Source organism: Elephantulus edwardii, unplaced genomic scaffold, assembly GCF_000299155.1.
Source record: "Elephantulus edwardii isolate Elephantulus edwardi_28Jun2011 unplaced genomic scaffold, EleEdw1.0 scaffold00138, whole genome shotgun sequence".
Classification (NCBI taxonomy): domain Eukaryota; kingdom Metazoa; phylum Chordata; class Mammalia; order Macroscelidea; family Macroscelididae; genus Elephantulus; species Elephantulus edwardii.
Window position 1 is genome coordinate 3687290 of NW_006399888.1, and position 72089 is coordinate 3759378.

Sequence of the window (72089 nt, forward strand, 5' to 3'; positions counted from 1 at the left end):
CCCCAGAGCTCCCTAAAGACTCAATTAGGTTTTGAAATAATTGAACCCTGGACTATAGAGAAATGACTCCATCAGCTCAACACGGTTTCTGTCACACAAGCTCCTAGATAATGTGGTGCAAATGGTTGATGTCCTGGTCTGTCAATAGAAAGGCTGTGTGTTGGAGTCCACCTAGTGGTGCCTCGCAGGAATGGCCTGGTAAGCTCTGTGTTTGAAAAACCAGCCAATGAAAAGCCATGAAGCTTGGCCCTATCCTGACATACCCGGGGCTGACACTGTTCTGAAGTGACTCACGTGCAAGCGGGTTCTCAACACAGAACAGATGAAATAGAACTCTTTATGGCACAAAGCAGGTCTCCTAAGTGCCCCTACCACTTTTCTGGTTTTAGGTTAAGAATCACACATTTGACCTTGAGAAGAGGTTCCAAGGTGATGCTTCCGGCTCAGGACCTGGGTCCCAGCCAAGGCTGCCTCCTGGAATTGTGGAATTGCTAAATGTCTTCCCAGACGGCTCCTCTGGGAAATACAGCAGGAGCTGACGTCCACAGGCAGACATGTGTTCCTCTGGGTCAGGCCAGGCCACCTGCGGACCTAGTTCCGAGGCTCCAAACGCGCAACAAAACACTTAGAAAGACGGAATAAACCAGCACCCACTATGTCCCTCTGTCCCCTGAGCCTCCTCCTCAAAATCAGGCCCTCTCATCAAACAGGCAATGCTAATTCAGGTAGCTGTAACAGGTCCACATCCATGACCTTGGGACAGGGATGACTCGGCAAAAACCAGAGGCACAAAGGGGCCATCATTGGCCTCTTTGATTAAGGCCTTTAGGGGAAAGGGCGGGCGTAATGGAAACATGTTACCACACCCAGAAAGAGCACGGGGAGTGGTGAAGGGGGAACACCCCAGAGGGCAGTGGTCAGGCACTGAACATGGTGGTCTTTGAGAATGGGCCTGCCCTGCGTCCTGCCAATCCCTCCCCAACCTCAGACATGGATTGGGGTGGAATCGTGACTAGAACCCGTGGTGTTGGGCAGTGTTTTTAGGTATAGACTAGAGAGAACTGCTCAATTTCCCGAGAAGGAAGAAGGCCGCAGGCCTGAGTCTGGGCTGAGGAGCCGTTTGCTCTGCACCTGTGTCAGCCATGTCTTCAAATGGAGGGACCCCAGGAAAGGACTGAGGGTTGTAGATGGAGTGGCCTGGGGGGCTGATGGCCAGGACCACTGTGGTGACACTGACTCCTGGTGGACCACTGGTCCTAGGGGAGTGCATGGCCCCCATCCCCACACAAGCAGACTCCCTCTGCCGGGTGAACAAGATGCCAGCTTGAAGCAGTTCCTTTAATCAGTGATACTTCTTTTCATACCTGAGTTTATAGAATAAGATTGGTACTCATTCCAAGGGATTTTTTTTATCTTTTTTTTTTTTAATCTCTGTCTTCTCCATTCACTCAAAAATGAAAACACAAGCACATAAGTAAGTTTGAACTAGGTCATATGGGCTCTGAAAGCCACAAAATCATAGCTAAATGCTGGAGCCCAGGGCAATCCTGGGGGCTTTGGATGGCAAGTCAGTGGGAGGTGCACTGCTAACCCCAAAGTGGGCCGTTCGAATCCACGAGACGCGGGAGAAAGATGAGAGATCAATATCTTCCTGTGCCATTTACAGCCTCTGAAAAAAATCTCCTAGAGCGTCAGTTAAGAGTCAGTGCCAACTTGAAGGCAATGAGGTGCCTTTTTTTTAAGTAGTTGGAGCCCTGGTGGCCCTAGTGGCAAGAGGCTGTGCTGTAATTCTGAAGGCACTTGGTTCAAATCCACCAGCTGCTCCACGGAAGAAGAACGGTCAGTCCCCTTGCAAGCAATTAGCTGCCTCTGAAAACTCAATCGGAGGGTCAATGATGGACAGGTTCCATTTCGATGAAACACAACAACAACAAAATTGAAAGCAATCAGAAGGATTATCACTGTGTCTCTCGTGTTCCCCTTTTACAGAAAAGACTACTGAGGCCTCTTCAACCACTTTTGCACAAAGCAAAGGGAAGAGACATGCTGAATAAGTAAACTCAACACTCTGGGATTGGAACTGACTCATAATAGACGACCCCCTTCAGCAGGCGGCTTATGAAGAGACCACCCATCTTTCTCCTGTGGAGCAGCTGGTGAATTTGAACCTTTTGCCTTTGGTCTGCAAGCACAGCTCCTTACCCACTAGGTTACCAGAGCTCTCTGGACCCAAAACAAAGGCAAGAGACACGCGGGATAGGGTTATTCATTCGAGGTGAGGCTCTGGAGGACTGGCAGTATACACATGTTATCTGTGAGTCTACACACCACTCGTGTCCAGTCCCAACTGCCTGGGCAGGAGTGCTCTCTGCTGGCCCTCTGGGCAGACCCCCCACCCCCACCTCCACCCCCAGCCAGGCTTCATTCCTGACCGCCAGTCAATTTATGGAACAGATCCTCGTCCAGCGTTTCGTTCTGGTCCTTGGAGCGGGTGGACAAGAAGATGTAGCCCCCGATGTACTCGTGTACAATCTTGCAATCTGCACTCAGGCAGGTGAACGCAATGGAGACGTTCTGGTCGAACTCGATGGCCACCTGGAAGGGGGAGGCTCTGGTTACACGTTGCCAAGGACGTGTACTGTACCTGACGCTGTGGAACCAGGTGTGTAGGGGTGACCAGAGGGGGGGATCCCCAAACCAAACAAAACCCAAACCCAATATGCTTTGTAACCTTTCACTCAAATAACAAGAACAAAGAAAAACTTTAACAAAACCCCAAACCAGTGAGAAAGATGCTGCTTCCTTGGAGACAACTGTATTTGGGAGGAAAGAAAAGCAGGGAAGGAAAAACAGGAAGGAGGGAGGAGGGAAGGGAAGGTGGGAAATCATTCTCCATTAAAACTCATCAGAAAAGGAACTCATTGTCAGTTAACTCAACAGTCCCAGAATTGACCCTCCAGAGGATTTTCAGAGGCTGTAAATCACAGGAGGAATTGCCTTTCTTTGTCCTGAGGCATGTTGGAGTTGGAACTGACCCATAGCTGCCCTCCGGCGGGTTTGCAGAGCCAGTTAATCGCACGGGAGTAAATTGTTCTTCCTTCTTCCACGGAGCAGCTGGTGGTCTCAAACTTTCTGCCTTTGGCATTGCAGCACAACTTCTTCTCTGCTCTCACTCTGCCCTCTTGTGGTGTAATGCTGCATTACACTTTAAAAATGGTCTGCTGACCCATATTCATTCTTTCTCTCTTCCTCCCTCTCCCTCTCTCATTTAGACATGCGTTTTTGTCATAAAGTGCCACTGAGTTGAGTACATGCTCAATGCTGAAGATAAAAACAAACAAACAACAACAAAAGAAAACACACCACCACTCCCAACAATCTTTCTTTTTACCTGACGGATTTCCCAGTTCACATTCCACTGTTTCATATTTGTGAATCTCCATGTCGTGATTGGAATCCCAGTGGCCGCGTCGATTCTAATCAGTCTGTTATAGGAAACTCCCAGAACATCGTCTTTCTTGCTTCCTTTAAATCTGGGGGGTGGGGGGGTGGGGCGGGGAAGGTAATATTAATGAAGAGAAACAACTTCTTCTTAGGATACAGCCATTCATTCGCCTGCAATTTCTTACAGATAATACTGATATTTCAAAAGCATTTAAGAAGGATGGGCAATGGGATAATGGAGGAGGACGTGTGATTAACAAGGCAGGAGGCAAATCCACCAGATGCGCTGCTAGAGAAGGAGGGGCATTCTCCTCCTGTACCTGTCAGATCCGATTTGATGTACACATGAAAACAAACAAACAAATGCAGGAGGACGTACTGGCTCGTGGTTGAGGGAGGACTGGAAGCGGAGTTTAGCCGGCTGAAATGTACAAAGATGACTTGAGACTTAGAGCTGAGCGTGTTTGCACATGTGTGCACCTGCACCCAGGCAAGTGCCAAATACAACTTTGCCCTTTGATTATTTTACCTGGGGGTAAAAGCATAAGGATTAACTTCTCTCTCACAAAAACTGGGGACAGATATGGAATGAGCTTTTCAGTGCACAAAAGAGGGTCAGAATCAACTTCTTTATTTGAAGGAATAGGAGAAACACGATCTTTGGAGAAGTCTAGGGGGAAAAATTTAAAGTTTCTCTTCTATAACTTAATTCTTGAAAGCAAATCTATTTTCTAATTCCCAAGTTGCAAAATGAGATAGGGGAAAGTATTTGCTTTAATTCCAGGTTAAAGATTAATTTTCTTTAAACACCTATCTTTCATACTGAATCACAAAATCTGAACTCCATTTACAAGCATGCTTGTTACGATATTTTGGGGAACCATTTGCCTGATGTGTTTTTGGGGGGCCTTCATGCTTACTGGGGGAGGTATGAGGGCACTGAATCTGGTGCTCCTGACTTGAAGTTGAACTTGGACAGGCCACATAAGCTATTTTCCTGTATCTCAGCGTGCTCATCTGTGAGACAGAAGGAGGGAGTACCAGATGGGCTACCGTTGAACCTTTAGAGACTAAAAAAATATCCAGAGACCAAAATTCTTACAACAAGATCAACAGGTAAAATCATGACAGGTGGAGACAAGATGCAAACTGTCAAGAATTTCAATTTACTTATATTCTCAATCAACACCCATGGTCTCAGCAATCAAGAAATCAAAAGACATGCTGCATTGGGCTAATCTGCTGTCGAAGACTTCTTTAAAGTGCGAAAGAGCAAGGATGTCAGTTTGAAGACTAAGGTCTGACCCAAACTATGGTAGTTTCGATTGCTTCCTTTGCATCTGGAAGTTGGGCATGAATAAAGAAGATCATATAATCGGTATCTTTGAATGGCCTTGTTGGTGGAGAGTACTGGGTAGACACTGGATTGGCAAAAGGATCAACAGATCTGCCTTGGACGAAGTGCAGCCAGCGTGCTCCTTAGAGGCGAGGCTAAGGAAACCTTGTCTCACGTACTTTGGGCATGCTAGCAGGAGAGGCCAGTCCTTGGAAGAGGACAGCACACTGAGAAAGGCGCATGGTCAGTGAAGGATAAGAAGATCTTCAAAAAGATGGCTTGACGCAGTGACTGTGACAAGGGGCTTGGGCTTGGCGGAGATTGTGAGGATGATGTAAGATAGCACAAGTCAGATCTGTCGTCCACAGGGTTGCTATGAAACATAGTTGACTCAATGGCACCTAACAACAACAATATCAACAACAAAGACGATGGTCTCTATCTCACAAAGCTGGTAAGGAGAAGGAAGGCACAGTGCTTGTTGCAAATTTTTTGTCTAGAAACTGAACAAACCTGCAAATCATGCTGCTAGAGACAGAATGGGAGCTGGAACAGGGAGGGAGGTCCCTGCAAGGACAGAGGCTCACAGGTTTCATAGGCTCAGTAAAGACCTCCTTCTGCCTTGCACGTGTAGTTATCTGGAACGAGCGATTCTCTTTTTAAAGTTATGAAAGCTTCACTCTTACATTTAACTGGCTTCCAGGGCTGTTGGCACTTCTAACAGAGGGAATGGGAGACTTCCATGAACCTCCCAAAGCTTATGGGACATTTGTGGAAGGCGGCGGTATTCTATGAGAAGAGGTCTACTCTCTGGACTGAGAATAAAGACGGTTCCAGGCAAATTGCTGAAAACAAAACAGAATGTGAGTGGGGCAAGTGAACAGGGCGGTTACCTGACGAGGTAGTAAGTGAGCCCAAACTCAGGCAGAGACCTCCAGGCCTGGATGAACTGCAGCTTGGCTTCGACTAGAGGCATCTGGGACACATTCTGGTGGGCTTCCAGGATCCGGGCTGCCAGCTAAGTACAGAGCGTGAGATATCAGACTCTCCTCAGTCAGCAATGACTATGCTGGGCTCACCCCATTAAAGCCAGATCCCCAATTAGGAGAAAAGTGCATAGTTCCACAGACAATTAATTAATTCATGTCTATTCATTCTTTCTTATTTTCCTACAAGACACAAACATCATTGGGAAGAGACAGGAACAAGACCAGCTAGCACAGAAGCCTCTTAGAAGTGTGCAGATGGACAGGCCTGTGGTCCCTCTCTCTGGAGGTGCCCATGGGAAATAGTTCTACCTGAATTAGTTCAGGGAGTTCTGGTGGCAAGGAGGTGGGCTGCCAGCCCAGAGACTGGGGGTTCGAATTCACCAAGTGCATCTCAGGAGAAAGATGGACAATCTCCTTCTGTGTGAAAACTCACTGGAGGGTCAGCTATGGGTCAGTTCTGACCCAACGGTACTCAACACAATCACAACCCACTGGAGAGCCAGCTATGGGTCAATTCTGATTAGACAGTACTCAACAACTCACTGGAGGGTCAGCTACGAGTCACTTCCAGCTCAACAGCAATGAGAGAGAGACAGACAGAGACAGGGAGAGAGCAAGAGGAAAGAGAGGGAGAAAGAGGGAGAGGAGAGAGTGAAAGGAGAGAGTGAGCGCAAGAGGAAAGAGAGAGAGAAAGAGGGAGAGGAAAGAGCGAGCAAAAGGAGCGAGAAAGAGAGACAGAGACACAGAGAGAGCGAGTGCGAGGAGAGAGAGACAGACAGAAAAAGAGAGAGCGACAGGAGAGAGAGAGATGACAGGAGAGAGAGAGAGAGAGAGCAACGAAAGAGAGAAAGAGAGAGAGGAAGCATGAATTAATCCAAGTGTGAAACACCCAGTTAGACAGCTGAACGTTCTACTGGGAACCTACTCTCAACTGGTGTTATGTTGCTTCTACCTCATGGCCATCCATGTGTTACTGGCTAGATATCTGCTCTGCAGGCTTTTCATGGCTGTGACCTTTTGAAAGTAGATCTCCAGGCCTTTTACCCGAGGTGCCTCCGTGTGGTTTTGAACAGCCAACCTTTCAGTCAGTAGCCAAGTGCTTACCCACTGCGCCACCCAGGGGCTCCTAAATCATTCTTAACAAAAGCTATGTCTGATCTTCTATTTGTGGGGACCAAATAATTATATTTCTAAATTCAACCTTGGAATGTCAGTATGTCCACTTGATAGTCCAGTTACTTCTAGAAATAAACGAGCAATAATTTCTCTTTATCATCTAATATTCAGTCCATATGCAAATTTCCTTACCAGCTGATTTTTTCAAGACAAAGCCTTAAACAAGGGGACTTTTCATCTGATCTCAGCACATAAAACATTCACCACACTCAACCACCCCAAGGAGATAACCGGCACCTGTTTTGATTTGTGCTTTTTTGCACACCGAGGAGATACAAAACACTCTGGGTTCATGTCCATGTTCTCTGCGCTGGAAGTTGTTGGAGACGCCGGGCTCCGATTCTTCATTCTTAGAAATGAAAGGATGCTCAGTACCTCTGGCTGGTAGGAGCTGTCGGCCATGGTTTTACCCTTGGATGCCAACATGCAGGCAGCCATCCATCGGGCATATTGATTTTCCTGCAACATCAGAGGATGGAGAAGCAAGTTCAAGTGCAAAGTCACCCGTTGGGAACCCAGCAGGACTTGGGCTTGGTCTCTATTGCAATTAAGAGCCACCACCTTCCATCTTTGCACAAAGATGTTAAGCTGTGTGCCTACTGAATGGATATTGGCCAGCTAATTTAACCCTCAACAATAGCTTTTGGGCCCTATGTTGAGCAAAGATGTCAGTTTAAAGATTAAGGTCTGCCTGAACCAAGCCACGGTACTTTCAACTACTTCCTATGCATCTGCAAGTTGGAAAATGAATAAGGATATAGAAGAATTGATGCCTTTCAATTTTGGTGCTCGCAAAGGAGATTGAATGTCTTATGGAAATCACAAGAACAAATCTGTCTTAGAAAAGGTGGAAGCAGGGGTGCTTTTAGAGGCAAAGATAGTGAAACTTCATCTCACACCGTGTGGGCTTGTTGCTGGAAGGGGCTAGCCCTTGGAAAAAGACATCCTGCTGGGAAAGGTGGGGGGTCAGAGGCAGACCCTCTTCAAGACGGACTGTCACAGTGACTGTAACAATGGCGCGAGTGTGTCAGAGATGGTGAGGATGGCGCAGGAGAGAGAGGCCTGGGTGCAGATCTGTTGTTCACCGGGCCTCTGTGAGTTGCAGTCAACTTGATGGCGTCTAACAACAAGAAGCTAGAGGAGAGGATTGCTGGCTTTGATACTTCCTGTATTTTGAATTTAAAGATGAACCAGGGACACAAAGAGTCTCGTGGAGAATGGACAAGTGCAAACACAAACTACCAGGGGGCCTTCTTGATGCGTATCTCCATGTTCACATGACAGAAGCAGTCATGAACTGATTGCCCATCTTACTCTAGATGAACCTTAGTAAAGGAGTGATGCCCTGGGCAGGAATCAGGACCATCGCTGGGCTCCGAACCATTCAGTGGTGGCTTCTTCTTTTTTTACATTTTTTTTAAAACTTTATTATTTTTTTTTGTGTGTACCATCAAATCAGATCTGACTGGTACAGGAGGAGATTGTTTCTGCTTCTCCAGCAGAGCATCTGGTGGATTTGAACCATTCACCTCTTGCATTGCAGTGCAGCTTCTTGCCACTAGGCCACCAGAGCTCGCCTCAGTGGTGGCTTCTAATGCTCTCAATGTCCGTGCTTGCAACAGAACATTAACATGTTAGACTATTAGCAATAACTCTTTTTTATTTTACTTTATTTGTGTGTGTGTGTGTGTGTGTGTGTGTGTGTGTGTGTGTGTGTACCGTCACATCAGATCTGAGTGACACAGGAGGAGATTGTCCTTCCTTCTCCAGCAGAACATCTTGTGGATTTGAACTGTGTACTTCTGTGATTGCAGTGTAACTTCTTGCCAACAATAACTCTCTTTTGCAACTAGTGGATAAAAGAATCGTCTCGTACTAATGTAACACTAACATTTTCCTCCTTTTCCTTTTTTCTCTCTTCCCCTTCAGACTAACTTTTTTTTGTTTGTTTTATCTTAAGGAAACAAAGAGAAAGAGCTTTTCTGAGTAGAACAGAGCTCTCAAACTTAAAAAGCCCTTTGCTACCTTCTGCTGTCTGTTCCTGTAAGCTGTACCTAGGACTTAGCCCCCTTTTGTGAATAGTGTCAGCTATCTCTAGAACATTAAGACCAGCCCAGCCAGTCTGAGACACCAGTCAAAACACATGGGCAAAAGAAGCTACTGTAAAACCTTCTCACACTTCTCTATCCCAGCCCCTCCCGGCGTAAGGACCCTGGAGTCTCCAAAGTGAAGACGGAGCTGGGAAATGCTTATCCCTTGTTTCTTAAATACGAGGATATAATAAAACTTCTGCTTCCACTCCAACTGGTCTCCAAGATGGATCTTCCTGGCAGCAGGTGGCAGGACCATGGATAGCTATCTGTTGTTGTTAAGTGCCGTCGAGTCGGAGGTGACTCATAGTAACCCTATGAACAAAAGACTTGGACATCTGTATAACTTTCGTCCTTTCTCCAGGTTTATAGGGTTTCTCGAGGCAAGCTGTTGTGGAAGTGGATGCCACTCCTGCTTCCAAGCTTGTTTTAATGGGGGAGCGTCATTAAACACTGTCCACGATGGGTAACCATTCTCGCATTTGACTCATCAGTGTCACAGTGTTTGGCTTCACAGCAACCACGAGTTACCTCTGTACAGCAAGTGGACATACCAGGATTACACGACCTAGAAGAATGTTTCACCAAAACCAAGAACCATGGATATCCAGTGACATGTTTACTTTGGGCCTCAGGGAGTGAAGGAGAACGGATGCAGCTGAAGAGAAGAATTCTTCAGCAACAGAAAAGTGATGGTAGTTGTGGACCACTGGATTAGTGCCAGCCTTCACCCTCATGTGGCCTTTGCCTTGTAGCTTTACATGCCCTCACGCTAGAGTCAACATAGGGAGTTCTGGTGGTGTGTTCACAGGGAGACGCACTGCTAAGCCAAAGGCAATAGCTCTCCGGAGGTTCGAACACACCAGCAGTGCCTCTGGAGGAAACTATGCAATCTCCTCCTCTGCGATGTACGGCCTCTCGAAAATCTGCTGGTGGGTCAGCCACGAGTTGGCAGTGAGTGAGAGCTACTGCATCATTCTGATTTTTAGCCCAGCCATGTGACTTGCATTAGCCAATAAGATTCTGGTAGGAATTGACCAATTGGCAGCATCAGGATGGATGGTGAAGAGATTGAGATTGTACACAGCTTTAGTTTGCTTGGCTCCATAGTCAACAGTCTTGGCACCAGCAGCCAGGAAATTAAAAGGCGCACTGCAATGGGAAAGTCTGCTGTTAGAGACCTCTCCAAAGTGCTGAAGAGCAATGGTGTCTCTTTGGAGACTAAGGTGCGTCTGATACAGGCCATGGTCTTCGCAATCACCTGTTATGCATCAGAGAGTTGGACAATGACCAAGGAGGATAGAAAGAGAATTTTTTTTTTTTTAGAAAGAGAATTGATGCCTTTGAGCTGTGGTGCTGGAGAAGAGTACTGAGAATACCATGGACTGCTAGGAAAACAAACAGATTTGTCCTGGAAAGGGTTAAACTGGGCGGCTCCCTGGAGGCAAGGATTCTGAGGCTCCATCTAACATACTTTGGACATGTTGTAAGGAGGGACTGGTCCTTGGAGAGGGACATCATGCTTGGGAGGGTGGAGGGACAGTGCAGGAGAGGAAGGCCCTCTATGAGGTGGATTGATTCAGTGACTGGGATAATTGGGATGGGAGTGTCAGAGACAGTGCGATTGGCACAGGACAGAGCGGAGTTTAGGGCTGTTGTACATAGGGTCGCTATGAGTTGCAGGCGACTCGATGGCACATAACAACAATAACAACAAGTTTAAACCCAAATCTTAAGACTTTGGGCATGTTGCTAGGAAAGGCTGTTCTCTGAAGAAGGACATCATGCTTGTAAAGGTGGTGGGGGGTGGGGGGGTTGGCAAAGGAGAGGAAGACCCTCTATCAGGCGGATTGACACAATGACTGCAGCAATGACCTCAAATGTGTCACTGATTGTGAGGAAGCCACGGGGTAAGTCAGGGCTCAGGTGTGTTATAGGAGTTGATATGAGTTGTGCTCAAAGGCATCTAACAACAACAAGAACAAGAAGGAGTCTTATGAGGCCTAGGACCCAGAAAAAATACACATGATGCAGACATGAGGCCAGAATCTCACCAAACCCATGGCTTGAGGCAGAATTAGCTGCTGACCGAACAGTAACAGGTTTGTTTGTTTTTTTTTTTAAAGAAAGGTCTCAGTGCTCATTTTCTAGGGGTATATTTCAAGCAGTGAAATAGCTGGGTCATATAGAATTTCTGTGTTCAGCTTTTTGAGGAAATGCCAAACTGCTTTCCAGAGTGGGTGTACCATTTTACAATCCCACCAACAACATATAAGAGTTCCTATCTTGCTCCATCCACTCCAACATTTATTACTTGCTTTCTTGTTAAACTCTGGGGTGAGACGGTATCTCATTGTGGTTTTGATTACAGAGACTTTTACACCAATGTTCACAGTAATGTTATTCACCATCACAAGAACATGGAAGCAGCTCAAATGCCCAACCACAATAGAATGGATTGAGAAATTATGCTACATTCACACAATGGAATACTACACAGCATGCAAGAACAATGATTTCTTAATTTATTACTTAACTTGGGAGGGCCTGGAGAGCATTATGCTGAGTGAACTAACTCAGTCCATAAGGACAAATACAGTATAAGACCATTATTGTAGAACAAGTATGAGGATTCAGTGGGTGGGAGGTGAAGGGGAGCAGAGGGATGAGGATGGGCGGGGGAAGGAGTAGTCAATCGTAGGGTCTCAAAATTTGACGAGTGGAGGGAGGGGTGGGTGAAGCAAATGGGAAAGTTCCGTTGTGAAAAACAATATACATGAACTTTGCAAATAAACCAGTATACCCCCCACCTCCATATACATATACATGGAAGCAGGAGTGGTATCCACTTCCTAAACAATATGCCTCTGGAAACTCTATGAACTTTGATAAATGACGATAGTTATACAAAGGCTTCAGGCCTTTTGTTCATAGGGTCGTGATGAGTCGTGCTTGACTCGATGAAATAAATAAAAGGCACAGCAGTATTAACAGTATTTATGAAAATACTTCCTGGGGAAGGTCAGAAATGGTAAACAAATGTAGGAGGTGCACATTATTTGTGCAAAAATACTGTAGTCCGAGCCATTCAAATTCAACCCCGAGCCACCTGTAGACGTTTTAGAAACACAGGGTTATGATTACATGGAGTTGTGACTTTGTAGGTGGTTTTACAAAGCAATAGCTGAGTGATACAGGAGTGCTCTGCTTTGAGAAAACACGCCATGTGCTTTGCCCTTGAACTTAAGAAAGGGCGAAGTGATGTAACAATTTTGTTGTTTTACTTACGTGGTCACATCTCAGATACACTTCATTCATTCCATCAGCTACAGGGATTAGTAACTTGATTCCAAATTTTCTCCCCGCCACGTTCACGTCAGGCACAACTTCACAGCCTGAATGACCGAAAGCAGGGGCAGAAATGAGGCCTTTTATACACATACAGGTTGTGCATCTAAAATGCGAACTTTGAACATAAGCCTCTCAGGAAAATGGAGGAACAAGCTGATGCCATCAGTTAGCAAGGCTTACGAGACAGAAGGAACCCTGGCGATGGACCAGTTAAGCAATCGGCTGCTGACTGAAAGGTTGTTGATTCAAATACACCAGTCGCTCCAGAACGGGAGTAAAATGTGGCAGTTTACATCTACAAAGATCACAACTGTGGAAACCCAGGGGACAGTTCTCTGCCCTACAGAGTCACCACGCACCACAACGGACTCAACAGAAAGAGGCTTTTGGTTTACAAACAATTAAAACAGGTATGGAAAAAATTTTTTTTCTTTGATGATTTTCTTCAATTAAAATGTTAGATATTAGCTAACCTAACTTATAGGAACTTTTGTTGTTGTTATGCGCTGTCGAGTTGCCTGTGACTCATAGAGGCTCGATGGACAACAGCTCTGAAGCCTGTCATGTCCTGAGTCAGTCTCACTGATTCCGACACGGAATTCTTTGCCACCATGATAAGGGACTTGATTGAACTGGTTGATGAAACAGTTTTATTAATAGAGAGTTATTGGTGTTATGTGCCATCAAGTCACCTGTGACCCACAGAGATCCTATGTACAGCAGTTCTGAACCCTGCCCTGTCCTAAGCCAGTCTCACTAATTCCAACACACCAACTCCCACTGCCCCAGTCACTGGATCAATCCATCTTATTGGGGGGGGGGTCTTCATTTCCGGTGCTGTCCCTCTACCCTTCCGAGCATGATGTCCTTCTCCGAGGACCGGTATCTCCTGACCACGTGCCCAGAGTATTCCTCCAAATTACTGAGGAGCAATATGTTAAGTTTGAAGACTAAGGTGCACCTGACCCACACTGTTCAGTCACTTTTCAGTCACTTACTGAGAGCTGAACAATGATTAAAGATGACAGAAGAATGGGTGCTTTTGAATTGTGGTGCTGGCGTTGGGCACATCTCCACAGACTGCCAAAAAAAACAAACAAGTATGTCCTGGAAAAAGTGCAGTCAGAATGCTCCCTGGAGGCGAAGATGGTGATGCTTCGCCTCACATCCTTTGGGGTATGTTGTTCAGAGAGGCTATTCTTTGGGGACCCAGGAAAGGGACATCATGATGGGAAGGTGGGGGGTCAGCAAAAAAAGAGGAAGACCCTCAGTGAGATGGACTGACACAGTGACACTTACCTCTAAGATTCAGTTTTTCTACTGGTTCTCCTTGTTCAAGCTCTTTATTTTTAAAGTAGGCTATAGATGTGTCCTTAAAGACGAACCAGTATTGTTTGAAAGCTTTTAATATTAGCTTCTTGGGCCTGCAAATTAGAAAACAATAAGCATTTAAGCAGTCATCTGGAAATACAGAAGATGTTGGAAATTTCAAGCAAATTCAGTTTCTCTAGAGGCCCTTGTGTACCATCTACTCTATTGTGAAAATGAAAACGGCTCTGAAGTTAAAAAATGAGTTTTCCATGAGCTGTTGTTATGTCAAGTCAGAACTAAGTCAGCATGCGTAAAATACCGAGTGTAAAGCTGACCCTCAGGTGGGTTTTCAGAAGCAACTAATTGCATGGGAGGAGACTGCCCAACTTTCTCCCGTGGGGCAGCTGGAGACCCCAAACTGTGTGCCTTCAGGACTGTAGCATTGCTTCTTGCAGCTAGGCCACCAGAAGTCCCTCATGGAGCTCCTAGTTGATTCGAACCATGTGCCTTTGGGTTGGCAGTGTGACTTCTTAGCACCAAGCCACCATTTTGATATGGGACATAGAGGTTAAAGCATAGATTTAGAACACAGGGGCCCACATGTTAAATTTCACATCTCCAGACCTCTAGAGGAAGTGTCCATGTGCAAGGATAACTTTGTGAATCTGAGTATAACACTCACACCAAAGCCCGTGATAGTTCACAGTAGCAGACGGCTGACATGGACGTTGGGGTTGACACTCCTTCCTTCATCAAAAGCATCTACAGCGACGAGGCTGCCATACTTTTGTTCATGAAAAGCTAGATCTTAGGGAGCTCTGGTGGCTTAGTGGCAAGAAGCTGCACTGCAATCCCAGAGGTATGCGGTTCGAATCCACCAGATGCTCTGCTGGAGAAGGAGGGGCAATCTCCTCTTGTACCAGTGAGATCTGATTTGACTGTACGCACACAAAATAAGAAAACTTAAAAAAAAAGAAAAGCTAGATCTTCTGTTTATGGATAACATGGTAGTCTAATTTCTTGATATAACAATTATTAATATTTCAGAAAGATATAGTTGCAGATTCAAATTGTTACATTCCGCTTCTCATGGCTCCAATTACAACATAACTAATTTGAGATTGCTATTATTTTTATGTCACAGAAGCTAAATTATGACCCTATTATTTAAGAAAAAAAAAAAACAACCCAAAGCCAATCAACCAAGGAGAAACAAACAATAGCAACAATCCTAAAAAATAAACAAAAAACACCCCCAAACAAACAAACAAACAAAAAAACCCCAAAGCTTGCTGAAACTTAGTGACAGATATGTTACCGTCAGACACTTGTTTCTTATTTGTACCTCATCCATTGTTCATTCTTTCCAAGTCTTCCCTTGTCTTTATCAAAAGTGACCGGTGTTTCTTTTGAAAGCAGTTACCTTCGGCCAAGTTTCGGTTTGTTGAGAAAAGTCAACAAATCATAAAGTGACAGAGTAACTGATAGGACTTCAAAGAAGTCTTACTGTCTTGCTGCCAGGACACCTTGGCTTTGCCATTAAATGTGGCGGCCCCTTATTTCCAAGGAAAAAAAATTGCTCAGCCTTTTGAAAGTTTCAGATCAATTTGAAGTGACTAGAAGGCTTATCGGAAGCACTTATATGAGTAAAAGGAAATAAAATATGGCAGCAATGCTCCGGACGATCAAAGCTCTAGCTATGACTGATTTTGAAACTATGAAACGGCCTTCAAATGGTGTCAGAGTCCTGAACCTCTCAGCTGCACCTCAATTTCTAGCCTGTACTCCAGTCTTAATACATTCGTTATTGAGGATGCCAATCATAAACCACTGTTTGTTGAGCGTGTACAATGAGCCAGGGACCATGTTAAGTGTTTTGTGTATATCACCTTACTTAATCTTCCCAATAAACCTAAAGGAAGCATATGCTCATTGTACAGATTAAAAAACTGAGGCTCAAGGTGTGACAATATGACTCAAGGCTAGTGTGTACTTTTGCGACCAAGCTGCTTGAAACCAAAGCCAGTGAACCATGAAGCTGCACAACTGATGTGTTGCTTACACCCTCAGCCCCTGCATGCGTTAGACTTTGTTAGAGGTGGTCCCTCCACCCCTTTAGGGTTCTCACTGCTGGCGAGTTGGGACCAATGCACAGCCCAGCCTCCAATGGGTCTGGGAGGCTGTAAATCACACAGGATGGAGCTCGGTGGCTGTGAGCACAGTGAGCTGTTCTGCCAACCCAGAGGCCGTGCCCAGCTCTGACGGGTCCTCTAGGGCTACTTACCTATGTAACTTGAGATTATCTGCAAGCTTAGGGATATCAGTAATGTCCTCCTAAGGGGGGAAAACCCAAATAATATTTCATGAGCAGTCGTTTTAGAGATGGTACTGATATTTTATATCTGCACTGTCCAATTCAGTAGCTCCTACTCAAATGTAGCGATTTCAATTCAAATTGATTAAAGAAAAGGAAAACAAATCAATTCCTTTGTCTCATTAGCCACATTTAATTCTATGACCTTAAGGAGAAAGGAGAAGGCTTGGGTGTGGGGTCCGTGGGCTTCTGGGGGGCTGGCCAAGTTCTATTTCTTGGCTTGAGTGGTGACCTGGCTGACCATTCAGCTCTACATTTGTGAAGCTGGACCCATTAAGCCCACGGTTGTCTAGTTTATTTAGTCACGGATCTTAAAAAATGAAAGAAACCAAAACAGTTTAGGACATTGACCTTGTACACTCCTTTGTGTACTCCTGTACACACCATTTAAGTTAAAGCTTTGAGTAAGAAACAACTACTTTTATAGACAAAGTATTTTACAGTTTTCCCCATGAGAGTAGCTACATCTAATTCACTGATTAAACCTGCAAAAGAAATGTAGTTCATAGTTCATTTTGAAATATATGTTGGGGCTTGTTTTCAAACTGAAAAGTCTACTGTTGACCATCATAGAAAAATATCCAGGGAGAGAGGAAGGGAGATTTAATTTATTCTAAAGAAGCATTATTGTCCTGCTGTGTTGTAGCTACTCAGTTAAAGACATGAAAAAATACAACTCTTTTGTCATGAGACCCCCATCTGCTATAAATGTAAGACAGGGCTCGGAATAGTGGCATTTGTGTTAACTATTCGCTTTTATGCAACACAAATTTTCTATTTAAAGTAATGAAATGCATCATTAATTGACAGTGACTTGGTAAGAACTTATTTGGTTGAATAGTCCCTTACAGAGTTTGGCTGATAAAACTTAGTTCTCGAAAGGCTGTAAAGTGGAGTGGACTTGGGGGAAGGGATTGTAAAAGAATAAAAGAATTTTTCTTTTACTTTTCAAGGAGAAGAACAAACTGGAGGGGAGGGGTGGGCAGGGAGAAAAGTGCAACAATGAATGAATGGAAATCCAAAATCTCTGTAAATTTTCATTAAAATGGATTAATAATTAAAAAAAGAAAAAAAAAACCAAACAAAAAACTTGGTTCTCACTAGGTCTAAGTTTTGATCAGAAGAAGAGAATTTTTTTTTTCTTTTCCAGAATCAGATAAAATATTGTCTTACAATATTTTAAAGCAAAAAAAAAAAAAAAAGAAGACAAAGAAAAGGCGCCCCTAGTTCATCCCTATTTGCCAGTCAAGCTGACCACCACCACCATTACGAATTATCAGAGAAATCCACACCAAAGCGCTGTCTGCTTTTCCACCTTCGAGGGTGACTTCCAGATTAGAAAGAGCTGCTTCCACTTCATCAACCTCAGACTCATTTGTGAAATCCTGGATGTCAGTTGACAATGACAGTTTGCTGATGTGATACTAAGATGAAAACACAAGTTATAGAGACGTTACAAACACAAATAAACCCCTCAGCCCTTTCTTCCTCTTTGAGAGGAAGGCACATCTCTTAAAATATGTATGGAAAATGATACTCTAATTGGTGTCATTCTAAGATTTATGGTTGTTGTTTTGTTATTATGTACCATTGAGTTGGAACTGACTCATGGACGACCTTTCAGTGAGTCTTCAGAGGCAGTGAATCGCATGGCTGGAGACTTCCCATCTTTCTCCCAAGGAGCAGTTAGTGGATTCAAACCATGTGCCTTTAGGCTGGCAAGGCAACTCCTTACCACTAAGTCACCAGACTGATGGTTAGTTATGTGGAAGCGGTATTCTTCCCCATACTGCTTGTGTGTGTCATTAGGAAGAAAGCAGGGCTAGAAGTCTTATATCTTATCATATGTGGATGAAGACAAACATTTTAAATTGAAACAGGCTGCCTTCGTTTTCACTTCTTAATCAAAGAAAGAGTAGAAAATAAAAAAATGTTAATTAAAATGCACTGTCTCATCTCTTACCAGAGAAAAGACTGCCTTTCTGTACCTGTAATGCGGCAAAGATCAACATCTCTTCTTCTGTACAGTCGATTTCTTCCAAGAGAATGGACCACCTGGCTTGCTCATAGAGTTGGTTTATCCGGACAGCATCATACTGTAGACACAAACAGGTGCATGTGGGAGGTTAGGGTTACATTCCATGGACAAAAATTCTGGGATATTCTAATTGGCACCATCCTAAGACTTGTGTGTGTGTGTGTGTGTGTGTGTGTGTGTAAGAGACCATAGTGTAATTAAGGCAGAAAACAGACTTACAATTAATGTTGTTAAGTGTCATCAAGTCAACTCATTGCAACAATGGCTCTGAATCCCGTACTGTCTTGAGCCAGCCTCACCATCCGTGACACACCTGACTCCACTGCACAGTGACTGTGTCAATCCATCTCATCAAAGGTCGTCTTCTCTTGCACTGACCTGTCCAAGCTACCTGTTCTACAAGGGCTGACCTCTCCTTACAACACGTCCAAAGTGTGTAAGAAGGAATTCTACCACATCCTTGCCTCCAAACAGCACTCCAGTTTTTCTTTCTCCAGGGTAGACCTGTTTGCTCTCTTTACATTTCCCGGCATGCTTTTTGTTGTTACGCACCATTGAGTTGGAACCAACTGACCCTCTAGTGAGTTTCCAGAGGCACTAAATCCCACAGGAGGAGACTGCGATTCTTTTAATCAGACTCAGTAAGCTTAAGGACAAGAAACGGAAAGACATATGTCTACCTTCTCATCGTCCACCTTGTTCTGTTTCCAAATGAAAACTCTTTCCCCAAAATATTTTCAGCATATCCTCAAAGAATGCCTCATTTGGTAGTCACTATGTTTTTCCACTAGAAAATGTTTATGAGTACAAAACCCAGGCAGTAGAAATGGTACTCTGAGTGGCCAGTAATGAGGCAGGTATTCCTCTCTTTCGTTGACCTACTTTGCCAAACAATTATATCTTCAGATACTACTGGGAAGTTAAACCTTTTAAGAAAATAATTAATAATAATGATGATGATGATGATGATGATGATGAAACATAGAGAAGGAATCAAAGGACGCGCAGGGCGCTGCAACAGATCATCATGAGTTGATTCCAAAACCACTGAGCTCGCTGCTGTTGATTCGATTCTGACTCACAGTGAGCTTCCAATGGATTTCCAAGGGACAGATTTATCTCAGGAGAAGATGGCCCATCTTTATTCTGAGTGAAAGGAGAAACAACCGAATCCAAACAGCTGGCGGATCCAAACTCCTAACCTTCCAGTTTGTAGTGCAACGTTCTGTGTATTACAGAAGTAAGACTCTTCTGAGTTGAGTAGCACGAGCTTCGCTTTCCTTTTGAACTTACAATCAAATAGGAAGAGACCTGAAGTCGGAAAACCAAAAGGGAAGAACATACTTGACATGTCTCAAGCTGAAAGAACTGAGATAAAAATTAAGCCTTGAGTTGCAGTATGGAAAGATTCTATAAACAAAAGAGTGAAAGATGCAGCAAGCATCAGAAGATGAGAGGAATACAGAGTCAGAGTAACAGCAACAACAACAAAAAGAATTAGTTAATGTTGAAATACTTCAAGAAGTCATAGTATCTGATCCAGAGTGGTCCAATCATTCTGGAAGTCAGTTTGGTGCTTCCTCAAAAAGCTGAACATAGAAATTCCATATGACCTCTATATTCCACTGCTTGGAATCTAACCTGAGAGAATGAGGACTGAGACACAAAGGGAGACTTGTACACCAGTTTACTAGCAGCCTTATTCACCATTTCAAGAGCATGGAAACAGCCCACATGTCCAACACAATCAAACAGATTGAGAAATGAGGATACATTCACACAATGGAATACCGTAGTAGGTGCAATGATTTTGAAAATCACAACGTAATTTGTTAGGGACTGGAGAGCATTATGCTAAGCTAACTCAGTCCCATAAAGACAAATACTTGTATAAGATCGTTATTGTAGAACTAGAAAGATAACTATTAAATGTGTATGAGGATCAAAAGGGGGCAGGTTGGGAGCAGAGGGGGTAGGAGGGTCAGGGGGTGGGGAGTAAACACAATTTGATGAGTAGAGAAAGGAATGAGTAAAGGAAGTGGGAAAGATTTGGTGTGAAAAACACTGTATACAAATTTTGTAAGTAAATCAATATAAACTAAAATTTTTATTTTAAAAAAGAAAGAATGGTTCTGAAAGCAGAAGTCCAAGATGTAAGGTTTTGGCCAACAATAAGGTTCTAGTAATTGACAAAATGCCTAGTGAGTTGTTTCAGCAAACAGATGTGCTCTGGATGTTCTCACTTGTCTATGCCAAGAAATTTGGATGACAGCTACCTGGCCAACTAGAAAAGATTCATTAAAAAAGAGATGCTCCAATAGATGGCAGAAATTATAGAATAATATCAATTGCAGGTAAAATCTTCCTGGAGATTGTTAAAGTACATCAGGGAACTGCCAGGGCAATCTTAGCTGAACACAGAGAATTTTAGAAAGATGTTTACTTGCGTTTTATTGACTGTGCAAAGGCATTCAATTGTGCAGACCATATTTGTTGTTGTTGTTATGTGCCGTCGAGTCGCCTGCGACTCATAGCAACCCTATGTACAACAGCCCTAAATCCTGCTCTATCCTGTGCCAATCTCATTGTCTCTGACACACCTGCCCCCATTCACTGAATCAATCCATCTAATTAAGCGTCTTCTTCTCTTGCACTCTCCCTCCACCCTCCGAAGCATGATGTCCCTCTCCAAGGACTGGTCCCACCTTGCAACATGTCTAAAATATTTCAGATGAAGCTTCAGAGTCCTTGCCTCTAAGGAGCAGTCTGGTCTCACCCTCTTCTCCAGGACGAACCTATTTGTTCTCCTAGCAGTCCATGGTATATTTAAAACTCTTCTCCAGCATCACAGCTCAAAGGCATCAATTCTCCTTCTATGATCCCTAGTCATTTTCCAGCTTTCTGACTCATAGCAAGTAATGGCAAAGACTATGGCCTGGATCAGGTACACCTTAATCTCCAGACTGACATCATTGCTCTTCAGTACTTTGGAGAGATCTCTGACAGAATACTTCCCCAATGCAATTCGTCTTTTAATTTCCTGGCAGCTAGACCATTTAAAATTATGTGCAATACAAAGAAGAAAGAGAATTCCAGAATATTTAATTATGCTCATGCAAAACACATACATAATCAAGAAGCCCAGTTCAAAAGACATAAGAGAAAATTACATGGTTTATAATCAGTATTATAACCAGGCTTTTTAAACGAAAAGTAATGTGCTGTTTCTCTTCTAATATTTTAAAATGCTGTGAAGTATCAGAATTTAAAAAATGTTTTAAAAAGATATACCTTTGAAATATATGTAAAAGGTTCTAAAAGAATACACAATGACTGGATTAACTTTGAAAGCAAAAGAACAAACAAGTGTACAATAAAAAGCAAGTTGCCCTCCCTTTCTTACTAGCGGTGGTAGATAGTTTCTCTATGGTCTCTTTTGTACTTTGCTTCCTCCTACCCTTGCCCTCTATAATAATTGGCCTTGTTATATTCCAAATCAAGAGAATGGATTCATTGTTTTCAGCAACAACACTCTGTATACCATCATGTAATTAACTAGCTTTTTATTGACCGACATTTAGGTAGTTTCCAATCTTTTCAACTATCCTTGTGTGAATACACAGCAGATTCTGTGCATAAATGTGGTATGAATACCTAGTGGAGTGCATTTGGTGGGTCAAAGGTACTGTAATTTTAGCAGCTAAGGACTGTAATTTTGATATATTGCCTTCCTTAGTGGCTAGGTTCATTTGTACTTTGACCTACAAACACTGTTTTGAGAAAACCTGTTTTTCCACACTCCTGTTAAGATAGTGTGAGAAACTATGTGGTCTTTGCCAACATACAAAAATTCATACCATTTGTATGAACAGTTTTGTTTACATCTTTGCTTTCTTTAAAAGCAAACGTTGGCTTTTTCTATCGATTTGTAAGAACCTTTTATATATTAAGGAAATTAGCTTTTGGTATGTAATAGATGTTGCAAGAAGTTATATATCTGGAAGCAAGAGTGACATCCACTTCCTAAACACCAGGCCTCTGGAAACTCTATGAACTTTGGTAAATGTTGATAGTTATAGAAAGGCTTCAGGTCTTTTGTTCATTGGGTCACTATAGGTCGTGCTCAAATAGAAGGAAATCAACAACAATAACACACACACACACACACACACACACACACACGTTGTTATGTGCTGTCAAGCTGCCTGTGGTTCATAGCGACCCTATGTACAATAGTTCTGGAGCCTGCCTTGTTCTGAGCTGGTCTTACTGACTCCGGCACACCTACCCTCATTACTCCAGTTACTGTATCAATCCATCTCATCTGCAATCTTCCTCTCCTGCACTGTCCGTCCTCCTTTCTGAGTATGATGTCCTTCTCCGTGGATTAGTCCCTTCTGGCCACGTGCCCAGGTATGTAAAATGGAGCTTCAAAATCCTAGCCTCCAAGGAGAGACTTGGTTTCACCCTCTCGAAGACAGACCTATTTGTTTTCTTGGCAGTCCATGGTATGTTTAAGACTTTTTTTCCAGCACCATAACTCATTTGCCATTGAACTATACTAATCTCTTCTTTTATGGATTTTGATGATTCTGTATTATTTTAAAAATGGTTTGTTTTATACTTTCAGATTTTGCTATTTTTACTAACACCTGTTACTTTCATTCTACAACCCGTCCACTTCTCTGACAATCAGAGACACTCCCTAGACTGCAGCGTACAATCTAACTAGCATTTGTGGTGGTGGGGGGAGCGTGGAAGTGGAGACTTCAGCACACCTTTCCAGAAGGAAATGCTTTGACTGATGCTAATGAGACAGTGTCTGCAAAAAGAGTTATACAAGGCAAGCTCCTTAGTAAACGAGAATCAGTAACAAGGGCAAAACTGGGATATAAAATGGCACTATGGAGTCACCCCCTGATCTAAGGACTGGTGACTCAGTTTACACATCTGACATTTGGGTCATTTAACTGCTGACTCACAGCACGACGAAGAAATTATTTCAGCACTTACTTATTAGTCGTCCTATTAAACTTCATGTGTGTGAGGTGCACTTAAAAAATGGGCTTAATTCACAATCAACACTCTTGGCACCAGCAGGCAGGAAATCAAAAGACGGATTGCATTAGGAATCTCTACTGTCCAGGACCTCTCCAGAGTGCTAAAGAGTAACAATGCCAGTCAAGAGACTAGGATGTGCCTGATCCAGGCCACAGTCTTTGCAATTACATTTTAGGCATCTGAGAACTGGACAACGACCAAAGAGAAAAGAACTGATGCCTATGAGTTGTGGTTCTGGAGAAGAGCATTGAGTATTGACTACCAATAGAACAAACAGGTCTGTCCTGGAAAGGGTGAAGCTGAGCTGTTCGTTGGAGGCAAGGATTTTGTTTTTTTTTTCTTTCCTGAACAGGTGAAGGTTTTATTTTCTAAATTTTACCAAAATTAAAAAAACAAACTAAAAAAATGGGCTTTGGTGACCATATTGGGTTATTTGTATAGATAATCCCTCTTTCTTATCAGTGGTGAGTTGAATACTTTGATGCGAAATCTTGTCTGCAACATCATGTAGCCTTGACTTATTTAAGAGACCCTGTCCATGGCCTTGGCCCTGACTACTGTCCTCTGTAATGGTTGATCTTTGTGGGCTGCTGCCCTCTTGTTCCTTCATTCCTGTGAATGAGAGGAATACTGTTCCTTGCTGATCCCTCGGGACCCTGGCTGGCTTGCCGAGGGCAGCTCACTTACTATGCTTAACAGAAACCAGGAGACAAAAATTCAGAGGGAATTATACTAGCCATCAGTCTAACCCTGAAGCAGACAGAATGTTACACAATTTAATTATAGTATAATAAATGAAATGACTCTCTTGCATTTATTGTGTATTCATATTAAAAAAAAACAGAGAAAATATCTTACTTTGGGATTCAAGTCGAAAAAAGTGTAATATTTAAATCGCAACAGCAGCTGCTCATCCTCCCGGATCCCTTGTTCCATGAGGGAGCGCGAGGAGTCCAGCCAACTAGAAAGCAAAGGGGTGGGTTTGAAAAGTTAGCCTCATATGAAGAACCGTGAATAAAATCAGAGTAAAGAAAGGAAAAAAGCCAGTACCCCAGCCACTGGGTCGGTTCTGACACATTAGGACCCTGCAGGACAGAGCAGAATCGCCACAGAGGGTTTCCGACGCTCTACGTCTTCACTGACTCCAACTGCCCCAACGTTAATTGATGGACTTGAACCAAGGAACTCATGAAATATTATACAAAATGGGTGACCCTGGAGGGCATTATCCTGAGTGAAATATCTCAGTCACAAAAGGACTGCATAGTGCCACTGTTGTAAAACGGGACTTGCATTGGGGTTGGGGGGAGACTGAGAAAGATTAGATAAATTATGTATACTGCATTGAAACAGATGAGGGAGAGAACTGTTTACAAGGGGTATACAATTAGGTATTATTGTCATGACAGGATTCCAGAATGAAGGCTGCATAGTGAGGTGGCTTTGGGGGGAGGGATTATATAACAATGAAATAATTTTTCTTTTACTTTTCAAAGAGAAGAGTGAATTGTGGGGGAGTGGTGGGCAGGGAGAAAAATGCAACAATGAATGAATGGAAATCCAAAGTATTTGTAAACTTTCGTTAAAATTAATTTTTTAAAAAAGGAATGCCATCCCCCAAACAACAGCAGCAACAACAACAACAAAAATCAGTAAGGAGAGTAACTGATAATCACTTATATTTGCATTTTTACCTTAAAATTTTAAAAATACTTTTCACTTTTATTTTTTTTTTCCTCAGTGCACTTTAAAATAACTCCGTGCAAGAGTTAACAGATTCCCTGCAAGGTGAGCTTTGCAGGTGAGGAAAGTGGTTTTCAGTGACTCTCACAACACGCTTCATTAAGGTCACATGTCATGTCTGTGGTGGAGCCAGAGTGAGAGAGCCTGTGTCTCTCGACTCCACATTGCCTCTCATGCCTGTGTGGCCACCAGGCTGGAGTGAGGGGCCGCCATCTTTGAGCAGGGCAGAGAGGTTTTGGCTCAAAGTCAGTTTTCGGTTTATGTATATTTGCCCTCATTATGAAAATGACTGAGCCAGCTCCCATTCAAAAGAAATTCTTCACCACAATCACCTTCACAAGTAGCACATGTATCTTTTAAATAGCTGAAAAAAAAAGACATTGAGCCTTTTGTTGCACTAAAAATGAAATTCACAGTTGTCAAGTCAATTCTGATGCGTAGTGACTTTACAGGACAAAATAGCACGGCCCCATTGGGTTTCTGAGGCTGTAAATCTTAACGGGATCTAAAAACTTAATGGGATGTAAATCTTTTTTTTTTAAATTAATTTTAATGAAAGTTTACAGAGACTTAGGGTTTCCATTCATTCATTGCTGCACTTTTCTCCCTCCCCTCCTTCCCCCCAATTCACTCTTCTCTTTGAAAAGAAAAAGAAAAACTCTTTCATTGTTATGCAATCCCCCCCCTAAGTCCACTCCACTGTGCAGCCTTCACTTTGGACTTCTGTAATGACAAGAATACCCATTCATACGTCCCTTTTAAACAGTTCTCTTCCTCATCTGTTGCAATGGAAACTACTTCATTCCTCCCCTCCTTCTCTGTCTTCCCTCAACCTGATGTCAGTCCCGTTTCACAACAGTGGACCTATGCAATATTTGTCCTTTTGTGACTGAGATATTTCACTCAGCATAATGTCTTCCAGGGTCATCCATCTTGCATAATATTTCATGAGTTCCTTGTTTTTCAACGCTGCATGGTATTCCATAGTGTGATTATACCAGAGCTTCTCTATCCATTTGTTGGTTAATGGGCACTTGGGTTGTTTCCAGCTCGTTGCTATTACAACAAAGCCACAAAAAACATGGGTGTGCATATATCAGCTTGAGTGGCAGTTATGGTTTCTTTAGGGTAAATTCCCAGTAGTGGAATTGCTGGGTCAAATGGTATTTCTATTTGCAACTTTTTGAGAAAGCACCATACTGCCTTCCATAGTGGTTGCACCATTTTACACTCCCACCAACAGTGAATTAGGGTTCTAGTTTCTCCACAAACCTCATCAGCATTTGATGTTTGCTGTTCTGCTAAGTTTTGCTATTCTTACTGGGATGAGATGATATCTCATCTTTGTTTTGGGGATGTAAATCTTAATGGGAGCATTCTGACTCTTCTTTAAAACAGGCGGGTTTGATCTACTGAACATTTTTTTGTTACCAGCCCAACTCTTAACTTACTATGCCATCACGGTTCCTTCTTGCACTTAACTGGGGCTAAATAAGAACTCTATGTGTTTGTTCCAATTGATCTACAAATGTGTTCTAGAAATTCTTTTAGAGTGAAAGTTCACAAATCATTATTTTTCATTTAATCATTCACAGACATTTTGTTTTGTACCAGAAAATTACAATTGATTAATGTATGGTAAATAATTAAGCATGTCTAATAAACTCTTTCTTGAATATTGCCTCAACATAATTATTTATTATACGTATTGTATTTATTGTGGTGAATAGTTTTAAGTGGGAGCTGGGTCAGTCGTTTTTGCAATTGCTACTCTCTTCTTTCTCTCCCTTCTCATCCCTAGTAACCATCAAGGAAGGTTCTGTGTATAGATTTTTCCTTCATTTTTTATAATGATGACTTCCTGCTGTAACTGTCCTTTTGCGATTTATGTCACTCAGCATAATTTGTCCTGGATTCTTTCATGTTGTACAATATTTAATGAAGGATTGATTCTTATTTCATGTTGTACAATATTTAATGAAGGATTGATTCTTATTTCATGTTGTACAATATTTAATGGAGGATTGATTCTTATTTCATGTTGTACAATATTTAATGGATTGATTCTTATTTCATGTTGTACAAATTTAATGAAGGATTCTTATTTCATGTTGTACAACATTTAATGAAGGGTTGATTCTTATTTCATGTTGTACAATATTTTTTTTAAATTTTTTAAATTATTTTTTAAATTTAGTTTATTTTTCATTTCAATGAACATCTACAGAGATTTTGGAATTTCATTCATTCATTGTTGCACCCTTCGCCCCGCACAAACCCCTCCCCCTTTCTCCCCCCTTTGCTCCTCTCCTTGAAAAGCAAAAGAAAAACTCCCTCATTGGTACACAATCCCCTCGCACCTCTCCAAACCCCACCCCTACCCCAATATTTAATGAAGGGTTGATTCTTAGTGATGCACGATGCTCCACTGTGTGAAGACGCCATAGTTTCTTTAGCCCTCTGGCTGTCAATGGACATCTGAGTTGTCGGGACTCTTTGCATCTGTAAATAACGCTGCAATAAACAGAGGTGTTCACATCTATGTTCATGTCTTGAATGAGAAGCTAGCAATAACAGTAATCTCTGAATAGCAGATGTACAGATAGACATGCAAGCTGAACAGCTGTGGAAAGGAGAATGGGACTAAACCCTTGAACAAGTATGGTATTTGACTGGGTATTTTTATATCTGCCACCAAAAAGGTAATGAATAAAGTAGCACACACAGGGAGCAAAGTTATGTACATTTTTATCCACATCTTGTGAGAATGTGCTACTGGGTATTGGGGCTTAGGATCATAATCTTTGGGGGACATTGATGTCTGTAGGCTCAATATAGTCCACAAAGAAAATGTTCTACATCCTACTTTGGTGCATAGTAACTGGGATCCTAAAAGGTTACAGGTGCCATCTGAGGTGTAATCTGTCCATAGGAAAAGGAGGGAAGAAAAGAAAGATAAAAAAGAAGAACTGGTCCAAAGGACTGATGCCCCCCGTGATCTTCAGCCTCCATGTCTTGAGAAAAGAGGAAGAGACTAGATGGTTCTACCACCTGGTGACATCAGTCTAGGGGCTAACACTACCAACAGCTCTGAAAGGGGTCACATTAAAAGGTTCCGGACAGAGTGGGAGAAAACCAAGAGGTCAAACTAAAAAATCATAAAAATGACCAGGCTTACTGATCATGCAGAGACAAGTTCAACGACCCAGGCTCCACAGCTCTTAGCTGCCTTCCAGAAATACTGAATTGTATCCACTCTCACAGCTCAGTTCTCAGCCAGTGATAAGGGTTATAAGGTAAACAAACAAGAGGGAGGTAAGAATTCCTTAGGAAAATGACCATTTCAGATCAAAAGGGCAGCACATGTCCAAGGACAAAGTTCAGAAGGCAGGAGGGATCAGGGAAAGGAGAAGGAGTGGAAATGAGAACATTGGGAAGGAAGATGCAAGATAGAGCTTTGTGGCGACTGCAATCAATATTATGAAATAAATCGCGTATGAACTCAACAGAGGATAATATTCTACAAATCTCTTAATGAAAACCAAACCCCCCGAGGGACTAAGTCACTGGGATGGGATCGCAGGATCATAGTTCAAGTGAACGTCAAGGTCAACTGGCAAAATATAGTCTACAAAGACCACACTCTACACTCTACAGTGGGGAGCAGCAACGAGGCATTTAAAAATTTGCAAGTGGCCGTATAAGGGGCAGCCACTGGTGATGAAAATCAAAGATACAAGGATACAATGAGGGCACAGCCACAATGGACCTTATGATCCCCAACTTTAATGATTCTGAGGCCAGAAGAACCAGATGCTTCCCAGGAACAAGTGCTAACTGTTCTAAAAGGGATCACAACAGAAGGTCTTGGCTAGAGTGGGAGATAAATATAGAATGAACCCAACATCACAACAAGCCTTAATGGCCTGATAGAGACTGGTTGAACCCCTGAGACTATAATGCTTATCTGCCCTTTGAGGCTAGGATAGAACTTACTCCTGTCACACAATTTCAGCCCAACAACAGACTAATCTAAAAGGTAAACACCACCAGGGAGATACTCAGCTCTTAGAACACCTAACCATACAGGGTCCTAGGAGTGGCACTTGTACAAGGATAAGGCTCAGAAGTTAGGAAGGGAGAGGATGGAGGTAGAAATGGAGGCAGGAACCACAGAAATATAGTGGGAGGTGCGATGATGCAATGTGGGATTGTAATCACTGTCATGAAACACGACACGCATATCAATCTGCTCTGTAAACTTTAACTCATAATAATAAAAACCATGTGTATGAATTACTCAAAGAAAAACCAGTTTGCTCTGTAAACCTTCACCTAAAATGTGTAGGACCTGCTGAATGGAAAATGGATCTTCCCTTTAGACCCTTATCTTTTAATTCACAACATAAAGGGGGAAAAAACAAACACTAAACCCCACAGAAATGGATCTTGTTTATAATGCGGAAATGTGTGTACTGAAATGACCAAACGTTGCCTATTTTCTCTGTTGTTGCTAAAAAAAAATCAGCAAGGATTTTTGCTAACAGTTCATGATTCTTGTTGTTGAAAGGTGCTGCCAAGTTGAGCACAACTCGTAGCGACCCTACGGATAACGGATCTGAATCCTGTCCTAGCCTGGAACATTCTAATCACTTCTGACATGCGTGAGCCCATTGTTAGTCACTGTGTCAATGGAGAAGAAAAACTAAACACTGCCACTCTCCCTCTTCTGTAGCATCCCTTGTATTCTGTCAACCTGCGTTTGGAGATAGACATCACAGAGCCATGTCCTTACCCTGCGTTTAGTTTGGCTTTATCAACCAGAGACCGAGGCTGGTACATGTCAGCAAGCGCTTCTGGTGACTGGGTGGGCTGGCTGATAGCAAGGATGCTGCAGCTCTGCTCGGCCAAAGGGCTGTCGCTGAACCAGGTCATGGTGGAGGATGCTGGCGTTCCATTGACGGGATCGTATGTAGGAGTCATGGTTTTACTGTACAAACCAGGACTTACTACAAAGCAAAGAGAACATTCTCCCATGAGATTCAAGAAGTAAGAAAAATAAGTGCTAACACTGCCTATATTTAAGTGAATTTTGAATTGAAATAGATATACTATAGAAGGAGAATTGATGCTTTTGAGTTGTGGTGCTGGAGAAGAGTACTGAATATACCATGGACTTCTAGGAGAACAAACAGGTTTGTTCTGGAGAGGGTGAAATCTTCTTGGAGACAAGGATTTTGAAGCTCTGTCTGACATACTTTGGTCATGCCGCAAGAAGGGACCAGTCCTTGGAGAGGGACATCATGCTGGGAAGGGTGGAAGAAAGGAAGGCCCTGAATGAGATGGATTGACTTAGTGACTGGGATAAGGGGGTAGGTGTGTCAGAGACAATAAGAGTGGCTCAAGATAGAGCAGAGTTCAGAGCTGTTGTACATAGAGTCGCTATGAGTTGCAAGCAACTTGATGGTACATAACAACAACTACTGAAAATATCAGGTTATGATGGGTAGAGAGAGAAATTTTACACAGGGAAAGTTCTTATGATATATTCAGATCTTGGGAAGCTTGAGAGCTCAAAGGCTGTACAAGGTGCCAAACATGAACCCTGACAAATCTTGGGAAACATCTCCCCCCAAGGACATCAAAGCCGTCTCATGTTAGCAAGATAGTTTGGTAACGAAAGATAACTAGAAGGCTCAAAGAAGGCATGTAAATAATATATATTTTTTTCAATTCTCTGTCATCTTTATTCATTGTCCAGCTCTCAGATTCATAGCAAGTGATGGAAAAGACCTGGCCTGAATCACAAGCAACAGATCAGATCAAATCTGTTGTTATCTAAACAGCAGAAGATCAGCATTGAGCAGTTAATTGTAGTAGATGAGTTAAGCATATTCCTGGTTGGGGAAAACAAAATTAAAATTGTCAATATTAGAACTTTTTAAAAAAAATCAGACAAGAGAGAGCAAAAGTAAAAATTCCCACATCCTTTAAAAAGGCTTTCTCTACCAGAGCTATGTCACACCATCCTTTGGACCCTCTGCTGGAAAAGTAGAATCAAGTCTCAAATAATGCCTTTTTAATTGTATCCTCTAGTATTATAGATGTAGGACCGTACTGTATCATACTTCTGTGAATATAAAATATCTTGTACCTGCTTTATGATATGTAATAGTGACCGTGCTATATCAGAGCTGTTTTTGTTTTTTTTTTTAAATGATGTTATTCTAGAATGTTTTCTTTCCAGATGATGATTGAGAAGCTTAAAAAAAAAAACTGGTGCCAGGTACCACAACAGTAACAGAATTTTGCTGTTTTCTGAGATTTTTGTTTTGTACTTTTTTTTTAATGGAGTGTGCTGGATGTCTATTATTTTTGTTCCAATGACTGCAGAGCCTGGAAAAGCTGTTGCTGCTATTGAGGCATAAAACACTGCGATTGGTCTTTTTATATAAATATAAATATAAATATATATATATATAATTTGAATTTTTGGAAACTAGCTGTGCTGTCAACTTTGGAAAAAGTATCCCAGTTGTACCGTGTTGAGTTGGCATTGTACAGAAATTAACAGCCATATTGGTCTAGAAATGTTAAATTTTTTCTTCCCATTTGTACAGGGGTAACACACTGTATTAAATATGTAAGGTCTTATCTACATGGGTTTGATTACAGAAACTAATAAAGTATTCTCTAAATTTAAAAAAAGGCTTTCTCTTTTCAAGACTGGTTACCAATTATTATTGTAAAACAGGGGGCTTTAAGTAGAAGATCACTGTAGACTACAACGATGTATCCATGAAAGTATTCTCCCCCAAAACGAACCACAGAGCAGGCAGAAGTATGTGCAAACTGACCTCCAGGGCAATATTTAAAACAAATTAACAAAAAATCCCAAAGGTAAACACTTATATAAAATACTATTTGTTGAGTCTGAGCCAACCCATAGCTGACCCTCCAGTGGGTTTTCAGAGGCAGTAAACTCCAGGGGAGCTGACTGCCCATCTTTCTACCACCGAGAAACAGGGGGATTCGAACTACAAACCTTTGTGCTGGCAGTGCAATTCCTTGCCACTAAGTCATCAGTACAATTATAAGTATTTTTAGAAGTTTTAAATACTGATAGGTGATTACTGAAAATGGTAAGAGTAGAATGGTTTCTTAAAATGTCTTGACTCATAATATGTTTTTGGACAAACCCTTTAAACAAATATAAATAGTAGCACCTGCCCATTCCAAGATCCTAGTCAGTAAATGATTTATAAATCAACTGGCTCAAGTCTGCACAAGGAAAGCAAAAACACATCTTTGTTTGAGATGTATTGTGCAAGAAAACCCCTAATGTTCCAAACAAGGTAGAGATTTGCTTATTCGGATTTAAAAGGAAAGGAAAAATACCTCTTCAGAATTTCCACCTCCCTCCCATTAAATGCTTAATGCAAAATAATTCAAGAAAGGACAGTACACAGACAGAATCAGAGAAAAAGAAGTATAATTGCGAGACATAACTCTTTAACTATCATGATATCTTACTTCAAGTTCATTCAGTTGTACAAATATTTTGCATTCATAGGAGACATAAAGATACAGGTAAGACAATGAGTTATCAAGGTTGGCCTTGCTGAGTAAAAGAATTAAAAAAATTATTATTGCTAAACTTAGCTGGAAATCCTCTTCATACCATTACCATCCTGCAGTTTTAGTCTTCTTTCTTTGAGTAACAGTACTCAAGAGAGAGAGGAAAATGTCTTCCTTAGGTTTTAGGAAATTCTATGTTCATCAAAGAAAGCAACGAAACACCTGTTAGCAACCTTACCTGGTGAACCAGAAGTTGTAGGTGAACTCTCCAGGTTTAAAACGTCTTCAATTACAGGTTCTTTATTATTTTTATCTTTTTTCTTTTTCTTTTTAAAATAATCAGCAGAAGGTTTTAACAGAGAAAGTTCTTCTGGTCTTCTGATATCTTAAAAGGAAATAATAATAATAATTGAAGAAAATAAAAAGGTAATTCCTTCTAAGAGTCAAAGCCATTATACAGACTTGAAGCCATTTCTCAAGAAGGAGGGGGAACAAAGTGACATCCTTTTTTAAAAAGTGAAAAGGGAAAAAAGAATCCCCAACTGGATAGGCTATGGAGAGATGTGAAAAAGTAGAGGGGAAAAGAAAAAAAAAGGTATAATTATCATAATAAAATTGAGAAGTTATAATTATTCTCTGTGCTCATCACTCAGGTTCAAGTACTACTAAAATGTTGCTATTGTTGTTATTATTATGTGCTGTTAAGGTCAACCATGACTTGGAGCAACTCCATGAGCCAAGGATGTGAACCTGCCCCATCCAACCCCATCCCCACTATCTCTGATATACTTGAGCCCATTGCCATAGTCATTGCATCAGTCTACCTTGCTGAGGGTCTGCTTCTCTTTTGCTGACCCTCTCTAATGTCTTTTTCCAGGAACTGGCCCCACCTATGGACATGCCCAGAGCAGGTGAGGCAAAAGTGCCTTTCCTCTAAGCAGCACTCTGGCTGCACTTTCTCCAAGAATGACACTAAATAATCCAGGATTTTTGTTGCTTGATCTTTATGTAATAATTTCCAAAGAAATCTTACTGTTGCTGTTCATTGCCACTGAGTCAAGCAAGACTCATAGCAACCCAATGAACAAGCAAACCTAAAGCCTTTCTACATTTGTTGTTGTTTCTCAAAGTTCATAGAATTTCCAGAAGCATGTGGTTTAGAAAGTGGATGCCACTCCTGCTTCCAAAGATCTTATTATCAAATGGTAAAAAATCTGAAATGTTACATATCATTGGAAAGCAAATTTTGTACTCATTCTTTCTGTGCAGTAGGCTTCAAAGATAAACGGCATCTTTTAGGATACAAATCATAGGATGCCATAACAAGATTTCCACCAAACTCAGAGGCAGAGCAGCACAGATAGCTCAAAACACCAATAAAGTCTAGGGCAAGGGAAGTGTCAATGTACACATAGTACAATGTTGCTTTCAAAAACCCCACTGTGATGAATTTGAACTTGAAGATAAAAGCAGTCAAGAGTGGCTATTGGAAGTTGACAATGACCTATTGAGGGTGATAATCTAATGTGTTGTGGTTGCGTACTATTAAGTCGGAACTTGCCCATAGCGGATCCTCTGGTGGGTTTTCAGAGGCAGATAATCACATGAGAAGGGATTGCCCATCTTTCTCCCACGGAACAGCTGCTGGCCTCGAACCACATGCTTTTGGGATTGTAGTGCAACTTCTTGCCACTAGGCCACCAGAGCTCCCTAATCAAAGCTAATCCCCTCAAAACTTCATGAGAAGTTGCAGAAAACTTCATGTCTGTCGTTCAATGGTCACTCATTATTTGGAGCAAACTGGAAAGGCGAAGAAGCTTGACAAACAGGTACTGAATGAAAATCAAAGCAATCACCACTCTGAAGCCTGCTCTGCGCTCCTTCTGCACAATATAAACGATCCTTTGGTCGGATTGCAACGTGTGATGAAAAATGGGTCCTCTATGACAACGAACACAGGAAAGACCCTGGATGAGATGGAACGACACAGTAACTGGGGTAATGAGGTTAGGTGTGTCATAGATAGTGAGATTAGTTTAAGATAAAGTTCAGAGCTATCTTGAATAGGGTTAACAATGACAACTAACAGCCTTGAATCACTGCCCCAAATCCGAGTTTCCACCAGAAAAAAGGCCATAGTGATTTTTGTGGGTCTGCAGCCACTTCTTGAATCCGAATGAAACAGTTACAGAGAGAAACACAGCAAGGAAATCTGCAGTGTTTGCGCCTGGCTTCGGTAAACAGAAAAGGTCTAATCCTCCTACACAGCACGGCTCCAAAAAGCTCAATGAACTGGTCTGTTACCAAACTCCACCTCATCCAGCGGACCCACCAGACCTCTCACCAACTAACGTCTTCAAGTATCTCCACGAGTTTTCGCAAGGAATCTCTTCAGCAACGAAGTGTCACTGAAAACGCCTTCAGAGAATCTGTCAACTCCAGAATGCTGGAATTTTATGCTTTTGGGACAAACCAACTTCTGTCTTGTTGGCAAAAATGTGTTCCTATTTCATAATGTTCTTATTCTGATTTAATAAAATGAAATTCGAGCAGAGTTATAGATTTTCAAAGTTGAGGTTTAAAAACTTGCATTACTTTTGTGACAACCTAATATTTTATTGTTCTATTATTAACAGTTTTTCAGTTTTTGAATTTTATTTTTATTCTAAACAACCAAGGAGCTGGTTCTCTGGGCGATGCAAGCAGTTAATGTGCTTGCTGCTAACTGAAAGAGTGATGGTTCAGGTTCATCCAGAACAGCCTTGGAAGAAAGATCTGGCTATCTACTGCTTAAACAGCCATTTGAAAACTCAATGGTGCACAGTTCTCCTCAGACACGTATGCCATCCAAACTCAATGGCAATGAACTTGCCCTTTCTGTTAAACAACATGGGGTTGCACCGCCTGTTTTCTTTATGGAGCACATACACAAATTAAAATTAGATATAAAAAAGCAATTTCCTATTGACTCACAGCTGACCCTTCATTGGGCTTCTTAGGTTGAAAAATCACACGGGGGGAGAATGGTCAACTTTCTCCCGTGGGAGTGTGGATTCGAACGGCTGCCTTTGAGTTAACAGAACAATTCCCAATGGACTACTCCATCAACGTTCCTTTAGTATTCCTTAGATTATTTTGGGAGAGAAGGAGTAATATTAATGCCTTTTCCCACTGAAATTACAAATCTCTTTTGAAAGTTTCAGGCTTTGTAGAAATGAACTTGATTGAGTCCAATAATATTCCATTTCATCTAAATGACTAAAGTACCAAGAACTGGGGCTTGAAATATATGCTTGTGAAAACAATTATGAGATATCATCTCACCCAAGCAGGGCAGCAAACAACAAATGCTGGTGAGGTTGTGGAGAGATTGGAACCCTTATTCACTGCTAGTGGGAATGTAAAAATGGTGCAATCATTATGGAAGGTGGTTTGGTGCTTTCTCAAAGAGTTGGAAAAAGAAATACCATTTGACTCAGCAATTCCACTACTGAGTATACACCCTAAAGAAACCAGAGCCACAACTCACACAGATGCATGCACACCCATGATTATGGCTATGTTATTCACAAAAGGAACCCAAGTGTCCATCAACAAACAAATGGACAGAAAAACTATGGTACATTCGCACACTGGAATATTATGCAGCACTGAAAAACAATGAGCTTGTAAAACATTACACAACATGGAGAAGACCCGAGGACATTATATACTAAGTGAAATACTTCAGTCACAAAAGGACAGACACTGTTATTGTAAAATGGGACAAAGGTGGAGGAGTTAGAGAATAGGAAAAGAATGGACAGATAATGAACACTGCATTAGAACAGATGAGGGGAAGAACCGTCTGAAAAGAATATACTATTAGGCATTATACGTGTGGCAACAATTTGAGCAAGGAGTACACTGAGGGGTGGGTTAGGGGAGGAGAAGAGGATGGAAGGAAGAAAATGTTTAACAATGGAAAAAATGATATTTTAAAAAGTATGCTTGCTGATAGTGTGGCAAGTGTTGTTTAAAGTCATCTGCTTTGGATGCACAGAAAGCCTCCGTAATTTTGCTAGACTCCTTTGCTGAGAGCCTTAAGGGCCCGGGCCCCTCCACATACTCACTCAGTGTTCGGCAGATATCACTGACAGCTTTAAAAACCACAGCTGAGAAGCTAACGCGCAGTCTCACTGTCTTCATGTTCGGCAGCCGGAGGCGAAGCATCTTATGCTGAGGGGTGAAGAGGAGCTTTGCATCTGCCTGCACCCCGCATTTGTCCAGGGTCCAGTGGGTTTTCAGAAGCCAGCACCGCTTTTGCTCCCACCAAAGGGCAAAGTCTGACCAGTCTTGCTTTATGTCTGGTGAAAAAAAAAAAGGAAAATACAATTGAGTGGTATAAGCGAGAGGAGGGCGTTAAGAATTTTTGCACTCCAATTGAAAAACAAGGAACTCATGCAATATTATTCAAAATGGGTGAGCCTGGAGGACATTATGATGAGTGAAATATCTCAGTCACAAAAGGACAAATATTGCATGGTACCACTATTGTACAATGGGACTGATATCAGGGTTGGGGTAAAACTGAGAAAAACTGGATAAATTGTGTATACTGCACTGAAAGAGATGAGGGAGTGAATAATTTAAAAGCGATATATGATAGGGTATTATGGTTATCATAAGAGTCCACAATTAAGGTTGCATAGTGGAATGTACTTGGGGCGGTGGGAGGGGTGTGGGGAGATTGTGTCCCAGGGAGGGAGTGTTTTACTTTTGAAAGAGAGGAATGAACTGGGTTGGGGGGGGGGAGGGATGGGCGAGGAGAGAAGTGCAGCAATGAATGAATGGAAATCCAAAATCTCTGTAAATGCTCATTAAAATTCTTAAAAAAATAATAAAGCTTAGGAAGAAAAAAAAAAGAATTTTTGCACTCCAGGTTAAATTTCGTTGTGTGCAAAATGGAAAGAACTCCTCATCTCCCCACCTCCTTTTACAACCCCAAATAGTGGCCATCTATCACTGGGCAGCAGCTCTGATTCCTGTGGCTAAGTGGGACTGTGCACAATAGTCCTTCATTCTTTTTGAACATTACATTTCACTGTAGGTGAAAGTTAACACAGTAAATTAGTTTTCCAATAAATAATTCACACACACGTTCCACAATACTGGCTGCAGTCTCAAGGCGTCAGCACTCTCTTTATCTTCCTAGGTCCCCCGTTTCCGTTCTGGTCTCTCAGTCTCTTTCTGCCTTCTCATCTTTGGTTTTGGATGCATGTTGCACTTTGGCTTATACAGTTGATTGTTCTGAGGGGCACATTCTTCCTCGTTAATATTAGCCCCTACATCTCCAGGCTGAAAGGTGAACTCTGGGAGGGTCTTTAGTTTCAAGTTAGAAGATTGAGTGTGTGGGGCTGTTCCTCAAGTCTTTCTCAGACCAGAAAGTTGGAATTAAAAAAAAAAAATTGTGCATCATTTTCCCTGGGACCTTCTACTGTGGTCCCGGTGGGAAAGGATGCTTGTGGTAATCAGTCACCAGTTCTTCTGGCTTCAGGCTAGAGGAGGCTATGTGCATGTGGCTACTGATCTTTTGATTGTTTCCTTGAGTCTTTGGTTTTCTTCACTCTCTTTTGCTCCAGGAAGACCCCTAGTCACTCCTTAGATAGGCACCTGCAAACTTTTAAAGGTCTCAGACACTACTCACCAGGATAGAATGCAGAACATTATATTTATGAATTATTATCTGTCAATTGACCTAGGCAGTCCCAAGCCTTCAAGTCCCAATGTCCAAGTTTCTGTAACTGTGCCCTGTACATGCTCTAAATATATACACATGTATCTGTGTAAATGTAAGTTGTTGTGTACCTTTGAGTTGGAATCGACCTGTAGCTGACCCTTCAGTGGGTTTTCAGAAGCAGTTGATGGGACAGGAGAAGACTGCCCATCCTTCTCCTGAGATGGATTTGAACCACGTACCTTCAGGAATGTAGCACAGCTTCTTGCCACTAGGCCATTTGCAAATTTTTAGAAATAAACAGAAACATACCTATATATGTATGCTACGTGTATTCCTGTAAAACCTCTCTTGACTACATAGTCAGAATTCACTCATAGCTGACTCTGCAGAGGGTTTTTCAGAGGTAAGGGTTTAAATTACATGGGAGGAGCTTGCCTGTCTTCCTTTCCCAGCACAGCCAGTGGATTCGGATAGCATGCCTTTGGATTGGCAGCCCAACTCCTTATCAGTAGTCCACCAGAGCTTCCTAGCATAAATATTTACCTACATAATAGAAATTACTGTTGTTATTATTATCGCTGCAGGATTATCCATGTTAAAACATTTACTATTGTCTTTTATTCTTGCGTACCTCTCTGTTATCCTTTGCTATATAATTTGCTGTACAGAGGTAACTCGTGGTTGCTGTGAAACCAAACGCTGTGACACTGATGAGTCAAATGCGAGAATGGTTACCCATGGTGGACAGTGTTTGGTGAAGCTCCCCGATTAAAACAAGCTTGGAAGCAGGAGTGCCATCCACTTCCATAATAGCTTGCCTCCAGAAACCACATGAACCCGGAGAGAGGACGAAAGTTATACAAGAGGTGTCCAGGACTTTCGTTCATAGGGTTGCTATGAGTCGCCTGAGACTTGACGGCACTTAACAACACCAACACCAACACCAACACCAACACCAACACCAACACCAACACCAACACCAACACCAACATATATTTTCATACGTTAAGTGTGAAAACATTTACTATGGTTACATCTTCTTCATGAACTTTCTTTAATAATGAAATAATGCCCACCTTTGTCTTTTGTGGTGAATTTTGTCATAAATTCCATTCTATCAGAGATTACTAAGATTGTCACCCTGATTTTTTTTTTTTGGTTCTTGTGCTAGGTTTATTTTTCCAATCTTTTTCTTTTCAGCTTATTTATATTTTGTCATCTAAGGTGTGTCTGTTGTAGACCACATACTAATGGGCTGTTTGTTGGTTGTTGTTGTTTTGTTTTTTAATCCATTCTGCCACTCCCCATTTCTTGTTGTTTGTGAGTTTTCTTTTCATTTGTTCATTTCATTTCCTTGTTTTTGTGTTGGTTTTGTGTTTGCCAAGTCTTTATACTTTTCTTCGTTTAGTCTCTTTGCTTTTAAATACACACCATAGAATGAATTGCATCACCTCAAAATATGTGTCAACCTGGCTAGGCCACGAATCTCAGAATAATGTGATCATTCCTTGTGTTGTAACTCCTAACCTCTATGATGTTAGTGGCAGTCTTTGTGTTGTGGTTCATTACATGTGGCGCTGCCAGTTGAAAGGTCTGTAGATTGAATGCACCAGCCATTCACTAGGAGAAAGGCAGGCAGTCTCCTCCTAATGCTATTTGTTGTTGTTGTTGATTGCCTTCATGTCAATCATGACTCATAGCGACCCTATGAACAAAAGGCCTGAAACCCCTCTACAACTATCTATTTATCCAAGTTCATAGAGTTTCCTGATGAAGGGTTACTATCAGTGGGAACCCACTCAGTGCTAACGACTGGCTTTATGATGTTAATTAAGCAGAATTAAGAATGGTTAGGTAATGATCCCTAGGTATAAAAGTATTAAGTTATAAAGGTATTAAGCTGGGATGTAACATCCTTATTTAGTTCTGATGAAGAAGCAGTTTCTCTAAAGTATGGTCTGTAAATCTTTTATTTCACAAAAGATAAAATGAGAAGAAAGTGCCTGGGATAGGGTGGGACTTCAGTTATCACAAAGAAAGAGGACCAAAAGGGAAACAAACCCTTTGGACCCAGAACCCTGTGCTGAGAAACTCCATGACAAATGGGAATTACGAAGATGACACAACTTTGCTTGCTGAAAGTGAGGAGGACTTGAAATGTTTGCTGCAGAAAGTCAAAGTCTATAGCCTTCAATATGGATTACTTTTCAACATCAAGAAGAAAAAAAAAGTCACCACTGGAGAGAGCTTGAGCAGCAGCAAAGAAGAAGGAGAGAACGTAGTGCACACTCTTTGGGACCAGGGATTCTTTTGTTGCCAGTGAGATCAATAGGAGGGCAGCAGCAGGGACAGCAGGAAAACAGGGACCTGACGTGAGGCAGAGCTGACCTAGAGCTGTTCTCCTACAGATCCAGAACCAGGGGACCTTGCACAAACTTGCTGGAGAACTGGGAGGTGGAAGGGAATGCCATAATTGATTGAGCTCTGGTGGCCTAATGCTAAGAGGCTGCGCTGCAATTCTGAAGACATGCAGTTCAAATCCTCCAAATGGGGCAAAGATGGGCAATCTCCTTCTGTGTGATTAACTGTCTCTGAAAACCTGCTGGAGGGTCAGCTGTGGGTTGGTTCTGACTCAGTGGTATACGGCAACAAAAGAGAGCTTACAACACTGGTCTGAAATCAGAAGACTGAAGGCTGAAGGGCCTGTAAACATGCTACAGAAGGGTTAAATTCCCTAATAAACCTCAATAATGATGAAAAATAAAACCAAAACAACAATACCTCACCTAGCTGGTAGGCAACATCATGACAGAAAAGACTGAAACTGTCAATAACTTCAACTTAATTGGACCCAAAATCAACCCCTTGGTACTAGCAGTGAAAAAATCAAAAGATGTATTGCATTGAGAAAGTCTGCTGTCAGGGATTTCTCCAAAGTAATGGAAAGTAATGATGCCAGTTTGAGGATTAAAGTGTGCCTGATTCAGGCCATAGTCTTCTCAATCACTTGCTATCCATCTGAAAACTGGACAATGAACAAAGATGTCAAAAGAGTTGTGGTGTTGTGTTTTGGTGCTGAAGGAAAGTACTGAATACTCTCTCTGAAGACTGCCAAGAGAACAAACAGATATGCCTTGGCAAAGGTAGTACCAGAGTGCTTCTTAGAACCAAGGATGGTGAAGATTCATCACACATAATACGGGCAAATTGCTAGGAGAGGCTACTCTTTGGAAAGGGAGATCATGCTAGGGAAGGTGGAGGGTCAGCAAAAGTGAGGAAGTCTTCACATGAGATGGAATGACACTGTGACTGCAGCAAGGCTTCCAGTGTGTCAGAGAGGACGAGGAAGGCGCAGCATAGAAGAGGATTCTGATCTGTCGTTCTTAAAGCTTCTATGAGTTGTACTCAACTCAATGGCACCAAACAACAACAACAGTAATAATTAAATTTTTCCTAAGCTGCTCTTAGAGTTTTATTGTTATTATTATTATTACTATTATGATTTTATTTAAATAGCATTCAGTTCATTACAAATATTTAGGATTGGCTTCTCATATTCCCCCCTTTTCTTTTTATCACAGTTATGTTATCATCTAGATGAGCATCCTTTATACACAAACAAATAAAACAAATTAAACATAATAAACTCAAAGTTCTTTTTTTTTAATGTTAGAAACTATGATGATTATTTTATGTCTTGGTGATTTTTGGTTGGCTTCTGTCCTGTATGGGGTTTGTTGAACTTCTTGGATGGAGATATTCTCTTCTTTCCTGACATTAGGAAGTTGAAAAAAAATTGTCTCTGTGCTTGGTTTCTTTCTCTCCCTCTCAGATTTGGGAAGTCAATCATTCATGGTTTGGTGTCTTTACAGTTTCCCATGTAACTCTCAGGTTTCTGGCATTTTTCTGATTGTTCCTCAAACAAGTCAGTATGAAGGAATTGGTCCTCTTTTCTCTGATTCTGTCTTCTATTACTTCAATTTTATTTCTGTGTCTTTCCATTGAGTTATCTATTGCCAATGCTTTATTGTTTACCAGCCTCAGCAACAACACACATTGGCCTACACCATTACCAAGGGAGCCATTTCCATGATGGTTTTGAGTTCCTGTGGGATCTTACAACTAACTACAGAACCCAAAGACACAGACAGGAGTGAGAAGGCTGAGGAGAGTATGAGGAGAGGATGAATATTTGATCTCAGTGATAATAGAGGCTGATGTGGCAGTTTGGAGAAGTTAGGCATTGGTATATTCTTTTTTTTTTTTTTCGTCCCTGGGTGGGCTTGAACCGCATTGGTATATTCTTTTTTTTTTTTTGCATTGGTATATTCTTAAACTCTGCTTTATAAGAACTATTCTTGTACTGATCCTTGTGAAAGATACAACTTAGTCAACAAGTCCTTTGAATTTCTGGTCAGATAGTTCTGTTATTGTTTCTCCTTCAGTAGGTTTTCTGGTTCTTTATCTTGGTTCCTTCCTTGCTTGAGTCATCTTTGCCTGCTTCTCTGCATAATTTAATATTGCCTGTTGTTTATGGGCATTATCTTATTTATTGGTTATGTATTTGTTTGCTCTGTCTTCATTTATTTGGTTTGTTTTTCTTTTTCCAAGTGGCTGAGGTGGGCATACTGTGCTGGCTGGCTGCTAATCTGAAAGCCCTGGCATTCTCTCCACATGTGTCTGGGTAGGTGAGCTGGTGGCTGCCAGTGCAATCTTGGGTCTCTCTATGATGGTTATGCGTAATGACTGACCACGTGTTGTCCACCATCTGTAACCAGTCAACGGTGCAGGTGTGGATGCTGCCACTCAGTGAATAGGTGGGACAGTAGGTGTGTTGAGCATAGTGGATGAGCAGGGAGGTGAATCGAGTTCTCTCTCCTTGCTGGGCTGGTGCGTGGTTTGCATGCGAGTGAGTGAATTATGCACTCCCACCTCTTCTCTGAGCCAGCAGTTAGGGATGTGCAGAGGGAGCTCTCTCTCTCCCACCTGATGGGCCAGCTGGTGGCAGTAGATGGTGAGCTAGCGTGGTACAGGCGTGTCCTTCCACCTAGCCTGGTTAGGGAGGTGGTTAGTGGGTTCACAGGAGGACAGTCACTGCTGACTGTCAGGTCAGGGGTGGGGAGGAGGCAAATGGACTTGCCTGTGGCACTGTGGGGTGGCAGCTGTTCTCCAGGTCAGGGGAGTGGGAGACACACAGACTACATCCTGAGTCCACGAGTGTGTGACCACATCCCCTTTGCACTCACTGGAGCTCTGACTCGCCCCTCTGTTCCTCCTCTTTTCCTCTTTCTCATTGTTGTCAAGGTGGCACTGACTCATCGCTAACCCTCCAGTGGGTTTCTGAGGCTGTAAACTGCATGGAAGAGATTGCTCATCTTTCTCCCTTGGAACGCCTCTAGCAGCTTTGAACCGCATGGCCTTTGAGCTGGCAGCCCAGCTCCTGTGGACTAGACAACCTCTTTACTGCCCATGATTACGTGTGCCCTGCCTACACTTTCTCCATTGAGGCTCAGATACGTGAGTCTGTTTCACTAGCTCTAGATGCACTTCCTTGTAGTTCTCTATTTACAGATCTATACCCCTCCTAGCTTCTCCTCAAGGCCTGTTCTGTCCCTGGCTGTCCTCGCCATCTGGCCGTTTCATTCTGGTGTTGGTTGCACTTACTCTCTGCCAACAACTGTACTCTCTTGGAAGTTTCTTTCCTGAGTGCCTCACTCTGCATCATTGTTCTGTGCGATCCTTAAAACAGTAATAGAGCTGTGTGCCAGCGGGCAAGTCGCCATCAACTCACAAATCTGTTTTCTGGCTGGTCTGGTCCTGCTTCTCTGCTTCTCCTCACAATCAGTGTTTATTCTGTTTCTTCACCTCTCTGCTTAGTGTTCTGTGGTCCAAAGTTGCTTTTTTTTTTTTTTTGGTTGTTGTTGTTGTCGTCTAAATCTCTGTTTTCTTAATTTCTTGGGTTTTTGTTATCAGGGGGTTGTCCTTGTGTATTATGTATTAATGGTGCCATATTTCATAGAGTTATAATAGCTAATTTTTTCCAGAAGTAGGACTAAGCCTTTCATCAGAATTGTTCCCGAGTGGACTAGCACCCAACCTTTCCGTTAATAGTTGAGCTAAGTAATCAATTGAACCACTATGGATGTCTTTTACAATCCAAGACTCAACAATTGACTTTTTCCCAAAGTCTCTAACGTAAAACAGGTAGAAAACGAATTAATCCTAACCATTATTTAGAGTGAATAGAAGCTTCAGAAATATAGAAAGACATATATATTCACTCTGGTGATGAAGCGGTAAGAAGTTGCACTGCTAACCCAAAGACAGCCAGTTCAAATACACTAGTGGCTCCAAAGGACAAAGATAGACAATCTCCTTCCGAGTGGTTTACAGCTTCCAAAACCTTGCTGCAGGGAAAGCTCTAACTTGGCTCTGGCTTGACAACAAAGAGCTTGAGTTTTTTGAGATATGTAACTAAATATGTTGTTGCTAGGAGTCATCAAGTCACTCATGGTGACCCCATGAACAGCAGATCTGAACCCTGTCCTATCCTGTGCCATCCTCACAATCTCTGACACACACGTGCCCATTGCGCAGTCACTGTGTCAATTCACCTGGTTGAGGGTCTTCCTCTCGTTTGCCCTTCCTCTTCTTTCCAAGCATGACGTCCCTCTTCGAGGAATAGCCTTTCCTAGCAACATGGCCAGTGTGTATAAGAGGTGAAGCTTCTTCATTCTTGACTCCAAGGGGCAATTTGGTTGCATCTTCTCCAAAGTATCTATGTTTGCTCTTTTGGCAGTCCATAGGACCTCCAGTACTCCTGCTTATATAAACTATTATATAAACAAAAATTGTTCATGAATAAACTCTGTAGTTCTCATCCTGATGACCCTTTAGAGTTTCTGTGGTCAGTCATTTTTTTGAGAAGGATATAGAGACTTGGCTTTGTTTATCATGGTTATTTCTCCCATAGAAACATAGCCTTAAAAAACAAAAAACAAAAACAAAATAAAAAAAAAGAAACACATCCTTATACCACTGAGTTACCAGAGAATATAAAGAATCCTCAATGAAAGTCCACACGAAATAGAAAAGGTGATGTTTCATTCATCACAGTAAAGCCTTTAAGTCTCTTCTCAGTATCACCCAGTTCCCAAAAGTGGCTACCTTGAAATCAGAGTAAAATACTTTCTCCAACTTAACATTAGCGTCAACACTGAATCTATCCCTTCCTTCAATGTTGAACCTTTCCCTTTTGTCAGTGTTGGAGTCACTGTCCAATCTCTGCCTCGTCTTTAAAGGTTATCAGTGTTGCCTCTTTCTCTTCTTTATCTCCAGACGCCAGGAAGTCTCATTAAACGCCAGTTTCACAGCTGATTTTGTTTCACAAATAGGCTGACTCCAGTTTACACCTTGATTATAACAAAGATTTCTAAACTAGTTAGTTTTTCTTCAAGTGTTACTTAGACACCACTTCTGTGACATTTTTCTAATGAAGAACTCTCTGTGGCTCTCCAGTACCTTCTGCAACAAGCAGTTTTCAAGGTTATCTGTACAAATGCAATTCAATTCTATCTGTTCGCGTTCTTCCTTCTACCCAGAGTGCCAGCCTGGACTCAGCATCAAGGTGTGGCCGAGCCACTTGTTTCTCCCATGGGTTTTTCACTAATGATGTTCATTGTTGTTATCAGCCATTGAGTCAACTCTGACTCGGGGCAACCCCAAAAGCACAGGTCTCAGATTGCATGATTTTAGGGTTTTGATGACTGATTTTGGAAGCAGATAGCTAGGACTTCCTTTCTGATCTGTCTTAGTGGAGAAGCTCTTCAGAAACCTGTCCAGTATTATTTGTCATTTGTATATTATTTACCTGTCTTCTTTAAATCACATTATTCTTATCTCCCCAGTTAGGCTTTGGTTTCATTTCATGGACCTCTGTCATAGAATTCCGTACCCACCACAGTGATAACACAGTGTTGTTACCTGGTGGTCATTCAATCAACACCTGATGATGTTGCTTTTGGGAATGGAAGGAGAAGGAGGGGTGAACAAAGGGAGAAAGAGAAGGCTCAGCCATATCTCATTTTGCTGAAATCTCTGTTAGAAACAATTAGGTTTTCTATGTGTAAACATAGTATTGTTGTTCTTGTGTACCGTAGAACCAGAATCGACCCATAGCTGATGCTCCGGTGCGTTTTCAGAGGCAGTTAATAGCATGGACGGAGATTTCCCATTCTTCTCCCGTAGAGCAGCTGGTTGCCTCGAACTGCGCGCCTCTGGAATTGCAGCACAGCTTCTTGTCCCTAGAGCCACCAGAGCTCCCTAAACATCTTATAAGAAACAGAAATTGGAGCTCTGGTGGCCTAGTGGCAAGAAGCTGCACTGCAATTCCAGAGATACGCAGTTCGAATCCACCAGATGGTCTGCCAGAGAAGGAGGGACAGTCTTCTCCTGTACCAGTCAGATCCGATTTGATGGTACACACAAACAAAATAATAAAATTAAAAATAGAAAAAAAAGAAAGAGAAATTGGAAGTATTTTTATTAAGATCCCCTTTGGCAGAGCCCTTGTTTTTGACCCAGAAAAATATTAATAGGAAGGACTTAGGCTCCAGAGAAAGAGTCTCTGTCCAGCTCCTGGCAAACCCTCACCACCCTCCTCCTCACCAGTCTGTTCATATCAGTAACAGGGTCACCGTCCTCTGATAGATGTGGGTGGTTCCCTTCAGTCAGCTTACAGACCTGCTCTATTAGGTTGGGCTCACTAAATCCTTTAAGATTGTGAGGGCCAGGAGACTGGAGAAAAAAAAAACAACCAAGCTTATCTGTAATTTTCCATTTCTGCCACATGAGAACAAGATAGAAATTGTATTTTCCCATTACTACTCTACCAGTAGCTCTGGGGGCCTGATGGGTAAGAAGTTGTGTTGCCAACCCAAAGACAGGTAGTTAAAAGCCACTAGCTGCTCCAAGGAACAAAGATGGGCAATTTTCTCCTGTGTCATTTACTACCCCTGAAACTCGGCTAGAAGTCCAGCTTGATAGTACACAACAACAACAACAGCAACAGCAACAGCAACAACAATCTCTACCAATAAGATGAGACCACACTTTCTTAGGTTCCCCTGGATGGTGAAAACAGCCACCATGCTCAGATGCTGACTGGAAGGATGGAGGTTTGAATCCATCACCTCCAAGGTACTGAGGAGCAACAATGCCAGTCTGGAGACTAAGGTGCACCTGATACAGGTCATGTTCTTTACAATTACTTGCTATGCATCAGAGAGCTGGACAGTGACTAGGGATGATAGAAGGAGAATTGATGCCTTTGAGCTGTGGTGCTGCAGAAGAGTATTGAATATACCCTGGACTGCTAGGAGAACAAACAGGTTCATCCTGGGGAGGAGGAAGCCAGGCTGCTCCTTGGAGGCAAGGATTCTGAAGCTCCATCTGACATACTTTGGACATATTGCAAGGAGGGATCAGTCCTTGGAGAGGGACATTATGCTTGGAAGGGTGGAGGGACAGCGCAGGAGAGGAAGGCCGTTGATGAGAAGGATTGATTCAGTCACTGGGGTAATGGGGATAGGCGTGGTAGAGACAACAAGATTGGCAAGGGATAGAGTAGGGTTTAGGGCTGTTGTACATAGGGTCGCTGTGAGTCGCAAGTGACTCAGCGGCACACAACAACAACAGCTGTGGAAGACAGACCTGGGCATCTGCTTATGAAGAAGACTCGCTCATTGAAAACTTCAGAGCATAGCTGTACTCTGACACGTATGGAATGGCTAAGTCAGCGCAATGGCAACTGGCTTTAGCATCAAACCTACCATTCTGTATCCTGCTCTGTTATCCTGGGGCCGCCTGGGGCCCTGAAAACCACATTCCTGCCCTGTCAGGGGCTCCCTGTTAGACTCTGCGGAGAGGGCTGTGGCAGAGTGTGATTGCAAGATGGGGGATGGGGGGGAGTTGGTCTTTCCTGTCTGTTTTCCATTCCTCACTGTTGCCTGAATTTTCAACACCATTGGAAAGAATCCAAGGCTTGGGGAATTTAAGTAATTTGCCAAAAGGGGACTCCAAAAGGGCTACCTTTTAGTCATCATGAACATGGCAATATTTTGGTGACTAATACATACGTCTGTCTTTTAAACACATTACAGACTTTTTTCCAACTAATTTTTTTGTGTGTGCGCAAGTGTGTGATATGTTGTAGAAAAGTACACACAACTTATTTGTATAGTTTAACAAGTAACCAGAAAGCAAACACCTATGAATTCAGCACCAGATTAAGAAGCAGGAATTACTCTTAACCTAGAAGGTGCCCACATGACAGATTATTGTAATGAAGTCTTGACTTCTGGTTGCCTTTAGCAGGTATCTAGAAATAGTCCCTGGATGCCCCTGCCAGATGTCCAAAGGGGAGGAGGAAAGAGAAAATAATGCCTACATTTGCTAAGAACTAAGAAAGCTACCAGTATTATTCACTTAGCAGACTGACAGGTACACATTATCTCCTGTTGCCTTTTCTAGGAAGATGGTGTTAAAAGTGAAGAAGAAACCCCTGCCCTTCCCAAAACTGAAGCCAAAACAAAGGCATTAAAGGCCAAGAAGGCAGTTCTGAAGGGCATCCACAGCCACAAAAAAATAGAAGATTCATACATCACCCAACTTCCATTGGCCCAAGACACTGAGACTCTGAGGGCAGCAAAAATATCCCCTGGAGGAGCGCCCCCAGGAGAAACAGGCTTGACCACTATGCCATCATCAAATTTCCCCTGACCACTGAGTCAGCCATGAAGAAGACAAAATAACAACACACTTGTGTTCACTGTGGATGTCAAGGCCAACAAGCACCAAATCAAACAAGCTGTAGAGAAGTTCTATGACACTGATGTGGCCAAGGTCGACACCTTGATTAGGCCTGATGGAGGGAAGAGGGCCTCTGTATGACTTGCTTCTGACTATGATGATTTGAATGTTGCCAACAAAATTGAGATCATCTAAACTTATCCCAGATGGCTAACCCTAAATACAATTTTTTCTTATTAAAAAAAAAAAGAAAGAAATGATCTCCTGTCAAATAGAGAAAAAAGATTCTGACTTGGGGAGGACATTAAACTACTAACCTAAATCAGCCACAGGCAAAGCATCTCCTACAGATGTTGCAGACTCTTCATTAGATCATTTGACAACCTGTTGTTGTTGTTGTTATGTGCCACCAAGTCGCTTGCTTCTCGTAGCGACCCTATATACAACAGCCCTAAACTCCACTCTATCCTGTGCAAATCGCACTGTCTCTGACACTCCCATCCCGATTACCCCAGCCACTGAATCAATCCACCTCATAGAGGGCCCTCCCCTCCTGCACTGTCCCTCCACCCTCCCAAGCATGATGTCCTTCTCCAAAGACCGGTCTCTTCTTACAACATGTCCAAAGTATGTTAGACGGAGCCTCAGAATCCTTGCCTCCAAGGAGCCACCCGGTTTAACCCTCTCCAGGATAAATCTGTTTGTTTTCTTAGCAGTCCATGGTATTCTCAATACTCTTCTCCAGCACCACAGCTCAAAGGCATCAATTCTCCTTCTATCCTCCTTAGTCATTGTCCAACTCTCTGATGCATAACATGTGATAACAAAGACATAGTCTAAAAAAATTAATAGATCTTCCCTACTTTCCATAATACTGTTGCCTCTGAGAATTACTGTCATCTCTGTGTGATCCTGTAAGGTCCTTGTGAAGCACAGATGGTTTGTACTTGACTACTAACCTGAAGGCTGCTGGTTCAAACCCAGTCACTGGCACTGGAAGAGACTGCTCATCTTTCTTTCATGGAACAGTCGATGGATTTGAACTGTTTGCCTTTGTGTTGGCTGCACAGCCTTTTACTCATTAAGCCAGAAGGTTGAATCAATACTATCACTATAAAAACCAGTCTTAATAGGTAGATATCAGACATGAACCTGTATGCACGTTCACCAAAAACCCGTACTATATAGCATTCTTATACGTATTAGCTTCCAAAAAGGAAACTAGATAGGTATCAGTTGTTGATGTTAGGTGTTGTCGAGTCAGGTTTGACTCATCCCAACACTGTCAAGAACAGATCTGAACCCTTTTCTATCCTGCGCCATCCTCACCATCTCTGTCACACTTGAGCCTGTTGCTGCAGTCACTGTGTCAAACCATCTCATTGAAAGTCTTCCGCTCTTTCGCTGACCCCTCTACCTTTTCAAGGACTAGCCTCTCCTAGCAACATGCTCAAAATATATGAGACAAAGTCCACTATCCTGGCCTCTAAGCAGCACACTGGCAGCATTTTTTCTTAGACATCTGTTTGTTCTTTCAGAAATCCATGGATTGTTGAGTGCTCCTCTCCAACACTACACCTCAATGGCATTAATTCTTCTTCTGTCATGCTTATTCATTGTCCAGCCCTCAGATGTACAGCAAGTGATTGAGAAGACAATAGGGATCATAACAAACTAAAGCTAACATGGAGAAGGCCTCAGTAGGCAAATGGATATATTGTGGCCTATTTATACAATGGAACATCATATACTCATGAAAAGAAACAAACCCAAACTATTCACAACAACATGCATAAATCTCACAAATATAACGTTGAATGAAAATTAAATTCAAAACCAAAAGGAGTTTCACAGTGCTGGAAGGCAGGACAGTGGTTACTGGCAGATGACTGGGAGGGGCCAGAAGTGAAGCTTGATTCCTTTTGAGAATAGGAACTAGGCAAGGATGCCCACTATCATCTCTCCTATTTAATATTGTATTGGAAGTCTTAGTGATAGCCATAAGACAAGAGAAGGAAATAAGAGGTATCCAAATTGGTAAAGAGGAGGTAAATGATCTCTATATGCAAATGATATGATAATATACTTAGAAAACCCTAAAGACTCAGCAAGAAACCTACTGGACATAGTTGACCAATTCAGCAAAGTGGTAGGATACAAGATCAACATACAAAAATCAATTGGATTTCTTTACAGTGACAAAGAGAATACAGTGCTGGAGCTAAGAAAAAAATAATACCCTTCACAAGCTAATCACAAGATTAAATACTTGGGAGTAAATCTAACCAGAAGCATAAAGGATCTAGTCAAAGAAAATGACAAGATATTACTATAAGAAACAAAAAGGGACCTGGAGAAGTGGAAGAATATCCCTTGCTCATGGACAGGAAGACTAAATATTATGAAAATGACACTACTACCAAAGGCAATATACACACTCAATGCAATCCCAATACAAATACCAATTCCTTTCTTCAACAAGATGGAAAAGGCAATATGCAACTGCATTTGGAGAGGAAAGAGGCCTCAAATAAGCAAAGCATTCTTTAAAAAGAGAAACAAGGTAGGAGGCATTTCACTCTCTGATTTCAAATCCTACTACACTGCCATAGTGGTCAAGACAGCGTGGTAAGTTTGGGTTTCGTCTTTGTGCTCGTAGAGGTGGGCTTGAGAAAAGCGTCAACATGCCTTTGGCAAGAGATTTACTATATCATTCTATGGAGGATGAGAAGAAAAAGCACAAAAAGAAACAGCTGGTTCAGAGCCCAAATTCTTATTTTATGGATGTAAAATGTCCAGGTTGCTACAAGATTATCACAATTTTCAGCCATGCTCAGACAGTGGTTCTTTGTGTAGGTTGTTCAACAGTGTTGTGTCAGCCCACAGGGGGAAAAGCCAGACTCACAGAAGGTTGTTCATTCAGAAGAAAACAACACTAATGCTCTCTATGACTTCCTGAATTTCTCTTCGGTCACAGAAAGCCTTACCAATCAGTAATTCTGGTTAATCCATCATGATCATATAATAACATTTCAGTTTTTGGTAAAGTATGTGTCACTTCTTTTGGTGTCAGTTTTTTCAATAAAGTTTTGATTATGGGGGGAAAAAAGACAGTGTGGTACTGGTACAATGACAGACACACAGATTAATGGAATAAAATTGAGAATCCAGGAATCAGCCCAACTACCTATGGTCAATTGATTTTTGACCAGGAGATGAAATCAGTTAAGTGGGGAAATGGCAGCCTTTTAAACAAAGGGTGTTGGCAAAATTGGAAAACTCTCTGTAGAAAACTCAAGCAAGGGTGCAGACGCTTATGTGGCGCAGGTAGTGACCCTGAAGATAACAGCCGCTGTCTTGTGAGCTGCCTTCCCCTGGACTGCGTCCTATTCTTTGTCTCTCTGGGCTCCCCAAGGCGATGGAGAAGACCTAACTACAGCCATGAGTAGCAATGAGTGCTTTAAGTGTGGGCAGTCTGGCCACTGGGCCTGGGAATGCCCTGCTGGAGGAGGCCGGGGTTGTGGAATGAGAAGCCGTGGCAGAGGTGGTTTTACCGCCAATAGAGGTTTCCAGTTTGTTTCCTCATCTCTTCCAGACATCTGTTGCCGCTGTGGTGAGCCTTCTAAGGATTGTGATCATCAGGGAGGATGCCTGCTATAACTGCGGTAAAGGGGGTCACAATGCCAAGGACTGCAAGGAGCCCAAGAGAGAGCGAGAGTAGTGCTGCTCCAACTGTGGCAAATCAGGCCCTCTGGCTCGTGACTGGGACCATGCTGATGCGCAGAAGTGCTATTCTTGTGGAGAATTTGGACACATTCAAAAAGACTGCACCAAAGAGAAGTGTTACAAGCGTGGTGAAACTGGTCATGTCGCCATCAACTGCAGCAAGACCAGTGAAGTCAACTGTTACCGCTGTGGAGAGTCAGGGCCCCTTGCACGGGATGCACAATTGAGGCTACATCTTCATTATTCTCCTTTGCCGTCCCTTCCTTTTCCTGACTGATGGTTTTATTCTTTTCTCTGAATACTCTTCACTGGCCAAAGGTTGGCAGATAGAGGCTACTCCCAGGCCAGTGAGCTTTATATGCTGTATAAAAGGAGGAAAGGGGTGGAAAAATCCCCAGCTTTCTACATTTAACTACATAAGAAAAAGAGCTTATGTTTAGTTTGGTAGAGGTGTTATGTACTATGCTTTGTTAAAGAACCCCCTTTCCGTGCCACTGGTGAATAGGGTTGAGCAAGTTGGAAGAGTTGAGTCAGACCTGTACGCCCACTCTGGGTTTCTTGAAATGTTTCCATGTAGGACATAAAAACAATTTGGAAATTTATGAACTTCTGTAAGTAACTTTAATTTTAGCACAATGGTGGCCTTGGATTGTCTGACCTCAGTAGCTATTAAGTGACATCAAGTAACATCTGTTATCAGTCCCTACATAAAACATACAGCTGAGTGGGAGTAAATTAAGACAAACATGCACACTAATGACTACGGAGAGAGAAACCAAAATAAAAGTCTAAGCAGGAACATCTTCATCCCAGAGTTGATGCTGGATGTACACATGGTGATGGCAAAGGTTTAGAACATTTTTTTCAAAGACTAAAACCCAGAATAAATATCGCTGCTCAGAATTAGCATAATTTGGAGCTATTCAGGAATTGCAGAGAAATACATATTCACAGAAAACAAGATATTATTTTTGCATACTAACTAACTATATATATATATATATATTCATCAGGATGGATGACGAAGAGATTGAGCGTGTTCACAGCTTCAGTTTGCTCGGCTCCACAGTCAACACTCTTGGCACCAGTAGCCAGGAAATTGAAAGACGTATTGCCATGGGAAAATCTGCTGTTAGGGACCTCTCTAAAGTACTGAAGAGCAATGGTGTCTCTCTGGAGACTAAGGTGCACCTAATACAGGCCATGGTCTTTGCAATCACTTGTTATGCATCAGAGAGTTGGACAATGACTAAGGAGGATAGAAGGAGAATTGATGCCTTTGAGCTGTGGTGCTGGAGAAGAGTATTGAGGGTATCATAGACTGCTAGGAAAACAAACAGATTCATTCTGAAAAGGGTTAAACCGGGTGGCTCCCTGGAGGCAAGGATTCTGACGCTCTGTCTAACATACTTTGGACATGTTGTAAGGAGGCACTAGTCCTTGGAGAGGGACATCATGCTTGGGAGGGTGGAGGGACAGTGCAGGAGGGGAAGGCTGTCTACAAGGTAGATTGATTCAGTGACTGGGGTAATCAGGATGGGTGTGTCGGAGACAGTGCAATTGGCACAGGACAGAGCACAGTTTAGGGTCACTATGAGTCGCAAGCGATTCGATGGCACATAACACAACAACAACAACAATAGAAACAATAATAATAAAAGAAAAAAGAATAGAGACATCCTTACTATAAGCTTCTATGGGTGTGTCGTGAAGACACTAGAGAGGTATGAACACTTCATTGGAAAAAAAAAGTGGAAAGAGTAATGTTTTATGGTAGGGACTGCCTTCAGTGTAATAAAAAAAAACCATGTGTAAATTGTCAAATGTCAAATTTGCTGTGTAAACTTCTACACAAATAACAATAAAAAGTATAAAAAGAAAAAAAAGTCAGATGGAAAAAGGAACTGAAGTCTTAGAAAATAGAAATGTAATTTTTAACTACTCAATAAAGCTGGAGGAGGAAGGGGAATTTGACTGAAAAAAAAAATAAAAGAAGACTCAAGCAAGATCCACACCTTACTATATACACAAAAACCAACTCAAAGAGGACCAAGGACCTAGGACTAAAACCAAGGACTATAAACTTCATTAGAGAAAAGCTTGGAAGAACTCTAGAAATCCTAATCCACAATAGAAAGAGTCTTCCAAGCATCTTGAAAAACCTACAACTGTTATGTTGTTGTTGTTATGTGCTGTCGAGTCATTTGCGACTCACAGTGACCCTATGTATAACAGCCCTAAACCCTGCTCTATTCTGTGCCAATTGTACTGCCTCTGACACACCCATCCCGATTACCCCAGTCACCGAATCAATCCATCTCATAGAGGGTCTTCCCCTCCTGCGCTGTCCCTACACCCTCCCAAGCATGATGTCCCTCTCCAAGGACCCGTCCCTCCTGGCAACATGTCCAAAGTATGTCAGACGAAGCCCCAGAATCCTTGCCTCCAAGGAGTAGCTTGGTTTAACCCTCTCCAGGATGAATCTGTTTGTTTTCCTGGCAGTCCATGGTACATTCAATACTCTTCTCCAGCACCACAGCTCAAAGGCATACATTCTCCTTCTGTCCTCCCTAGTCATTGTCCAACTTTCTGATGCATAACAAGTGATTTGCAAAGACCATGGCCTGTATCAGGTGCACCTTAGTCTCCAGAGAGACACCGTTGCTCTTGAGTACTTTAGAGAGGTCATTAACAGCAGATTTTTCCATCACAATATGTTTTTTGATTTCCTGGCTGCTGGTGCCAAGGGTGTTGACCGTGGAGCCGAGCAAACTAAAGCTGTGAACAATCTCAATCTCTTTACCATCCATCCTGATGCTGTCAATTGATCCAGTGGTGAGAATCTTTGTATTCTTGACATTGAGCCTCAATCCATATTGGAGGCTGCCGTCCATGACCCTCTGCAGCCAAGTGCATGAGGTCCTCCTCAGTTTCAGCAAGCAGGGTTGTGTCATCTGCATAACGCAGATTGTTACTAGATCTTCCACCAATCCTGACTCCACAATTCTCTTCATAGAGTCCAGCCTCCCGGATAATCTGCTCTGCATACAGGTTGAAAAGGTATGGAGAAAAGACACATCCCTGGCATACACCCTTCCCAATTTTGAACCATGCAGTGTTACCCTGCTCTGTTCTGACAACTGCTTCTTGGTCCAATGAAAAAATTTATTATTATTATTATTTATTTTTTTACTTTTCAAAGAGAGAAGTGAGCTTGGGGGAGGGGTTGGCAGGGAGGAATATACAGAACAATGAATGAATGGAAATCCAAAGTCTCTATAAACTTTTATTAATACAAAAATAATTATTGGGGGGAAAAAAGAAAGAAGTGGAGCCTGGTGGGGGTTGCTAGTAATGCTCAGTTTCCTGAAGTGGGTGGTGGTCATGTGACTATGAAGTTCATTCAACTGTATACTTGGCAGCTCTGGTGGCCTTGTGGTAAGAAGCTGTACTGTAATCTCAAAGGCACACCGTTCAAATTCACCAGCTGCTCTGTGAGAGAAGGACAGGCAATCTCCTCCCCTGTGATTTACTGTCTCTGAAAAATCACTGGAGGGTCAGCTGTGGATTAGTTCTGAATTGACAGCATATAACAATGAATATATTTAGGACAAGCATGTTTTTCTACATGTTTGTTTTACTCAAATAAAACTATTAGGTTCTGGCCAGTATGTTCTGTAGAGTAGACCTGAGATCCCTAAGGATTTTTTAATGGTTGATTACAGGATTTAAAAAGACAAACCAATCAAGTTGTTGTTTTGTTTTTTTTTAAAGAGAGGACACTGACGAGGTTGAATCTTAAATAGAATTGAGTATAAGCAAGGTTTGGAGACAATGTGAGCTCTGCATTCACCAGGGAAGATGACAGAGGCCACTCTAAGAAAGATGGGTTTGCCCACTTTTGGAGGCTCTCGGATCAACCTAGATCACTGAGTTAAGGAGCTCTGCTGGTACAACATGTCATGTGTCAGCTGCTAACCAAAGTTTGGTGGTTTGAATCCTTCAGCTGCTCCCTGGAAGAAAGAGGAACCGCTTTCTCCCATAAAGATTTACAATCTCAGAAACCCAATGGAGGGTCACCGCGAGTCCCAAGACACTCAGTGGTAAAGGGTCTTGGGTTTAGAGCAATGAATCAATGGCGATGCATTGGAGAGGTTGTTGTATACAGAGAAACTGTAAGGAAAGAGTAACTTACTGATCTGTTCTACTAACTTGAGCATCACTCCCCCGACATGCAGGTCTCCGGACACCCTCAGGGTGATGTCTCGCTGCTCCTCTTCATTTGGATGGTCCACACGGACCACGAGCTCCCAGGATGCAGAAGCAAAGTCACCAGATGAGAGCATGGTGACAAAAGCGGATGTCTGTAAAATAAAGAAGTAGATTGGAATGTCAGGCAGAAATCAGGAACCTGTCAGTAGGTTCTGTGTACAAAAACTACCCCCACACCTAGTTATTCTCTTCTCTTTTAGATCTCCCAGGATCCCCAGTGCCCCAGACATTAAATTCAGCATCTTTTTTTTAATTTTTAAAATTTTATTTCATTATCTTTTGTGTGTACTGTCAAATCAGATCTGACTGATACAGGAGAAGACCGTTCCTCCTTCTCCAGCAGAGCATCTGGTGGATTTGAACCGTGTACCTCTGAGATTGCAGTGCAGCTTCCTGCCACCAGGCCACCAGAGCTCACCTAAATTCAGCATCTTAATTTATAATCAAATAGCTTTGTCTTGGAGAGGGTGACATCAAGTCTCTCCTTGGAGGCTAGGATTTTGAAGCTCCACCTCATTTTGGGCATGTGGCCAAGGAAGATGGGTCCTTGGAGAAGGACATAATGCTTGGAAGGGTGGACGGACAGTGCAGGAGAGGGAGACCCCGGATGAAATGGATTGATAGAGTAATTGGGGCAGTGGGGGTTGGTGTGTTGGAATTAGTGAGACTGGCTCAGGACAGGGAAAGGTTCAGAGCTACTCTACATAGGGTCGCTATACATCGCAAGCGGCTTAATGGCACATAACAACAATAACATTCTATGACAGGTTTGGAAGCAGGAGTGGCATCCACTTCCAAAACCACAGGCCTCCAGAAACTATGAACTTTGATAAATATCGATAGCTGTAGAGGGGCATAAGACGTCTTTCACCTTTTGTTCATAGGGCTGCTATGAGTTGTGCTCAACTCGAAGGCAATGAACAACAATATAAAATCAGAAAGTTTTCTAAAACTGATCTCAAGCATTCTTCAAAGTACGCATGAGGTATGGATGTCAGACCTATTATTTCCTCCTCACTGAAGAAGTTAGAATCAGAGAAGCTACGTGTATGTTGTTGTGTACTGTCAAGTCGGAACCGACTCATAGTCGACCCTGTAATGGGTTTTCAAAGGTTGTAAATGACATGGGAGAAAAATGCCCATCTTTTCCCCCAAAGAGCACCTGGTGGATTTGAACCATGTACCTTTGTATTGGCAGCACAATTCCTTACCACTAAGCCACCAGAGCTCCATGTATTATATTGCTGTTGACCCTCTAGCACGTTTTCAGAGGCAGTTTAATCATATGAGAGATTACTTATCCTTCTGTGAAGCAGCTGGTGGATTCTAACTGTGTGCCTTTGGGACTGCAGCAGAGCTTCTTACCACTAGGCCACTAGGGCTCTGCTCATGTAGTTTACTGTTGTTATTGCTGTTAGGTGTCATCAACTATGATTCATAGAGACCCTATGAACAGTCAACCCTGAACCCTGCCCTATCCTGTGCCAGCCTCAGCATCCTTGATATACTAGACACCAATGCTGAAGTCATTGTGTCATTCTATCTTGTTAGGGGTCTTCCTCTCCCTCACTGACCCTCCATCCTTCTGAGCATCCTTCCTCTCCAAGGGACAGCCTCGCCTAGCTATATTTCCACAGTACGAAAGATGAAGCTTTGTCATTTTTTCCTTTAAGGGTCACTTTGGCCACACCTTTTCCAAGCCATATCTGCTTGTCCTTTTGGCAGCCCATGGGCTACTCAACACTCTTCTTCAGCACCACGACTCTTCTTCTGTCATTCTTTTTCACTATCTAGCATAGCAGGTGATTGAGAAGACCATGGCTCGAATCAAGCACACCTCAGTCTTCAAACTGATACGTTTTGGCATTTGGAGAAGCCTTCAGCATTTTGAAGAGGTCCCTGATAGCAGACTTGCCCAATGCAATGTGTCTCCTGATCTCCTGACTGCTGGTACCAAGGCTGTTGATTGTCAATCCAAGCAAGATGACAGCTTCAATCTTTTCTCCATCTACCATAATGTTGGCTGTTGGGCTTGTGAAGAGAGTCTTTGTCTTCTTGATGTTGAGATGTGATCTATACCAAAGGCTGTAATCCTTGATCATCAGCAGCAAGTGTTTCATATCCTCTTCAGTTTCAGCAAGTGAAGTTGTGTCATCTGCATAATGCAGATACAGTGTCAACCTGCATAATGCAGGTTGTTGATGATTCTTCATCCAAACCTGACGCCATACTCCTCTTCATAGAGTTCAGCTTTGTGAATTATTTGCTCAGTATACAGATTGAACAGGTATGTAAAAAAACCCCAAACTCTGACACCCCCCCCCCTTTCCTGAGGTTAAGCCATGCAGTGTTCCCTTGCTCTGTTCACATTACAGCTTCTTGATCTAGGTATAGATTCTGTATGAGCACAAGTAAGTGTTCTGGGATTCCCATCTGTCTCAATGTTAGCCATAATTTGTTATGATCCACACAGTCAAATGCCTTTGCATAGTCAATAAAACACAATAGATATCCTTCTGGTATTCTCTGCTTTCAACCAGGATCCATTGATTAACCTGAAATCAGCAATGATATCCCTAATGCCATGGCCTCTTCTAAAACCAGCTTATACTGCTAGTATTTCCCTGCCAATGTACTGTTCTAGTCATTTTTGAATTATCTTCAAAAATATTTTGCATGTATGAAATATTAATGTTATTGTTTGATAATTTCCACATTCTTTTGGATCCTCTTACTTGGGAATGGGGACAAATATGGATCTCTTATTTCAGGGGCAACAGAAACACTAGAGTTCAGAGTCTGCACAACTTAACAAAACTTGAGATGTCAGTTCTTTCTTACCTTTAGACAGAGGGTCAAATGATACTATCTTCCTGGATGCTTTAACATTTAAAATACACATCAGGCATTTAAATGGCTATAATAAATCTTTCTCAATTGATTATGAGAAATCCATGTTTTCATAAGGCCCATTTTGGAATTGAATTTCTCCAATTATTACAATACCCTTGGTACCAACAGTCAGGAAATCAAGAGATGGTATTGCACTGGCAAAGTCTGCAGTCAGGGACCTCTCCAAATTATTGAGGAGCAATGATGTCACTTTTAGGACTAAGGAACACCTGATTCAGGCCATGGTCTTTCTGATTACTTGCTATACACCTGAGAGCTGGACAATGAATAGGCCTGACAGGAGAAGAACTGATACCTTTGAGTTGTGGTGCTGGAGAAGAACACCGAACATTCCATGGACGGCCAAAAGAACAAATATGTCTTGGAGAAAGTTCCAACAGAGTGCTTCTCGGAGGTAAAGATGATAAAACTTTGTCTCACATACTTCGGGCATGTTGCTAAGAGGGTCTATTCCTTGGAGAGGGGACATCATGCTTGGAAAGGTGGAGGGTCGGAGAAAGAAAAAAAGGCCCTGAACCGTGTAGATTGACACAGTTACTGCTGCAATGGGTCTTAATGTGTCAGAAAGTGTGAGGATGGCACAGAACAGGACACAGTTCAGGTCTGCTGTTCATAGGGTTGTTATGGGTTGTACTTGACTTGATGGCACCTAGCAACAACAACAACAGGACAAATCTGGAATTGAGGTGCTCTGGTGAAGGACATCTTGGAAACATAGATGGTCAGCAAAGAAGAGGAAGACCCTCATGAGATGGCCTGAGCCCTGACTGCAGCAACGCGCTTCAGCAGAGAGACTGTAAGGACGGCGCAGGAGCTGGGGCAGGAGGATGGTGCCTGATAACAACACTATTTCTGAGTCCCTGAACATTGCAAACAGCTCAGCTGCTGACTCAGCAGCTGACACTTTTAAGTCCACCCAGAGGCACCTCAGAAAGAGGTCCAGGTGACCTACGTCTGAAAAGTTAGCCAGTAAATAGCCTCACACACACAGTTCTACTGCGACACACACGGAGTTTGCTGACTCAGAATTGACTAGCCAGCAAGTGGTTTCCAGTTTTGAGAAACACCGGTGAGCTCTAATTCCTAAGAAGGGCTTTTCGGTCCGAATGAGCACAAAAGGTGCTTGTTAAAAAGCAGACTGTCTGACTAAGCGGGGGCGGGGAAGGTGAGGGCGGGGGAGACAGGCACCTTCAATAAGCCACAGTGCAGCCACAATAGCCCAGTGAACGGGTAACTCCCGGGGGGGGGGTAGGGGTGGGCGGCGGCGGCGGTGGCGGCGGTGGTGTGTGTGTCAGTTCCTCCGATCTTCCTTCCGGAATCAGGGACTACGAGGACATCTGAGAACTACTATTTTAAATAATAAACAATAATTACACAGCCGGTGTCATGCCAGCTTTGTGTTCATCCGAAACTGTGCCTGTTTGTAAGCATTCGAGAATCTTGAAATGCAAAGAACACATCAAGGGCTGCACAGGAGAGTGTGTGGTGTGTGTTGAAAAGACTGTTGGATTCAAGCACAAGAATTTGATACGCGCTGCCTGTGTTGTAACAACTGGAAAGATGCCTATAGCTCCAGGTCTCAGAGGAGCTAAGGGAGACGTATGACTAGGCAATGTGGGGCTGCATCAACTCAAAACGCAGCCAACTCACAGCTGACCCTCCAGTGGGTTTTTAGAGGCTGTAAAGGCCATGGGAAGAGGCTGCCCATCACTCTCCTGCAGAGCAGCTGGTGGATTCGCACCACTGTGGAGGTGCTGAATTTTGGTTAGCAGCAACATAACTCTGAGTGGACCACACCACCAGAGAGCCTTCATTAGGTTTGTTGTCATTGTTTATGTGCTGTCGAGTCACCTGTGACCCTATGTACAACAGCCTAAACCCTGCTCTGTCCTGTGCCAGCCTCACTGTCTCCGACACACCCACTCTGATTATGATTACCCTAGTCACTGAATCAACCCTCCTCATAGAGGGTCTTCCTCTCCTGCTCTGTCCCTCCACCCTTCCAAGCATGACATTTTTCTCCAAGGACTGGTCCCTCTGTGCAACATGTCCAAAGTAAGTCAGATGAAACTTCAGAATCTTTGCCTCCAAGGAGCAGCCTGGTTTCATACTCTCTAGGATGAACCTGTTTGTTTTCTTAGCAATCCTTGGTATATTCAACATTCTTCTCATTAGGTTTAAATATAATTTATTGCCATCCTTGTTAGTACAGTGGTGAGTATTCCCATCTGTCATGCAAGATACCAGAGTTAGATTCCCTGATTAGAAGAAGATAGATACACTTTTGAAGGAGTCCTGGTGTCCTAGTGGTTAAAGCACTCAAGTGTCAACCACAAATGCAGTGGTTGGAACCTCAGAGCTTGCTCGTGAGAGGAAGGCATGCATTTCTCCTTCCACAAAGATCCATGGCCTTTAAAACCCTATGGGGCAGTTCTAATTTGCTGGGGTCAGCACCATGGTTCTTGTGTTAAGATCTTCATTCTTCCACCAACTCAACTTAGAGAGCAGAGAATGTATCCAACGTCACACAGCAAGTTAGATGGTGGAGCCCAGATTCAACTTCCAGTCTTTCTAACTCTGAAATCTCAACCACCACCTTGGGGCACATCCTTGATCATTTTGCAAGGGCAGTATTAAAACCACAGAAGCAAAGCTCGATTAATACAAAATCTTTCCTGTTGAGTAGATAAGAAATCACCCCCTTTACATGACACAACCTTGCTTGATGTGTGGTGGAGAGATTGGAACTCTTATTCACTGCTGGTGGTAATGTAAAATGGTACAACCTCTATGAAAGTTGGAAAAAGAAATACCATTTTGCTCAGCAATCTCACTAACGTAACATACCCTAAAGAAATCAGAACCATCCATCAAACAGATGTATGGACACCCATGTTTATTGCTGTGCTATTCGTAATAGCCAAGAAATGGAAGTAACTCAAGTGCCCGTCAACAAATGAAAGGATTGCAACTCCCCCAAAAAAGAAATCACCCCCTTTATATAGTCAAATGCATAATGTACCAGTGAACTGCCTGATTTTTACAATGCTTACATTTTCTTAAATGCTGTCATTTAAGATTTTGTTACTGAGAAGGTTTTAGTATGTAAAGAAAACTACCTTTCCTTAAAGACACTGGCACTCAGACATAGCTCCTTTTCTCTTTCCAGCCCGGAATATGGAATACTTCTCAACTGAGGCACTAGACGGTGATTCTCTTACAACGAAATTCAGGCTAAATCTGGTTTCCCCACATTCCTTTGCTATCTTTCTGCACCCTCATTTCTGAGTGAACTTCTCATCTCTGCAAGCCATTACTTGCTTGAGAAGCAGCAAACCAGAACCAGCAAAGCACAGAAGAAGTAAAACACAAGGCAGTCGCGTGTCCCCGGGTGACGCCCAGCTGCCCACCTCCATCCGCCCTTCATAGAAAATTCCAGATATAAAAAGATAAAGTTGGGGGACTAGTTCTTGACACTTAGTCCACAGAATCGAGGGTTCTTAGTTTGAAAGACACTCTCATCCTAAGGCCACTCTTCGTAATTCACCAGCCATGCAGGGTTGGGGGCGCGGGCAGGAGATAATAGCCGGTGAACACAACTTAGTCACATACGGCCCATTAAAAGTAGACCCTGTGGTTCTTAAATCACTGATGCGTCCAGTTGGTTTGGCCCCACAGCGACCCTCCCCGGTTTGCCAGGTGCAAATCTTTTTGATAGGAAGTGATCCATTTCCCTAGTGTCCCACAGAGAGGCCAGGGGATTTGAACCGTTAACTTTTCAGCAGCCCAAGACGAAAAGTTTGTGTGGCCAGGAGTGTAGTGCCTTATCGAAGTGATCAACACCCCGAGGACATATATGCTTTTTTACATGAACAGCCACCTAAGTAAGTGCTGCACGAAGAAGGGGTAGGGGTGGTGACAAGCCCCCCTTCTCCGTCCCACTTCCCACCACCCCATGGCTCCTACCTCCTTTCCCAGGTCTTACCTTTGGCGCCCGGTGTCTCAGTCTGGCAAGTGGTGGTGTGTGCACCAAGAGGTCCAGGCAGAGCCCACCGCAGCCCCGGCGGGGGCGCTGGCGCCGTGGAGGTGGGCGCGGGGCTCACTGGCGCACGGCTCTGCGCTCGGCACGCGCGCGGGGAGGCGGCTCGGAGGGCGCGCGTGCGGGGGCGCTCACCGGGACCTCCCGCGGAGCTCGGGGCCCCTCCTCGCCCAGCTCAGCGCCTAGTGCGCGGTGCGCGGGCTGCGGCGTCTCCGCCCTGTGGCCCCTGGCGGCCCGGCCAGGCAGGCGAGGACTAGCTCGGCGCGGGCTTGCTGGGTCTCGCCCGCCTCCTGGAGTCTCTGTTCGCAGTCCGAAAGCGCGCGGGATGGTCCGGGGCTGCTACTCAGCTGGCCGCCAGGAGATCACCGACTGGTCTCTCTTAGGATCTCTCATCCCGCCCCTCTCGGGTTTTCCCGATTCCTCGAGGCCCGCCCCACAACCATTTCCCCTGGCCTCCGGGTAAAGTTACCACTTGGATCTGAGGGCCTCCAGTGTCCACATTTCTCAATAGCCCGAGGATAGTATTCTCTTACAAGGAAGAAACAAAAGCGATTCATCTCTGAGTAAGAGGATCATGGAAACTCCAGGAAGTGCCCAGGAGATGCCGATCATGAAGGGCAAAAGGTAGACCCAACACCCACGCCAAAGCCTGGGTCGCACCTGCCATGTCTCACCTTAAAATCACCACCTCCCTGTCGGATTGATTTCCTGGGCTGGCTGGGAAGGATGGGCCACTTCACCTTTCCAGGCCTCCTTCCTTCATAAAGCAAAGTTTTATGGAGGGTTTAATAAGTATCTGGCATGGACAGTTCTGATAAAGTTGTTAACAGCACAGGCATGGAAATTGTTTATAAAATGGGTGAAAACATGGAGAGCATTATGCTGAGTAAACTCAGTTCCACAAGAACAAATATTGCATAAAATCATTATTGTAGAATGAGTATAAGGATCCAAGGGGGGTGGGGGAGGGTGGAAGCAGAGGGATGAAGATGTGCAGGGGGTGGGGGGATTAATCATGATGTTGTACAATTTGATAGGTGGGAGGGTGAGGGAAATTGGAAGAACCTGTTCTTGAAAAAAATGTATTCGAATTTTGTAAATAAACTAGTGTTTAAAAAAAGTCACCTCGTGGAGGGGAAGGGCAGGGAGAGGGGATAAAATGTGCAACAATGAACGAATGAATGAAAATCTAACTTTTCTGTAAACTTTTGCTACCATCACAATTAAAAGAAAAAATTTTAATTTAATAAAATGGGTAAAAACAAAAACTCTGCAAGTCACTACCTCATAATGTGGAATAGAAATCCCAGGAGAAAAACATTATGTTTGGGAAAGTAATTGTTGGAAGGCGCCTGAGGCATCTTCAAGGACTCCTGGAGACCCTGTGAACCTTGCTCTGTCCTGCATCACCCGCACCTTCTGCCACGCTCAAACCCATTGTGATCGTCCCTGAGTTGAGAGTCTTCCTCTCTTTCGCTGACCCCTCTACCCTTCCCAGCACGATGTCTTTCTCCAAGGACTAGTTCCTCCTGAAAATGTACCCAAAGTAAAGGACATAAAGTTTCACCATGCATACCTCTAAGGAGAACATCAGTTGCACTTCCTCCAACATAGATCTGTTTATCCTTGTGGCCGTCCCTGGTATATCCAATTCTCTTTGTGGCTAATGCCACAATTCAAATTCTTCTTTGGACTTCCTTATTAAGTATCAAGTGAAAAGAACTTACCTAGGATCAGACACACCTTAATTTTTTGACTGACGTCCTGGCTCTTTAGAACTTTGGGGAGGGCTTTAACAACAGATATCTGCAGTGCAACACACCTTTTGATTTCTTGCCTGCTGCTGCCAAGGGTGTTGGTTGTGGATCCAAGTAAAAGGAAATCATTGACAACTTCAGTCTTTTCTCTATCATGGAGTTGCCTGTTGATCCAGTGGTGAGGATTTTTGTTTTTTTGGTTGGGTTTTTTTTTTTTTTAAATGTTGAGACATAGCCCATTTTCCAGTCTATAGCCTGATCTTCTACAGTAAATACTTCAAGTCGTCTTCATTTTCTATGAGGAAGCTTGTGTCATCTGCGTAATGCAGGTTGTTTATGAGTCTTCCTCCAACACAAAGTCCAGCTTCTCGAATGATTTGCTCAGCATACGGATTGAAGAGATATGGAGGAAGGATGCAACCCTAGCACGCATCTTTCTTGATTTTAAACCCTGCAGTGTTCCCTTGCTCTGTTTGATGGCTGCTTCTTGGTCTTGGTGTAGGTTTCACATGAACACAATAAAGTATTCTAGTATTTCCATTCTTCTCAAAGTTAGTCATAGTTTGTTATGACCCATACATTATCCATGCATTTTGTATAATTTATAAACCACTAGTATACATCTTTCTGATATTCTTTGTTTTCAGTCAAGATTCATCTGACATCAGCAATGATATCCTTCATGCTATCACCTCTTCTGAATCCAACTTGAATTTCAGGCAGTTCTCTGTCAATGTACTGTTCCAGCAGTTTCAAAAAAATCTTTAGCAAGATTTTACTTCCATTTTGTATTACTGATATTGTTTGATAATTTCTACAGTCTGTTGGATTATCCTTTTTGGGAATTGAACAAATGTGGATCTCTTCCAGTCAGTTGTCCAGTTAGCTTTCTTCCATATTTTTTTGGAGGGATTGGGTTGTATCTGTTTTCTGAAATACCTCAATTGGTATTCCATCAATTCCTGGAGTCTTATTTATGTCAAAACCTTCAGTGTAGTTTAGATTTCTTCCTTCAGTTCTATTGGTTCTTGATCAAATACTACTTCCTAAAATGATTCCATTTTGACTACTTCTTTTTTGATACTGTGACTTGGTGGATTCCTTCCACTTTCTTTTGATGCTCTCTTTATCATCCAAGATTTTGTCTGTAGAATTCTTCAGAATTGAAATTTGAAGTTTCCATTTCTTCTTTGGCTCTTTCAACTTGAGAAATACTGAGCGTATTCGTCCCTTTTGGTTTTCTAACCCCAAATCCTTGCACATTTCATTATAATGCTTTGCTTTTCTGAGCTGCGCTTTGAAAGGTAGAGGTTCAGTGAAAAATAGAATGTAGTCTTAAACAAGATGAATTAATGCAGTGACTATAACAGTGGGGTCAAACATGATGTGAGTCCAGAACCAACCTTTCAGTGTAGCAGCCCAAAACATTAAGCAGTACAGTATACAAGTGCTTCTTTTAAAAATAGTTACCAAAATCCTCCAAATTCACTGCCATTCAGTCAATTCATTTCACCTCATGGTTGGCTGATGTATAGTAACAGTCTGATACGTTACCTACGGTGCCACCAGAATCTCTTACAAATGAGTACTGGTTAGTTGTTAGGTGACATCAGGTTGACTCCTCATAGTGATCCTGGATACAATAAATCTCTGCCATCCTCATAATCTCGGCTGTGTTTAATCACACAGCTGTTTTAGTTATTAAAGCTGTTTAGTAGATTTTTGAGACCATGGAGTGCTTTGCCTCCTACTTCCTTTTTGTTTTTCAGAAGTGCTTTTCTTATTTGAGGTCTCTTTCCTTTCTAAATAAACTCGCCAATTGTCTTTTCTATTTCTTTGAAAAATGAATTGGGGTCGGGACAGGGGCTTGCAGGTCCACAGGGGAGTCACTGTCCAGCTTTCCACGTTGTGTCTACATGTGCCCTAGGTCTCCTCCTCAGGCCAGATGCTGTGGGTAGGGTTTGAGAGAACTTAGCTAGACGTAGCTCATCTTGTCCCTGAAGGTGATTAGATTGTTTCAATTCTAACTGTACGTTTTTTTAAATGTTAGAAGTTAGTAATTTGTCTTACTAGAATGACAGTAAAGATGTGAACAACAAAAAAAAAAAAAGAAAAATGAATTGGGTATTTATATTAGGGTTGTGTTAAACATGTAGATTGCCTTTGTAGGATTGTCATTTTCACTATCTTGAATTTTCCTATCCGTTAACAGGGAACATTTTCCCTTTTATTTAGGTCCCTTATTGTTTCTCGCAGTAGTGTTTTGTAGTTTTCTCTATAAAGATTCTTTGTGTCTCTAGTTAGCTTTGTTCCCAAGTAGCTCAATTTGTGGTTGGCTATTTTAAATGGTATTGCTTTCTTATTTTCCTTTTCTATGTCTCCTTTGTTATACTAGAGCAACTTCACCGATTTTTATGTATTGAGCTTTTATCTTGCCACTCTACCAAATTGATCTACTAGGTCTTACAGGTTTTCCCCCCTTAATTGGTGGTTTTATTTGACAAAATAAATAGGGTGTTATTCAGTATACCTTTGTTCAAGTGTTCATGGTTATATAGTCTAAAAATTGGACATCTAATAATGATGACAGATAGCTAAAAATGATATTTTTTAATTGCCTTGAGTTCCTGGGGCAAACAGAAGAGTTGTGTTATCTTGTGTGGAGACTATGCTGTTCTGTTCATTGCAAAGGAGCAGAATGGACTTATTATAGCTGCACCCTTTATTCAAGCTGTGTATATAACAAGCAATTTCTATGCCCAGGCAAGTTAGAAAACTTTCTCATTGTGAGGGTGGAAAGGGTGTGTCCTGATGCAGCTGTAGGTACCAAGAGAAGAAGGGTAAGGAACAGTCAAGAAGAATAAGAAGGTCTTCTGTGGAGCTCACACAGAGTTCCGAGTTGAGAATGAGGGAAAGCAAAACGACAACTCTGGAGATTTCTATACCCTTCTCCTCTCTCCTTTCTTTCCTTTTGTACTCTTAGGTTCCGTCTATCTCAGTTGAAGGATGGTGGTTGTTGCTGTGTACTGTCGAGTTGGAACTGACTCATAGCTGACCCTCCAGTGGGTTTTCAGAGGCAGTTAATCGCATGGGAGGAGATTGCCCAGCCTTCTCTCGCAGAGCAGCTGGTGGATTTGCTGGTGGATTTGAACAGTGTGCCTTCAGGAGGGATTGCAGCGCAGCTTCTTGCCACTCAGTCACCAACTGAAGGGGTGTTGTTGTTTGTTATGTGCTGTCTACTCACCTGCGACTCATAGCAACCCTGTGTACAACAGCCCTAAACCCTGCTCTATCCTGTGTCAATCTTACCGTCTCTGACACACCTACCCCCATTTCCCCAGTCACGGATCAATCCATCTCATCAATTGAAGGGTACAGAGTGAAAGTTAAAGTCTTCCTCCCACTCCGGGTTACCATGTTTTCTTCCTCAGCAGTAATGACTATTACCAGGTCCGTGTGGAATGTTCCAAAGACAGCTCAGTAGAAGGACTAATTTTGTTTTTATATAAACAGTAACAGTCTATACATATTGTTTAACATTTTGCTCTTTCCACTTTAAAATATCTTGGTGATCATAGCGGCCATTGTTCATGTTCCTGACTGCCCATTATCCCATGGAAAGCATCTTTGTGTTTGCGAAAATCTCATGTTGTTACCCCAGTGGAGAAGCGAGGGATCAAATGCCCAGCTCACTTGCAGCATGTACACAGGCTTGTGACCCACACTATCATTCAGATGCATAACATTGATTTGTAAATTGAGCAAGATGGTGAGACAGAAGCTCTCCCAATGTAGATGGAGGCAGTGGTGACTGACTTGGGAGATGACAGTGCTGGCTGTGATGGTTTTCTGGAGGTGGTGGAGTTGAAATCCTGACGCAGAAGTGATTTAGTTAGTGCTGGCGGCACTAACAAGTTCAGTAAAGCTGGGTTCAGATGCTGAGTGTCAGCAGCCAAGAGATCAAAGGACATATTGCTTTGGGAAAGTCTGCTGCCAGGGATCTTTCCAAATTCTGAGGAGCAATGATATAAATTTAAAGACTAAGGTGAGCCTGACTGCGGTCATGGGCTTTTATAAAGCTGAGAGCTGAAAAATGCGTAAGAATGAAAGAAGAATCAATGCGTTTGAACTGTGATGTTAGAGAAGAGTACTGAATGGACTGCCAAAAGAACAAACAAATATCTTGGAGAAAGTGCAACCAGAGTCCTCTTAATGGCAAAGATGGTGAAACTTTGTCTCACATAGTTTTGCCATGTTGTTTGGAGGGACACTTCTTGGGAAAAGGCATTATGCTTAGAAGACTGGAGAGTCTGCAAAAGAGAGGAAACCCCGCGACCAGATGAATTGACACAGTGACGGCAGCAGTGGGATCCAGTAGTTCAGAGATGATACAGGTGATTCAGAATAGGACCAGGTTCAGATCTGCTATGGGTTGCTAGGGTTGCTATGAGTTGTACTCAACTTGAAAGCACCTAGCAACAATTGTGCTAAATAAAATGACACCCACGATGCATAGTCTGTAGGGAGTTGTGCTGAAAACGTCAAGGCAGCATCTCTCTGGTTGGTTAAAATTCACCAGTATCTCCATCAGAGAAGGATGGTGATCTGCTTTCATGTGATATGTACTTTCAGACAACCTTCAGCCATGCAGGCCATGAGTTTTGTGTTTGAGCCTGGTAATGATTATTTTGATCTCTTCATGTATTTATTAGCCACCATGTCTTTGGTGAAGTGTCTACATGCTTTAGAGATTAAACTTGTTCAACATGTTATTACCAAATTTTTACTCGCTAGTCTGTAGGTTCTTCTTTTGCTTTTTTGTTAAGGCCTGTCATAAAGTCTGAATCCTAGGGTGTCTCAGTTATCTAGTATATTATCTATTGTTTGTGTACTTACAGGGTTTTTTTATATTATATTTATACACCAAAATTAGGACTTCTATCTGTCTTTATGTTATCTTCAAGAATTTTATAGCTTTAACAATTTAGATCTTTGATCCATTTTGAGGGAGTGTGTGTGTGTGTGTGTGTGTTTGTGATGGGAGCTATGGATCATGTTTCATTTTTATTCAAATGGATATCTGGTTTTGCCAACACCATTTGTGAAAGAGATTCTTCCCCAATGACTGGACTTTAAAGCTTTGTGGAAGATTATTAGCCTGTAAAATGGGTCGAACGATTCCTGGATTCTCAGTTCAGTTCCACTGACTAGCATTTGGATCAAGACTGCGTTACATCTACCGATTATATTTGCTTGTACTGGCATTTTCAAAGTGTTAAGTCTTTCAGAGTAAGTAATGTTTTCCATTTATATACACCTCTTTAGTTTCTTCCAGTCCTACTTCATACGTGTCTTTGTATATATCTTTTATGTCTCTAGTTAGTCTCACTCCTAGATTTTTATCTTTTTAGGGACTATTTGAAATGATATTGTTTACTTGGCTTCCTTCTCTGAAGTTTCCTTGTTAATGTGGAGGCACGCAACTGAGTTTTTTTATTCATCTTGTATTCTACCATTTGGTGGAAGACTTCTACTATTTCTATTAACTCTCTTGTGGAATATCTGGCGTTTTCATGCCATCTGAAAAGAAGGAAAGGTTTAGTCTTTCCTTACCTATTTGGATATTCTTTATTTTTCTTTCTTGTCTTATTGCTCTGGCTGGGACTTCCAGTTGTCATTGTGTACTGTAAAGTGGGAGCCGACCCATAGCTGACCCTCCAGTGGGTTTTCAGAGGCAGTTAATTGCATGAGAGGAGACTGCCCATCCTTCTCCTGCAGAGCAGTTGGTGGCCTTGAACCACGTGCCTTCAGGATTGCAGCATAACTTCTTGCCATTAAGCTACCGGAGCACCTTCAATCCAAACACCTTTTCAATAGGCCGATTTCAACCAATCCACAATTTAAGCTATTTATGTGGTCTGGCTAGAACAACTCTGATCCTCTACATTAATGCTTTCAACAACTGTTTGCTTTTTAAAATGCATTTTTACCACCCTTTGATGTACCCTTTTGAGACTGCTGTAGGACTTTAAGAGGCTAACACAGGAGGGTAAGTCTTCACAAAATCCAGAGAGGAGAGGGAAGGACTTCTCTTTGGATCCTGACTGATGTCACAGCTCAAAAAAACAAAGAAAATGTATTTTTACTCATTGTAGGATATATCTAGGTAGAAAAAGACCAACAAATCCTAGTTTGAGGCGCCTGTGGGGATCTGTACTCTCCTCATAGAACTACCAGCATTCTTCCACACCCACGTTAGATGAAGGCAATCACGGCGGAGCTCCTTCTATATCTCTCTGACTAATTTTCATGAGAACTAATTTTTTTTTAATACTAGAAAAAAATGTGATGCCACCAGACAAT

The 72089-nt window shown here is 42.5% G+C and overlaps 1 protein-coding gene and 1 pseudogene across 1 annotated transcript; one reads left to right on the forward strand and one right to left on the reverse strand.

Moving 5' to 3' along the window:
* Window positions 1-2418: 2418 nt before the first annotated feature.
* FERMT1 (fermitin family member 1) lies at window positions 2419-57103 on the reverse strand. The gene is made up of 14 exons (XM_006894236.1): window positions 56941-57103; window positions 36604-36837; window positions 32730-32876; window positions 29709-29922; window positions 24029-24131; window positions 18060-18167; window positions 17364-17495; window positions 15982-16031; window positions 13686-13810; window positions 12324-12430; window positions 7183-7404; window positions 5674-5798; window positions 3392-3533; window positions 2419-2595 (listed from the first exon to the last, which is right to left on the reverse strand). The coding sequence occupies exons 1-14, from the start codon at window positions 57089-57091 to the stop codon at window positions 2422-2424; spliced, it is 2034 nt and encodes a 677-aa protein (XP_006894298.1). The 5' UTR covers window positions 57092-57103; the 3' UTR covers window positions 2419-2421.
* On the forward strand, window positions 52461-53018 carry LOC102859734 (annotated as a pseudogene).
* Window positions 57104-72089: the final 14986 nt, after the last annotated feature.

Bases quoted from the DNA above. Each gene is read 5' to 3' on its own strand.
- FERMT1 (XM_006894236.1), bottom strand. From the start codon at position 57,091: ATGCTCTCATCTGGTGACTTTGCTTCTGCATCCTGGGAGCTCGTGGTC. The intron at 13,811-15,981 runs GTAAGTAGCCCT...TCTAATTTGCAG, and splicing joins GATAATCTCAAGTTACATAG to GCCCAAGAAGCTAATATTAA. The intron at 7,405-12,323 runs GTAAGTAAAACA...CTGATGTTGCAG, and splicing joins TGTATCTGAGATGTGACCAC to GAAAATCAATATGCCCGATG.